The 72,089-nt window shown below is 40.6% G+C and overlaps 1 protein-coding gene across 1 annotated transcript; it reads right to left on the reverse strand.

Annotated features, from left to right (window-relative positions):
- Positions 1-13,646: 13,646 nt before the first annotated feature.
- On the reverse strand, positions 13,647-53,853 carry LOC100542593 (zinc finger protein GLIS1). The gene is made up of 8 exons (XM_031554988.1): positions 53,812-53,853; positions 51,251-51,412; positions 47,835-47,945; positions 44,203-44,335; positions 37,952-38,096; positions 23,041-23,225; positions 17,599-17,766; positions 13,647-14,290 (listed from the first exon to the last, which is right to left on the reverse strand). Exons 1-8 carry the CDS (start codon positions 53,851-53,853, stop codon positions 14,154-14,156), a joined length of 1,083 nt encoding a protein of 360 aa, XP_031410848.1. The 3' UTR covers positions 13,647-14,153.
- Positions 53,854-72,089: the final 18,236 nt, after the last annotated feature.

A 72,089-nucleotide genomic window follows, 5' to 3' on the forward strand; every position in this document is an offset into this window, starting at 1 on the left:
GTTTTCACTACAATTTAATCTGCCAGAATGCAGCTCTGCCTGGAGGACATAAACTGTCTTCCCTTGCTTTTTTATTTCCTTGCCTTCCAGTTTTAGCACTTGTAAGGCTTTACTTAATCTAGTGATTACTGCGAAGATAGTTTTGCTTTCTTTAACACTGGCTTCACAAACTAACTTTGGGATTTTGTTGTATGCATTTCCCACCTTATTCAAGTTATTGCTTTTGTTTTCTGTTTGAAGGAACACAGTCTGCCACCAGTACTTCTAAATAGCTGTACTGTATTTCAAACTATTTCAAAGACTATTTCAAACTATTCAGTGAGGAGAAATTTTCAATGCTGCAAAATATCTTCTGCAATTTTTATTAATTTCTGAAAACCTTTGTGTGTGATTATTTTGCCCTTCTTAAATTAATACTTGTTAGACCTGAAACAATTGCTTTGAGGACAGTTTCAGATATATAGCTATTACAAAGTTGTGTTTAAATGTTGTCTAATAATATATTCATTAAGAAAGCTACTAGCTAAACACTGTAAACTTCCACTTATCGCTTCCTGGCCTTGGCCTCTGTAATTCTTCTTTTCCCAGTCTCTCTTTTAATTAACACTTGTGTTACCTCTCCAGAGAGACCTTCATTCCCCCTCAGTGTCATTGTTGTCTCTTACCAGGAGGTGACCTGGTAAATTCAGAATTTGCTTTAGATTATATTTAGGTGCATGACTGCAGATGAACCAGGCTGAACAAGAAGATTTCTGGTTTGTTGGTTTTTAGTTGGGTTTTTTTTTTTTGGTTGCTGACAGGTGCTGATAGTTTGGGAGGTAATTACTCCGTGTTTCTCATTAGCACAAAGTTGCAAGAGGCTTAGAGTGCTGGAGGGCAGGCACTGTGCTGCAGTGAGCTATGAGAGGTGTCATCCACGTATTTTTTTCTTTCCATGTAAAGCCATTATTTGTGGAGTTTGAAAAGAATAAACTGTTGTGGCTGATGGGTTTCATTCATTATGGCTATCTTTTTTTGCAGAAAATGCTGTTTTAATTAACACTTAAATCTTGTAATGCTGTTTATTTTTAAATGATTGTTCAAAAGGATGACTGAGTAATCCAGAAAGAGTGGGTGAAGTCCTAGAGAGCATGTATGCATCTAGAGAAATAAACCTTAACACGTAACTATTGAAGATTTTTAATGCCATAGATGACTAAATCATCATACAGATACTACTGACGTTTTAGTGAGCAGCTATGTATTTTCCTTAGTTACCATGTAGTGAGTTAGAAAAAAATGGGTTATCAGTAGGGCATGGAGCCTTGCAATTCTGGAGGACTGCCTTGCAGATCAGCTTCCATCCAAAGCCAGTAAAACTGGCATTGCTCAATGTTTCCAGGACCAGTGACCCATAGCTCCTGCTCATGGCATCAGGAGAGTGACAAAACCCCTCCCAAGCCACCAGGAAAGTACTACAGAATTGCTTTTTTTTATTATTATTATTTTCTAAATATTTGTTACATTAATAATAATTGCTGGTTTTATAAATAATAAAGATTTACATAAGGAAAAGCAATCTCTGCAAGTGCTGCCCATTTTTCATTTCAGCCCACGCAAATCCACTGTAGTAGAGGAGGATGCTTTTTCACATGAAGAGTGCTTTGCCATAGGAATGCTGCTTCCCCTTCAGGTAGGAGCCACTTCAGCACTAAGCACAGTGAACACTAATTAGGTAAGTGTCATATGTTGCACAGCATAATTGCTGTAGTGCACACCATGAATGCTGAGTGTTTTTCATTAATAGAAGATCCAAAACTGGAAAATGAGATTTAACAAATAATACCCTGAACTCAGCCCTAAATTTAATAAAATAAACATAAGTGAAAAGCAGATCTGAAATTCTTAGCAATGAGTACCACAGCCAGGCAGATACATCAGCGTTTGTAATCAATTAACAATGCTGGGAGAGGTGATAAAATGGCAGTTTCTATTTCAGATAGGAAGTTGATGAAATGTTGGCAAACATGCACTGCTGGGGGGGGGAGGTTAGCCTCCCATGGCAGCACAGTGACTAGAAATGAAACTTTTTCAAAGTACCAGGCTAAGAATGAATCTTTGCCTGGGGCTGAGCCTCAGGTGCTCAGTCTGAGTCCCTGTGCCCCATCTGCCAGTTGTTGCACACCACGACCTGGGGCTGGGAGCAAGTCACCATCCAGCTCCTTGCTCTCCCATTCCTTGTCCGTGAGAGAGGCAGATGGCTTACCACCTGCATTCATGACAATATCCAGTGGGGAAAAAAGCTTCGATAAATAAAAATGTTTAGCTGGTGGTTATTGTCTTGTAAGTACAATGTCCAGGCATCTCTAGGTACTCTGCGCTGTTGGCAGAGGTGGGCTCTGAGAATTTTGGTGTGTTTTCTGTGACACTGTCCCTTTTGCAAAGTGAAACTTCAAAGCAATAAGAAACCCCATTCTACACAAATGGCATTTTTTTGGATTTTGGTCCAAGGTTTATTGACTCTTCAAAGATCTTTGTTTTCTGCTGATCTGGAGCTTAAAACACCAACACTGGGCAGAGCAGGATAGCCTTCTCCAAACACAGCTTGTGGGCACTATTGGAGCAACCCCCTGAAGCTAAGAAATGCTTTTGTCCAGGATTGTCAGCCTTGTTCTCTTGGGACATGATTCCTAACAGATCCGCTGGGAGGCTTGGGGGAGCGCTGGGCAGTCTGCTAAGCTGCATTAGCTGTAAAATCCCATATATAGAGCAAAAGAGGTTTAACTTTGTCTACGTTTTCCCTATTTTAGTCAGTGTAGAACAGCAGGCTGTCCCGATTAGCCAGCATTTCCCCTGACAGAAACCAAATGGCTTACAGCTTGAGTAACTGTCTGTTGAGTCCCATGTTTGTTATAAATTCAGTAGATGAAAAAATTATTTAAGTTTCTATGTTTTTACAGCATTTCCCACCAGAGAACACTAACACTTGTAAAATAATAAATGCTATAGTATAACATAGCAAGACTAGTAAAATGCTGAACAGTAGATAAAGTTATTTACAAAAGACCATTATGGTTTCTTCTGGAGAAGTGATGTGGCATTTAATTTTAAGATGTGTGCCAGGCATAACTTTCAGATGTTACAAAAAGGAGCATAAATACAGAACTGCACATGTGCAGTTAGGTACACTTCCAATCTTAATTACTTCCCTCACTAAAAATAATTTGCCCCTGTGTTTGTTCTCATCTCTGTTCCGCCAGACTCTGAAAAATGAACTACTTTGCTAAGGATTTCAAGGGAAAAGTAGGAGCTGCTGAGCTTCTGTGTCCCACTTGGGCTGATTTTAAAAAAGTCTTAATGGGAGGACTGGGCATGCAGGGGATCAGAGAGAAAAGTTGTTTTAAAGCAGTGTATGGCTTGGGGACATGTCTTCAATTAAGCCAGTTTGTTCCCTGACAGGGTTTTTTTTTTTTCATACTTGCTGTAATGCTGAATTGCAGTGCAAATGTTGACTGCTGCTGTCCCAGGATGATGGTTAGAAGGGAACTGCTTGGCACTGCCTCTTTGTTACTCACTGCAGTCAAGTCAGAGTCAGCTTACAAGATGGGGAAAATGCTTATTAGCATAGAGAAATTAAGCAGCAGTAGCAAATGACTGTCTGCTGCAGATCTATCACTTCCTTGCACACTGCAGCATCTCTGAATGAATGAAAGTTAGAGTCTTTAATGGCAGAGAGATGGTAGCTGTGTTTCAAGAAGTGCTTGAACTCCATCACCAATATCTATTGACATTGCCAGCATATGAATTTCCATCTCTTCAGAGTACAGACAGGTGGCAAGGAGGCTGCTGAGAAGCAGTTGTATAATCCTTACCCACTATAATCCTTGTTTAAGGATTCAGATATTCAATGTTCAAAACACTTTCAGCTATAATAGAAAATAATGTTTCCAGCATGAGCCTCAATTTGCAATTTTTCCTTTGACTTTCATTGCATCAGTAAGTAAACAAAAATGTAGTTTATGTGACCCTGTTGTGGGTTTACCTGGACCTGGGTCTACAAGGGCAGTTTCCAGGGACCAGTGCATGCCATGTGCAGGTGGTACTGGGGATGGCCAGCACAAATTACTGATGGAAGTAAATAAAAGCAGGCCTGGGCATCACTGCAGAATGCTGGGCGTATGAACAGAGATGTCTTGGTTGGGAGTACACTGAAACTTCAGTTGTGAGCTGACTTCATCAGGCAGCTGCTTTATCACATGCAATCAGCCAGCTTAACTAAAAATTAACCTAAAATTTCACTTTGGAAGAGGAGAAAGTAACTCAGAACAGCAATATATATATATGTATTTTTTTTCTTGCAGAGTGAGCTTTACTTTTTTAATATATTTTGATTTTTATATAGCTATAAAAAGTGCTTTGGCAAAATGTTCAACATCTGTTGGTTTCTATTTAGATTTTGACATGTGTTTTTTGTATTCTTAAGTTTAGAGAAACTATGAATTCTACCTTTTGGATTTTTTCAAATGCTTAAGTTGGAATCTACTGGATGTTTAACATGGAACTGAGAAAGGAAGTGAGGTATTAGTTTTATGGGGAAACAATTATTCAAAGCTCCTTTCAGCCACTATTTTTCTGACATCAAATGGAAGAGCTTATCTATACTGATTAGTATTTTACACTGTGTAACATAAGTTTCTAGTCAGAAAAACTGCTGCAATGAAATATTCTGCATTTATTATATAATAAATGTTTCTTAGAAATAGTGTATGATATTTAGAAACAATAAAGTAGGATTAGAGGGAATCCATTGCATGGCTACAGATTTTATGTGTTGCTAACAGGTACTTGAAAGCCATACTGAGTTAAGTACACTATTTGCAACAGATTGTGAGCAAAATAGATATTTTTAAAGACATACTTTTATAATTGCCTGGAAGAAGCCTTCAGCCAACACCAAATTTGCATTCATTTTCACGGATAATCGCAATCTTGATTAAACAAAGCTGAGCTGAACAGGACAGCAGCTAGATAATTTTAGACCATTAATCCATGGATATAAAAGCATTTTGTACAATTGGGAGAGAGCATGATAATCTGCTTAACGTGTAGGGAAACTGAGGCAGACTGAGACTGCAAACTTCCTTGGGGTTATGCAAAGGAAGGCAAGGCAGAGAGATGCCCAGGACCTGAATCTCACCCCACGTGGCTCCTGGTAGCCCTTACTGGCTCGAGCAGGGCTGTTGTTCCCAGACTGCAGACCTGCCTGGAACCTGTGCCAGCAGGCAAGCAAGAGCCTTTGACCAACTTGTTTTAATTATGTGAGGAATACGCTAGCTTTCCACAGTCATCTTTTAATTTTTTTTTTTAATATTTTTGTTCACACTATGTCACAGGTACATACTGCACTGAATTACTCCAATTTGATTCTGTTTGCAATGGATTGCATACAAGACTGGAAAGTGACTGTTGCAGTTACTGTGCCAGCCAGCCTGGCAGAGCTGCCTCCAGTACAACTTCTTAACCTTAGGCTTAGACAAATACAAAATTCTTTTGGGGTTGCTTGTCGCAGAAAATCCCTGTCTTTTAAAATTATTTTTATTTTAAATACGTGTGTGTGTGTGTGTGTGTGTGTGTGTGTTCAAGAACTATTTGATGTTTAGAGTAAATCAGAGGGAACTGATCTGCCTCTGCAAGCAGTGTACCTCTTTGTCTAGCAGCACCTGTGGGATGCCCAGCCATTGCAGCCTGATCCTGAGAGCTCTGCAGGAGCTGGGGCTGCAAGGCCACGGCCATTTGTCAGTGCTGCCCATTCTCTATGTGTGAGGGTCACTCACCCTGGGCTGCGTTTGGGGTCCATTTCCCTGTCAAATTGGAGTCTCTACTTTGCCCAGAGGAGCCTTGCAGAAATACTATTGGCATTGCTGTGACTCCGGGTGCTTTGTTTTTATGTATGTAAATAAGAATGGGAGCAGCAGAGGGAGCTCAAGGATATGAAGTCTCAATTTGGGATTTAAACTGACACCGTTCGCAGGGTGCTGAAGTGTTCTTGATGTAAACTCACTGCCTTTGGCTGTTGTAATAACTTATTTTCTAGCCCCCCGGCTGTGTGGTGGCTGCGTGGGGCCTCGTGGGCTGTTCTGGAGGAAGAGCTCAACAGGCAAGGTGTTACTAGAGAAATCTCTTTGGAATGTTGTTAATAATAGGATGAGCACAGAAATCCGAGGTGTGCTAATGCAGTCCTCTGTTAACACCAGGACAGAGTGAAAAATCTTGTAGAAAAATAGTCTGGTCCTGCAGTGAGAACTACTAGAGGCAGGGAGGAAAAGCAATAATATGAAATGTAAAGCTGGGTCTACAGGATAGTAATGTATTGACACTCAGATCTGCCCATGTAAGTATGTATGGGCTGGAGGTCACAAACTGTCCATGAACACCCAGGTTGTGAATGTATGGAACAAGCTTCCATGCGGAGAAGGGTCAAAAATACTGCAGCTACCAAATATCTTCCTCTGAAACCAGCATTAGCCACTCAGCACTTTGCTTTTGTACTGGCTTTTTTTTTCTTTTTTTCTCCCTGGCTGTCAGTTCAAGTGCAGGCAGCCTAGCAAGTCATCTTGTAAGGGTTTCACCTCCAATGTAACCTTTGAATGAACTTTAAACAGAAAAAGGAGCCTTGTAAGCCTAACCTTGGACAAGAGACAGGCATTTTTGAAGCAGCAGAGTAGCAGGACCTGGGCAGGACATTTTCATACCATTATTCCAGAGCCTGAGCTCCCTCTTGTGAGAAAAGACAAACATCAGAAAAGTCAGGGACTAGCAACTGGAAATGTGCAGGGAAAGGGGTGTCCAGTGGGTAGGCAGAAGCTTTTCTCTGAGCCTTCTGATATGCACACATGCACATTCACTGCAGCATTTCTGGCTAGTCTTGCAAAACTAGAAATGGACATTCTGATGCTTGATAAAAAGGAAGAATACAAAATGTTTGTCAATGGAAATAATTGTCCTTTTAATCAGCTAATAGAAAGCAGAAAATAAAGGAATCTGTCAAAAATAATATAATGTAAAACTAAAGTAAAGATCAAAATGTTTGCCTTTTTCTGCTTGCTGTGCTCAACATCAGCCACGATAAACTTGAGATTGCTGCCATCCTCCTGTGCAGAGACCAGAGCTGGGCTCTCATATCTGTGCCAAGACCATCTCCTGAAATGGAGAAGCCTGGCTGCACACTGGGCCAGATACAATAGACATATATATGAAGACCCTATAGATGGCTCAGTGTGTATTTTAGCCTGGGAACCTTGATGGAAAATACTTGGCATTTAGTGAAATCTGGTGCACTTTGAAGAGGAAAAAATGTGTTTCAGAAGTATTTTTATGAGCCCTAGGAATAAGTTCTTTCTGGCAACTGTGACTCAGTGGCAGCCAAGGAGGTGATGATTGCCAACGGTGGTTTCCCTGACCCTCCCGTGACTTCAGTGGTCAGTCCAGTGTGCCCTGCACCCACTGTCAGCTGTCACATAAGCCTGGATGGACACTTGGGGGTCAGTGTTGCTGTGAGGCCTCACTCTGTGCCCACTGCCAGGCATGAGCTGCCCCTTATGGAGGGAATGCAATTAGGAAGCCTTCTGCCGCATATTCTGGGTTTATTTTGCTGTTAATTAATAAGCAGAACTCCTTCCTAAGTTTGCCATAAGTTTGCCTTCCACTGCTGTAACACCAAACCCTACATATTTAGGTTGTTTCCTCCTGACATGTTCGCACTAGGACCTATCACCTCTGGCACATCCTTAGCAGAGTGGGAAGACTGGACTCCCCAAAACCATGGTTTGCCCAGGTTGCATCACCTCCAGGAACTGATGAACTGCTTGTCTGGGATGCAGCTTATTAAATCAATCCTTTTTTTTCTGCATGGCAAGAGTTAATTGTATTAGTGTAAGAATTTTATTTCAAGGGATTATTTTAAAAATTGCCATTTTTCTTACAGCAAGGAACATGTCCAGTAATTGATGTGGGAATATTAATGCAATATGTGTGTGTTATCAATTTAGAAAAGCAGAAGACATATTTCCTTAAGCTTCCAATCATTTATACATATGACCTTCATTTATACAGCAGAAAGGCTCTTCCAGAGAGCTACAATTTGCTTCAGATGTTTAGCATGGATATTTTATTTTACCTTCCAACTGCCAAGTTTGGGATTATTTAGCAATAAAATTAGAAATGTGGATTTGAGTATGTACCAAAATCCTGACAGGTGTTAATGGAACTCAAGTTGAATATTTTATTCTTTAAATAGTAAAATGTAAACCTGCATTTGTTTAGCTTTGCCTTTTTGCCAACTATATCAGGTATCTTGTGTGACTAGAATCACTGTTTTCTGTACATGGTTTTCATGGCAGTTTCCAGTGCCTGTTCCCAGATCAGGCTGTATTTATAGTCCAGCAAATTTCAGTGCCTTAGGCTAATGTGTGGTTCTTGACCCAAAGAGATAGGAAATAAAGCTCATTATGCAATATAGCCTCGATTTGCAGAATGTGCCAAAAGATGCAAATAGGCACCTCAGAGGATTTTCAGAAGGAAACAAAATCCTAGAGATGAAATTAAAGCAGTTAAGGCCCATTCTTCATTTTTAAGTGTTCAGACATCTTTAAAAAGCCTATCTCTCTGCCTAAAAATTCATGTGGCTTTGGGTTATACTCAGTGCAAATTTGTGTTCAGAGGGGTTTCTCTTGGCACCACAATTAACCAGTTTTGCTCAGAGAAGTGATGCAGATCACTATTTGGGACTATGCTCTGTTTTGGAGCAGAGTGCTGCATGCATGAGAAAGGATGTAGGACACTGGCAGACCACAGTCTCAGCTTTCTTTTTTATAGAAGATACCCTACAAAGGATTTATGTTGTCTGGATTTTAATGTCCATCATTGGACTCCTTGGAACCTTCCTGGGATGGACTGACTCCCACTTTGGAGGCACATTTCCATTCCTAGTGCCTGAGAGGAAGCCGAAGTGCAACTTCTGGATGTCTGGGGCAGGGTAAAGTAAAGCCATCCCTTATTTAAAAGGAAAATCTTGGATCCTGTGTCTGGACCTCATACTGCGATCAGTTGCCGGGAGGAGAAGAGCTCTGGGGCTCCTCTTGCTGCTGATGCTGCTGTTGATGAGATGGATGTTACGGTGCCCTTCTGAACTGAGGAAAGGCTGAAAGGTGGGGTTGATCCTCCAGTAAAGCAGCGTAATCCACTCCTTTCCTTGCCTTGTCCCAGGGTCTCCTCATGTCCTCCCTTGTCTCTGGATCATCCCTGTACCCAGTGGCAAGCCCTGGTCTGCTGTCTCCACCGAGGCACAGTTTGATGGGACAGAGATACAGCCTCTCCCAGGGGGAAGGGAAAAACACTTTGAAATCAAGCAGGCCAATAGTAGTAAAAGTTAAAAAATTAACATCATGCTTTTATTGGTGTCCTTGATTAATTGAAGGGAACTGCTATATAACTCAGAGCTAGAAATACATTTTTAAAGTTGACTCATTTGAGTTTGAGTGAGAGGTACTGGCTCTAGCCAGAAAATCTGTTAGTGCAGAAGAGTTATTTGACTTTTTTCTGGCTTTAGCACCACTACAAAAATTTTTTGCCAAAGGAATGGACAAACTTCTTTTCATCTGAGTGGAAATCAGCTAGAAAGCTCAGTTTCATTAGAGCTTTAGCTAGGCTGGGAATTCCTATGGTTTAGACACTTGAAAGAAAACTGCCTGCCATGGTTTGACCTGTTTTGCAGCTGTAAGCAGCTGACGGCCCACGAAGCCAATATATGCAAACTATTTGTGAGGCTTTGACAACGTAGAGGTTTGCAGCTCTTATTCTGCTGACTTCCAAATGACTTAAGAGAGTTTGCAGCTTGCTTTGAATTTAAGCAGAGAGGAGCTTTTGGTGACACTGCAGATGGAAGGGCTTTTCTCAGGAGGGAGTGCTCCAGTGGCTTTTAACTGTCAGTGAATCAAACGATACATGGATATTTTTCACATCTTCTGTTGCACTGATCTTCTAAATTAAAATAAATGCATTATTGGAGGACTGAACTGCACTTACATAGGTTTTAATAAGATCAGAACAGAATACATTGAAATATTTTACTCTTAGGCAATTTAAATTCAATTTACAGTTGCTGTTTATTTTCACATACTTGGTTGTTGTTTTAAGAACTTTTTTTTCCCCCCGCACTGCTTGCATAACTGACATCTATTGCAGTATTAAATTGGTGCTCTTACTGTGCTCTGGAATTTGTTTTGTTGGACCTTTACCAGTTAGAAAATGTACCCAGTTGAAAGGACAGTCTAAGAAGCAAGAAAGCCTTTCCACAAGCAGCAGCTGTCCCTGCTGCTGATGTAACTAGAAAATATGATTTGAAAGGGTACTCACTTTCCTTGCCATGGGAGTGTAGTTGATACCTGCCACAGGCTTCAAAATTTCATACTGCAGACCTGAAGCTTTGGTCTCACAAATTCCCGTGTTGTGTTACCACACCACAATTCCAGTGTAAGTAGTGTTACTTTGTTGTGATACACCACATCTGTACATCTCATATGCTCACTTGCAAAGGCACCTCTGTAGCACTGAAAGATTATTTCTGTAGCTTCTAAAGTACTGCATCTAGTAAAAGGGAAAAGAGTAAGTACTTTGGTTTTCTATACAGTGAAAAGCTTGAGCTCAGTTATATTAAAAAATTAGCAGTCCTGCAGAACAGTTGGCTTGCTTCCCAGCTGGTGGAAAGTGTAAGAAAGTGCTTTAGCTGCTTCACTATCAACTTGAAATTCATTTTCTTTCTCCCAGCTTGATTGGCCACTGTAGGTCATCTTAATTCAGTCATTCCTAAAGCGTGGAGAGAGTATGCACAGGGTAAATGGGCTTTTCGTTCACTGGGGAAATGATTTGTGGCTATTTATAAATTACTGCTGTAATTTGTTATTTGAATTCTTTGCCTAGATTGAAAAAGTATCTGACAGTCAACTGGAACCCGCAGTTCTATTTTAATTCCACAGAGTAATAATTTTCTACTATTATGAAGCCTAACTCCAGTTATTATATGTATTAGTTGGTGGGGCTTTTACAGCACCACAACCAGGAACTTGCCAAGCAATAAATTCAATTGAAAGGTCTCTTTATGTCTTTAGGAAAAGCTTACATGAGATGCTTCCCTACTTAATGTAATAAAAGGAAATAATGAAGCACACAAGCTCACAAGTAACCATTAGCTTGTGCCGTTCTATATTTTAATGATTTTATTATGGATAACTTTCCAAACCATGCAGACTCAGAGGAGTGCCTTTGCAGTTCTCTGAATCTACCTTTTAATTTACAAAAAACTCGATTCACACAGATTCTGGAATTAAATCATCACTACAGCTGCTATGCTTTAAGTTTCCCAAACCTTTCTGAATCATTGTGTGGTTTTGAACAGCCTGGATGTTGGGACATAAATATTTTTGTAATTGATCAAATATGTTTAAATTTGTTTGGTTTGTATTTTTAACTTTAAAATGTCATTTTTAGAAGTATATATTTAATTTTTAGGAAATAAGATTAATCATTTTTTAAGGTCCTGTTTCCTTAAATGTCTCCAACTAACTGGAAAACAGGGATTATTTTGATTTTTTTGTCTCAGTCAATACAGCTTTTCTGGGCTCTGGTTATGATTTTTCTAAGTTCTCCTTCAACAGCTCCTGAGTTTTTATTGGTGGGCAGTTAATGAGCTACCTGCCTCCTTGCTTAAGTTTGGACTACTTACATCTGAGACAAAAGAATCTGATACATCTGAGTAGATAAGGAAAAAGACAGAAAACCAAATGTGGCAGTGATCAAAAGCTTAAAGTATAATTTGGAGCCTTTTTAAATGTAATTCTAGGAGAGGAATGGTGACTCAGAGCTGCCAGGGACTGCTTGGGGCGGGCAGGCAGCCACAATTAATGGGTTTCTAGCTGGGACTGCAGTCCTGCAGAGCTAAAGATTTTGAGGAACTGTTCATAAAAGGTTCCCCTATGCACCTCTAGTAACTAAAACTTCCTGAATGTCTGAGTTTCACTCAAATTTCACTCAGATTTCTTGAGAACAGAAAGCTAAATTGGGTACAGAGGCATATTCATGTACACTGACAGGGTGCAACCTGTACAGCCTGTACACTAACAGGCGCAGAGGAAACAAGTAAAATGCATCCATGTAGGCTTGGTGGTTAGCCCAAATTGGCCTTGGTGCTAAACAAGCTGTTGTAAAATGGCATCCAGGGTTGCAGGGGCTCTTGTGGCTGAGGAGAAGCACAGCAGCACCAGGGTGCTTGATACTCATGTGGGAGCAGAACCGCAGGCTGCTAGCTCATGTTGAGTTTCTCATTGACCAACATAAACACATGGAGTGGATGGACCATTGGAGACCTCTGGGTTTATTCAGCTACTGTGTTTTCCCCAATACTTTGGCTGCCAGGTTCACACGTTAATTACCATTAATTTGATTACCATCAAATTGTGCTTTAAAAATATATGTATCTGTTATGGTTGTGTAACTTTGTGACTTTAAGGAAAAGCTGTGGACCTATTAATGCCACTTCATTTAGTTTGGGGTCTGCTCAGTGGATTCTGGTTATGCAAAATGCGGTATTTTCCTGACATGCCACTGAATTAAGGATTTTTTTCCTTTGGAATTTGCTACTTTGCTGAAGCCAGGTGCCTGATATTTTTTTCTGACAGTCCTTTGTGGAGACAAGAAATCTCCTAGCAGCTGCTGCTTATTTTAGGCTGTTCCTCTGGGGAGCAGCTAATTGGCTTACAGGGCTGAGAAGAAGAGTTGGGTTTTGGCACTAGCGTGCCTGGCACAACATAAGCATTGAAAACATTGTATGAGCATGAGGCTGCCAAGCACATCCTGGTAACAGATGAGAGCAGAAGAGGAAAGCAACATCTTCAGTCACTGAGCAGTTTTGACCCAGTGTGAGCTTTCCAAAGGTGCCCCATGATAGCTCAGATAACTGTGAGCTGTAAATGAAGGGTGTTTTCTTTTGCCAGAAATCGAGTGATGCTCCATCTAGGTGCCCTTAGTGGTGATGCTTGTGAAGATTGGTGTGGTAGCGAGGAATGTCTTGGGCATCAGGAGCATTTCAGGTAGCCCAAGGGGGCACAGGGCAGCCACCACAGGCTGCCATGCTCCTCACATGGCACCTCTGGTCCTGCTGAAAGCATAGTAGCGTGGGAAGGACTTCTTGGTGTGGGTATGCTGTCCTCTTCACAGACTTCTATCAGGGACCAGCTGGAAAATAAATAAAAATCTTTTCACAAGAGCTCTGCCCTGTGGTCAAGGCAAAGTCCTACAGCACAGGAGGCAGGAGGCACAGTCACAGGTGGACACTGCCAAAGCCAGCTAGAGGATTTATTGCCACCTGTTTGCGTTTGTAGTACAAGCAGAAAGGTGATGCTAACTTTTAATAGTTTCCCAGGGATACAGCAAATCTTCATTTAACCCAAACTGCTGGCCTCTCTTACGGTTCTCCCAAATAACCCAGGGACATTTCCAGGAACTCGCTTTAAACACACCTGTACTGGCACAAGTTGGGAGTGAATACAGTGTAGCTGTATTTAGTTCATCAGGATTCACCAGGCAAACCAATGATTTTAAGAAATGACAGTACACTTGTTTCCAGTTTTTAATGCTTTCTTGTAAAATTGAACATATAAAACAAGCTGAGCAAATGAAAATTTTATATACATGAGGTCTGGGATTAAAAAAAGAATCCTTTTAGTTATTAAAAAAAAAGAAGAATTGACCAGTGATTTAAGAAAAAAACTGATTAAGGGGACTGACATTCTCAAATTGAAACATACTTTTCAGGGAAAAAAACCCTCTTTACAAGTTTATTATATAACTTACATTTACACTTTATCAAGAGAACTTACAAAACAAGCGGCTTGAAATGCTCCTCATTCCCTTAAAGCATGAATTTCAAAGTGCCACAGCCAAGGAACAGGTTTCAATATTATCTTACACAGACTATTTGTGTATAAAATGGTTTGGTAAATGTGAGGTGTTTACTTAAATGAGCACATATAGGGATACAGACTAAATAAAAGTACTTGAACACCTTTGTTATTACATACACAGTTATAGGTATAGTAAAGGAAGTAAGGTCAACACTGCTCTTAGGTATCTGTGTAGATGGGAGGAATGTGATTCAAGCAGTGATCAAAGGCGCCATTTGGGAAAAATCCATTCTCATCGGTTCCATTGGAGACCATGTCTTCAGATACACACTGTGCTTCAGAGACTGCATCATAGCCTGAAAGCGTGACAAGTTGTATGGACATGATTTAGGACCAGTACATATAAGGAAGGAAGCAAAGTTTGAATGCAGTACAGCGTTAATGAAAAGACAATAGGATGTACCATCAAAGCCTTACCCAGGAGATACACAAACTAATCTCCATGGGCACTTGTATCATAGTGTATGAGGCTCCCATTCATTTCTGCAGAAAGCTACCCATGTTCAAGGGCAACACAAGTATCAATATGACTCCCTTGAGACTGTACAGTTATTATCAGAATAGGATGGCAAAACAATGAACGGGCAAGGATCCTACTAAATGTGTACTAAAAGTGATGTTGTCCTCTTGTGTTTTTCCTTTTAATGGCGCTTTGGAAAATATTCCATCTGTCTTCCAGCTGCTCTTTAGATCTTAGAGAAATTTGGATCCTACATTTGTTGGATCCCCACATACTGCAGAGGTGAGGTCTGTGTAGACAAGTGTCTAGGGCGAGTCAGGCTCATGGGATGTGCAAAAGGGGCTGTGCACCATGTCATTCTTAGCCCACTCAGGCTCACCGTGCTGCTGGTTGCTCACCTGACTGAGTTGAACTTGCAGCTTTCCTTACTTCACGTTGACTGCGTTCACCCCTCGCCCTGTCCTTCTCCCTTCAGCATCTGTCCCTGTGTCCACACTTCTTGCATCAGTGTGCAGTTCCTCCTACATACCCTATGGCACTATCTGCTGAGGGCCTGGATAACCTCCTAAGCCTTCTCCGATCATTTCCTAATCATCAAGCCTCACCTGCCCCCAACTATTGCATGAAACATTAACTCCTTTATATTAGTCCCTTAACCTGCATATTGTGTTTTACCCTATCATCTGCTTTGGGTTGAGGCTTGAAGAAAGTTTCTGGATGACCTTCAACAGAGGAGTCTGACCCTCTGAATCAAGAGCCCGCCTATCACAATTTAAATAACCACTAGTAGCATTAAGTCAGCGGAGGCAACATATGGAACAAGATCCTTCTTCCTGCTAAGAACATGCCCGTGAACTAACTGTCTGATGGAGAAAATGCCTTACTAATCTCATTCATGTGAATTACACGTCAATGTGTGGATGGCTGACCCTCATGGTTAAGGCACTGGGGCCTGGCTCCATTCTCAGCCTGATAGAGGAGACATTGAGAAACAACTTTGTTTTTTGTGTCCCAGTTTCCCTTCTATAAAATAAGGATGTTTCTTCTGTTTTGTGTTTCTTATCCTTTCAGGCTGCTTAACACCTCAAGCACGTGTATCCAGATGTGGCTGAATCTGACTGCACCAGGCTTGAAGTGAGGCCTTTAGGCTGTGTGGCACCTGGTAATGACAGATCCTGGAGTCCTGAACAGTCAATCCTTATTTCAGAAAGAAATGTCAGCTCAGTCCTTAGAATCTAAGGCATTTTACTATCTTATACTGTTTTTATTATTAGAGGCAAAATTCTCTACTTATTTACATTTATGCATTTTCCTACCACACATTAATTAAGAAGTAGTTCATGGGTCAAATTCTGATGTCTGTAGAATTCTGGCATGCAGCATAGGGCCTAAGTCCCTGAAAGATGAATCCAGCCTGCTTATCTGTGCTGTGCTGTGTATCATTCCAAGTGGTGTGATCAGTATTTTGGTAAGATTTGTGGGTGTTTATGGTATGCTAATTTATATTTGATGAGTCTGTATACAGGGTGAACGCACAACCACAGATGGACAAAACCCAAGATAAGCATACACCTGAAAGATGGTTATTAGATTCCAGATAGAATAAGCTATCCAAAGTACTGAACAGAAAATAAAAATTTATTGACTGTTAATGTAATTCATGGAACAGCTGTTTGCCAGTCACATTTGGCATTCCTGTGAGATGAGAACTCATTTAATATTAATGGTGCTATAAAAGGCTGAAAAAAATTAATAGCTAGCCTTGATGAATCTTGCAAACCTGAATGGTTCTATTTTATACACAAAAAGATGAGCTAAGATTTGCATATGTTTGTATATTTAAATATCATTTCATCCACATTTATGCTTCAGTCTCTAAGTATTTGCATACCTCAGTAACCAGTATAAAAACAAAAATATTACAGAGAAATGTTTCATAATAGTTTAGCCCCAGACATAAAAATCAACTGTTGTTGAAGTTGGTGTCTTGCCATAGTATTATTCTTTGCTCCTACAATTTCTTTTGGAAAGTTTATTTAGTCTGTTCTTTAACTGTTGCAGTCTGTCAATATGAACTTGAAATTTGATGTTAATATGAAGAAACTGTGTTTTAGTAACATCAAACTTATGAATAACACAAAAGAATTCAAAGTTGAAGTTGAAACTTCAACTTTTCCCTTGTGTTAATCACTGATGCATACACATTCTGGTAAGGAACACGAGACAAATGCATGCACTCTCTGAACAGAGACTCCTTTAATACAAAACAAACAGGAAAGTCAGCTCTAATTTTGTGGTCTGACTCAGTCCCCATTTCAAAGAGCATTTAAACATATGTTTTCAGTATTGTCCCTAGCTGAGATGCTCTCCTGAATGCAAACATGAAGAAAAATTTGTTGAATGATACGTAAGTAAAGAATGGAGTAAATGACGGTATTTCATAGCTCTGACAATACTCATACTCTGTTTGATTTCAGTAATTCTATTAATTCTTAATTATAGTTTTAAAAGAAGAAAAATGCTTTATCAAACTAAGTACTGATTGAAATATCATAGTCTTCTAAATATTGTAACTCACAGAAAATTTTACTCCGTGCAAATCCGTAGCTAAACAGGGAAATACAGCTGCAATGAATGTGCAATACACAAATGAAAAGGAACTTCCAAACGAAAAGGAACTACCAAATACTTTTAGTGGAATTTCTCAAAGCAGTGTCTTTCAATTTTGTAAATATCAATGTTGTAAAGCAAAGCCATCCATTTATCCTTAGACAGACAGGAAGTTCCTGCTGCTGCTGTTTTCTCCTGAATCTTGCTAACTATGTTCTCAACTACAATCTGATCAGAAAAACCTGCCTGAGCACACTTGAAGACATGTACAATGAATAGCCCACACTATAAATGTGTCAGATCTCCTGTGTTCTCTCTGACATCCAGCATAATGAAAGGAAAACCTGTTAGACTAATATAGAACTAAAGAAAAAAATTGCTTTCCTTGTGGGGTTTTTATAGATCTAGATGAATTTCAGTGACCGAGTTTCAAGTGCAAACATATTTTTGTAATAATACTGACTTCAAAATATGTTATTTCCCATCCTGCTAAAAATATCATACAGATAATCTTTTATAGGCAGAATAAATTACCTGTTGAAGCTAAAGGTGCACTGAGTATGTGATAGCCATTATGTCTCAGAGGATTAAAGCAATGGGATTCCCCTGTTAGCACATCACTGGTGACAGACTGGTCCATTGTTCTGTAGCAGTCTCCATAGTGGAAACAGTTTTGTATTGAGTGAAAGCTGCCTTGGTAACCTGAAAACAGATATTGCATACACATTTTAACAGTACTGCAATAGTTTTCACTCCATTTTTGTCACAGTATTTCATTACTATTGTGGTTTTTTTCAGTTCCTCAGTTTTAACTATGGAAAAAATGATCATACTGTTCTAGAAGGCGTAATAATATAAAAGCTATGTCAGATTCAGTCCCTGTGGACTGTGATCCCAATCTAGGAAAAATGTCAAGGATGTGCTTCCTTTCAGGCAATAGAAGAGACTGGATGAATGAACTCCACAACACACTGTGTTCAAAGCTAAGTAGCGAGTACTTCACTGAATCAGGTCCAGGATACTCACTCCTAAGGGAAGGATTTTATAATGAATTACTTCTAGTACAATAATGTAATATTTAAATGCTGTCTTTACAGCACAGTAAAGTCTTATCCCATTCAGCATGCATTATGCACTGCTGGAGAAAGCACTGTTTACTTCAACTTCTTTTAAGAGTACCTTAAACTTCTTCTTTCCCAGACTACTCTTATTTCAAATGAAAGCTCTTCTGTGAACACAGAGGCCACAGTCTACAAGCAGAATGGCGCTAGAGATGCAGTTCTGACTCCACGTGGACATCAGGAGAAGACTCTGTGTTCAGCTAAGAGCAGCATGTCCAACCCACAGCCTGCGGGCCACATGTGGCCCAGCACAGCTCATACTGCAGCCCGCCCACTGCCCTGTGTCATCATGGTGGCAGCTCTGCTCTGCCCAGTGGCCCAGCCCAGCCCCTCAGCACCTACCAAACATTGACTGCTGGTGTGCTGTGAACCCAACCTGGCCTGAAACCAGGCAATGGCAGGCAGCGCAGTGCCAGCTCAAGTGATGGCAAATAACTTCATGGGTTTTGATACATTGGCTAAATGTGAACAGCAAAAATACACAGCCATGCTTTCCATTTTGATAAAGGACTTTGAGAATGTTGCGTGCTCGAGAGAACACTGGGAGGTTCCATAAATGCTAAAGGACACACTGGGACACACAGAGGAGCTCTGGAAGCACTTTAGAAGGGAATCCGAGGGTCCTGGGAATCCACTGAGACTCGCTGGGAATACTATGGTTGGTTCCCCGAGGACAGGCTCTGTGACACCAGAGCTGGGCGTACACCACTATGTACAGTCACATTGGCAGTCCCTCCCAGTGCAGACATGTGGGGCAGTTGATCTGTCCTGATGGTTATTGCTGGAGCTCTGTGAGCTCTGCTCTGATTGACTGCTGCTTTGCGTGTTTAGATTGTTCCTTGAGACAGAACAGGGTGAAACACAGCCTGACTCTCTTCCTGGCCATCACTATGTCCACATCTCTATTCACTAGAAAGGGACCTGGCCGTTCCAGTTACCACGGCTTGGATGGGGACAGGAACAAAAAGATGGTCCTTCCTGAGGAACAGCTGCTGGTTGACACTGAGTGCCAGACTGCCAACTGGGCCGGGTGGATTGGCCTTCCCTACAGAACTGGATGGGTCCACTACAGGGTCAGCAGGGCTGGCATTACAGAGAGCCTGAAGCAGCAGCCCCTGGGCACTGAGCCATCCTGGAAGGTGGAAATCAGTCTTGGAGTGACCAAACCTATGCGTACCTCCAGGCTGTGGCACTGCAGGATCAGGGAGTTGCTATGTCAGTAAGATTTCCTTCATGAGTTTTACTACTCTTTCTATTCTCCCACCCGTTGCTTCAGGAGAACAGTCAGAGTTTCTTTTGGTCAGAGGATTCTGATGTCCTCCAGTAGCCTGGTATCATTCAAGAGGCCAGTCAGACTGCATCAGAGGATTTGAGCCTCATGTAACTTTTACACTAACAAAAAGGGAAAATTCCCAGCTTGTTTAAATGCTGTATTTCCAAATACCAAAGTAATTAGGCGAGATCGAAAGGCCATGTGAGCCAAAGCAACCACAAGGGCTTTTGTAACAACTGGTGCTCTTGCCAGATAAGGTTTCGTGAATTTTACACAACCACAGGAAATGAAATTGATGCTTGCAGACAATACAATGTTTACTTTGGATATACAGTACAAGACAGAACTTTACTGCATTTATATATTTTTTAAACATTCAGTATTAACGATGCTTTTGGTTCATTCCATTTCATTGTACAATCAAAGAATCTTTGGGTTGGAAAGGACCTTTAATGAGTGCCGAGTCCAACCATCAACCTGACCTACTGAATCCCATCCCTAAACCATGTCCCTTAGTGCTACGTTCACGCATCTCTTAAATATTGCCAGTAACGGTGACTTCACTACCTCCCTGGGCAGCCCATTCCATTACTTACCCACTTGCCTTGTTACCTGACAAAAGAGACTGAAATCTCTCATGAAAAAAAGCATTCTCTGATTCTCTAGCTCTCCCTGCAACCACCTTTCAGATACTTGCAGAGAAGGATGAGGTCACTCTTCAGCCTCCCCTTCTCCAGATTGAACAGCTCCAGTTCCCTCAGTCGCTTCTTTGTAAGCCTTGTTTTCCAAACCCCATTTTGTTACGGTTCCTTTAGGTTTTCTGAAATGCTTTACTTCTACCTGGCTTACCTCCCAAGCACCTATCACAGAAATATGAGGACCTGACATACAATTAAAATCCCATAACTCATGGTTCAGTTAGCAACCACAAATAGTTGGCTAGTGAAAATTAAGCATGGAACATTTTTTACAAGTTCTTACAAACTCTCTTCAGTGCTTAAAATATGAAGTAAGCAAGAGTGCTTGTCTGGTGTAAACAGCACTGCTCCTGCCAGGAAAGCGGAGAGGAGCACCAATTTGGCAAGCGCGTCACTAAGATTTTTTTTCCACATGGATCGCAGGTTTCCCTTCACTTTGTTTGATTCAAATCACATTTTCTGAACTCCTGTCAGTTTAAATGAATGCTATTACATGTTTTATGTACAGTACAGGTAGAAATATAACAGTTAATACAGGAAAAAAGTGAATTCCACACATAACGTCTAGCTAAAATTCTGCTTTGAAATAACTTGTGACACAAAAACTGCAGTTTGCCACTTCACGCAGCGCACCAGCTGCTTCTGTAAAGCACAACCTGGAAAACTTTAAGCAGCTTTAAAATGAATGATGTAATGAACAAATGATTGGAATATGTCTATTACATGCCATCTTATGTCTTTCACACGGATGTATGAATAAATAAAGTTCTTCAGATTGCATAAAATTTCTGAGGAAAAAGCTTGTCAGGTGTAACTTAACTACAGGGTTCTACTGCCTGCCAAATTCTTTCAGCATATATTGATTTCCGTGTGATCTTACCACAACCAGGCTTAAACACATAAATATTGCAGCTTATTGTTCTTTTGCTATCAGTTTCTGCTACCAGCTCGATGCAGCTTGCTGTCTTGTGAAAATTGCAGATCCACAGTATCTATATACTTCTATACAGGCGTCTACTTCTGCAGCTAACCTTACATAGCATTCCTTTTTCAGCAGAAATTCAAAGCTCACAAATCTCTATGGAATCCATTAGAAAAATGTGTTATTAATGAACTCAGATGCAAAAAAGACTTAGAGCAAGCAGAGCTAAATACAGGTTACAGATCAATTGATTTCAAAGGCCGCTAATCAAAACTGATTTTTGAATGACCAATTCCATTATGAATTTATAATAATACTTCAACATTTGGCCAAAGTGGAAAATTATTGCTTTTTCAAAACCTACGACATAATGCTTAGAAAGCAGCAATTCATTCAAAAGGAAATATGGTTCTCTTAAGGAATAAAGTCAATTTATTTAAGTGGTTCAAAACTTGTTCTGTCTATGCATTTGTTTCTGCCACAGTAATGAGCTGCTAAACTTTCCTCTTGTGGTTTGTAGTTATTTAGCTCATTATAGTAACATAATCATATATCATTATGCGCTATCATAAATCTGCCACTTTTCCCTCACAGAGTTAATCTTTTAAAATTGAGTAATCTGTTGAGCATCAGGTTGAGTTAGTTTTTCCTTTGGCACAAGTCATTTAATATAATCTGCTTTAACTTTTCAGGCTAAGGCCTTCCAACCAAAGAGCAAAAATGGTCCTCAGGGACTGGTGGGCAGAGGGAACTGTTGGGATGCGGAACCTCATTACAGCTGCAAATTGTGCTAAAATCCTGCACTGCCTTAGAATTTATTCAGAGAAAGCAAAGCTCCCATCTTACCCACAGGTAAATTAATCGTGTGTAATACTCCATCAGCCAAGAACGACCTTATGCAAATGACAGTACAGCAGTGAAGAGAGTTTAAAAAAACTGGTTATCTGCCCGTACAAACTCACATGCTTGGTTATACTTGCAACCAGACAGATGTCCTGCACACTTCTTTACTGTGAATATTTACCACACTTCAGCAGCATACCATCTGGATTACATATTTCTTACGTATGCAAGCTTCTGCTACTGGAAGAATCTGTGATAATCATATCACTTGCTAATTTATACCTCAAAAATTGTAAAGGTACCACAGCAGAACTCAGGAATAGGAAAACAAGCTCCCCATTAAAAAGGCTGGGTAATTCAGAACAAAAAAAGTGTTTTAAATTAAGCAGTGGGATAGCTGCTAAGCTGCCGCCATTCCTGCCTTCAAATTACACTGACACTCTATAGCTCTGCAGAGTGTCTTTGCAGATTACTATATATAACAATATAAAAGCAAAACTGCTGAATATCAAATAGGAAAATAATCTTTCTTTATCTAAGATCACAACTGGTACAGCATCATCGGATAGAACAGCATCGGTGGATAGAACAGAACATTGCCAAAGGGTGCATCTCTTCATTTATTTTAGCAAGCAAGCTAAAATGACTTTTGGTGTGGCAGACTCACTCTCTCTAAACTGGATGAAGGCTGGATATTCAGTCAGGTGAGGCATGTAGCTGGTAGGCATCTACTGTCTTGTGAGAGCAAACCTTCCCTGACAATCAAGGAGTGAGTCAGGACTATTTCACTTGATCTTCGAATCAGAGTTATCTGTGGGCATAATTCATTCTTGCAAACATATTTTTGTAATCATGTTCCAAAAATAAGCTGAATAAATGCAATACATGTGCTGTTGAGATACCTTTCCCTATTATAATATGATATCACAGTTAAAAATAGTCTGGAATTTTGACTCTGCCTCAGTAAAACCATGTTAAAGTAGGAGTTCCCATTGAAATGCTGTCAGACCCTTAATATGATAACATTAGCAGAAAATGCAAAAACTGAAGTAAATTAGTTTTTCCCAACTAGTAATCAGAAAAGTTGAAAAAGAAGAAAGGAAAAAGAAAGGAAGTTACCTTGAGATCCCTGCTGTACAGATTGGTTTTGAAATTGAGCGTACGGTTTATTTGGTATTCCAGAAAACTGCTGCCCATTTGGTGATTGGCTGTGCGATGATGGAGAGCTGTGTTTCTGCAGTAGGGAAGGTGGAACTAATGCTTTCAGGGGGCTGACAAGTGGAGAGATTATGTTGGGAGCCAGCCTAGAAAAAGAAAATTCAGAAAAACTTCACATATCAAATATGGGAAAATGAAATAGTTGAAAGGTCCTACATACATGACAGCAAGATTTGAGAAACATTTATTTTGCAGCTATAAGTTATGCTGTAGAAGAAAGATAACAATGCATCGCTGCTTTCAGATTTTCATTAGCAGGGAAGGCAGTTAGAAAATGATTTGTTTCTTTACGCTGGCTTCCTGTGCTAATCGTAATGACAGAATCAAAATGACATCACTCCTCAGAAAGCAACTTAGACACGGGTCAGTTTTAATTTGAAATTTTGTAAGCTGAGAAACACGTCCAGAAACAGAAGTGGAGAATAAGTCAGAATAAGTAAAAGCATGTAAATTGTTTTCAAGTGCCTCAGTAATTGTACTGGGTAAAGCTTTCTACCCGGGTTTCAGCCAAGACAAAGAAAAGCATTAGTTTTCAATTATTCTTCATACAGTATTTTTTAGTCTTCACTGCAAGAAACACAGAATTAACTGCAACAGCTGGCACTGTCCTTTCAAAGAAAATGCCTGAATTTGCTTGTGGCAACACCTCTCAGAGTAAAACTGGGCAAGGTGGAGCCTGAGAGACGGAAAATTCCCACAGACAGCTAGGAGTCAGGCCAGCACAGGAGCACTGGGACAGCCCTGCTAGGGGACAGGCCCTGACCCCGTGTTCCCAAAGCAAGCTGGAGCAGCAGAAGAAGAGCCTCGTTGGTCCTCTGCCATGAAATCCCTGGGCAGTGCACAAACACTGCTAGAGAAGTTTCAGTGCTTCCCCTGGCCATAGAGTGCCCCCAGCCCACCAAGGCAGGTACAGCAGCTGGCCCACATGGGATGAAGCATTTGCCGGAGAACTCTTCTGACCATTCAGACAGAAAGATGTCGTGGTGCAGAAGACATGACTAAAAACCTGGTCATTCAGGCATACGCCTCTGTTATAGCTGACTTAAGTTAACCCTGCAAATGAGTAACTTGTTATAAACTGGACCTTTTCACCTCCTACTACAGCTGTGACAAATGGCTTTTTGCTAAATAGCCCAGGGTTACACTTCAAATGTGGGGTCTGCTTGGAGCAAGCTTTCAGCATATTCAAATTTAACATGTAGGCAGAGGAACACTGCCAAAAGCTGTCACAGTGGCATAGTGTCACAGTGATGCTTATTAACAGAGCTTTAAATAAATCAACCGGTCAAAGCCAACCTATGATGAAATAACTCCACCGCCCCAAAACACAAAAATAAGGCACATAATACTGACTGCAGAGAGATCAAATTTCCTCAAACTAAACTGAAGAAATAAGCAAGTATTGTTAAGTGGTGTATGGGAACTGCTGAATCACGGCCTGAGCCTCTGATTGATCACCTGAGGCGAGCAATGAGTCAGCCACGGGAGCACAGGTGAAGGCAACTCACCTGTGCTGCTGGAAGGGTGGAGCCTGGCTGCACCTCTCCTACACCCATTTAAGAGCTGACTGCAGTGGGGAAGGATCTCATCTGGAGGTCCCTCCTCTGGAGTTCTGTTGTGAGCCCAGGATGTGGGTAAGCTTTCTATTCTCTTTTTGTTATTATAATCTGCTTTGCCAAACTCTCTTGTTTATTTCATAATTTTAACATCTTTATATTCATTGACTATACAAATGGATTAAGACATTTTCAAGCCAAGTATCTGAGGACTGGATAACAAACATTTTGTGAGAAACATAATCCTCATAAGCAAAGGTCTGCAACGTGTATAGGTAACTGAAGCAGAATTATAAAGCCAATATGCAAATAAAATCTTATCAGTCTGTGGGGTTTGTTTGCTTGTTTTTGTTTCAGGTTCATATTAAAAAGAGCTCTGCAGCAGAAACTAAGAAAAGCTCGGGTTGCAGACACAGCAGAAATGGGGAGTGGGGCTGCAGCAGGGTGGGCAGTGCAAGGTCAACTGTGCCCTCATCGGGTCCCAGGCTGAAAGTGCTCTCTGGAGCCAGCTTTGCTGAGGACCCAGGGGAAAACATTGCATTTGTTTGCAGTTAAATGCAAAGATCAGCTCCCATGTGGCTGTAGTTTTTCCTCAAATGATTCAGTGGAGAAACAATTAAACAAAACTATCTGTCGTGCTGCCCAGCTATGTGATGGATCTTCCACAAATTCTCTCAAACATGTGTCAGTGGTGAGGACTGCATGCAGATGGGGCTGCCTTTATCTGCTGGAACCTGCAGAAAAGCTTTGCTATGGTTTCATCCAGTGCTGCCAGGGAGTGCTGGCAAAGCATGACCACAAGTGACAGAACGGTCACCAGCCCATTCAAATGGCACATGGAGATATTGTCCTCGACATGCCAGAAATGCTAGCAGAAGCCAGGAAATACTTCTATCTGAAAGGAGATTAAAAGATTGCAGTTGTTTTTTTTGGAAGGATAACAGCTAAAAGAGATCATGATAGTGACATTTATATGGATAGTGACCACACACACATTTTTAAAGAGAAACAAAAGATGTACTGAAGACTCCAAGGCTGGACGAGCCAGAAACCACTCTGAATGAAGGAGGAAAATAGTTTTGGTGAGCAGGCACTCTGCGACTGCTTGTGTTGGGTTTCCTGCCCATACTCTGGGAATGCCTTGTGCTGGCCACTGCTGGAGATGCAGCCCCATGCGGGCCTGCCTGGCTGCTCTGTACTGAATGCTTTGTTTGCACTGTGGGGAAATCGCGTTTTAAAATTCTGTGCAAATATATTGCACAGCAAAAACAGTACATTTAAGTTGTCTGGCTGTGGGAATTCTGAAAACTCCAGCTTCCCTGTTTCACTCTTCCAAAAGGTTATTTAAATCTTAACTCTGTGAGATGAATTGAATGGCTGTTGTGATTATATTTTTAAAGCAATGCTTGTCCCCACTCATTCTTTCGCATTCTTGTTTTTGCTGTGTATGAGCTCAATGGTTTTGCCAGGGTTTGTGCCTCAAAGCTTTGCACTGGCTTGTTGGGAGCAGTAGGGAGGCACACCAGCGCCTTGCCAGGAGGCAGCAGGGTGAGGAGGTGTGGGGCTCTGCTCCAGCCAGGCAAGCCATGCTGCCAGCTCCCTGCTTCCACTTGCTTTGCCTGCACGGTGCTGGGGCTCAGCAAACATTGCTGCCTGCAGGCAGCCAGTATCCTAGTAACTTGTACTGCAGCAGCTTGGGCTGAAACCCTGAGAGCTGTGTGTAATGCTCAGCTCTCTGCCTTCTCTGTGTGAAGAGTTTCATGCAGTTTGAGCAGGTAATGATGAAATCTGCTTTCTCCTCAGTCTCTCCCATGTACAGAATTTCATGTTTTCCATAAATTAGGGAACAGTTTTTAGCTAGGAAAGAGCACTGCTCAGCACAAAAATCTGTATTAGCATTAGTGGCCAATATGGGAATTTGCCTTAAAATAGCCACCACAATGCCAACAGCTCAAGCTGGCCCCTAAAATATTGTTCTCTGTGTGCACATGCCCTCTGGCAGACTCAAGGAGAGTTTTTCATCAACTAACTGCTTTAATTCTGTCCTAAATGTTTGTCCACTCATCATGTTGCTGTGATAACTCAGGTTGTTAAAGGATAGGCAGAATCATTCCTGATACAAATTAAATCACTTAAAAAGAGATGCCTTTTGTATGGAAGGGGAAACACTGAACTACTTAAGCCAGAAACTCAGCTGGATACATTAAAAATTCCAAGGCAGTAGCTCAGGCATATGCTTCAGTAACTAACAGCCTGTACATTTCCTGTTAATGGCTGTACTACAATCACAGTTTGCTTTGATTTGTATATTAATAATAAATATATGCCATATATTTTATTTTAATTGTAACTTGTGTAACTCAATAAGTCTGCAGGTCCTTTTGGGGCCTTTTAATATATATCTGTGTATATCTGTGCATATATATAGTTATATTGGCAGCTTATAGATAAATACTCGCACATACATGAAAAAAAAAGTCCTTCCTTAATTCATTAAATTCAAGGGCTACTAGCTATCCTGAATCTTTCTGTCTGAGAAGATGCATCTTTTTCCTATCTCACTAACACTACTGACAAAGATAAGATGAACAGTTCTTACAGCTTGCTTACACTGCTGATCTAGTCGGACTGTCAATACATTCCACCTTTTTACAAGGATGCTTGATGATAAAACACTCTCATTATCTCAAATAACAAATCAAAACACTGCAAGGCTTTTATTGTTCCACTATGCCCTTTATGAGAAGGGTAACATCTTAATCATGCTCTTATCTTATTCCTATCCATTTCCCAATATAGACACTAATGAAGTTTCCTAGCTGGATTTCCTCTCTGATCTAGCAGATTTTCAGTTGCCTACTGATGGAATTGCTGTTGCTAAAAAACGTTCCTGGATGCGATACATGGTACAAGTAGGAAAGTCTTTTCATCTCAAGACTTTTGGTGACTTTGGATCTAATGATAGTAGGTGTTTCTCAGTATCTTGTGTGTCTCTTAGGAACAGCTTGTGGATTCACAGGAATCTGTAGGCTGGAAACCTCTGCTGTATTTGTGGTGCTCTCTGGATGTGTTTCTGTATGGCAGCCAGCACTGTGGTGCAGCGCCCAGAAATCCTCCTAGCCTGGAAGTAGTACCTGTGATGAATATATGTCTCAAGCTTTGTTTTATATGGTAAACCCTAACTGGAGGATACACTGTCCTAAACCTGGAAGCGTTTGCCTCCTTACCTCCCATTCTCTAACTTCTCTGGGTCCCCATGGTGCCAAAACTGCATCTTCAGTACTTCACGCATCACAGACAAAAGTGCTGCTCCTTAACAATTACAAATAACTGGTAACACCATGGCTCAAGAGGCTCATGTTGCATGCTGCTAGGATTGGTCTGAAGGGAGGTGCTAAGGAGAATGTTTACTTGTGATCTGGATAAAGCAAGGGAGAACTGGTGACTGTTCACTGAAAATACTTCTGTTTCCTGACAAGCTACTCAGGTGCTTGCAGGAAACTCAGATCTGAATATACTCAAAATGTGGACAGCAGGATGCAAAATGAAACCAAATTTGGAGAAATGAGAGGTATTATGCATCAGCACTGAATACAGAAGAGCTGCTTTTGGTTTTGATGAATTAAATCACTGCAGGAGTTAAACCAGCTGAAGAATACTAGAATAGTAAGAGAGAGGTTTCTCAGCAAGTAAAATTGCCTAAACTATAAGTGTGGCACAGAAAGAAGTGAACTTGAAAGACAGTTTTTCAGAATGCAGTGGCACAACAGAGCAGCCAGCCTCTTTTCCAGCCTGCTGAAGACACAGGAGCGACAGGGCATTCACCACTGGGAGAGACAGGTCAGTTTCAAACAAAAAGAGCGTTTTGTTCACGCAGCATACTCGGGCCTGTGGCAGTCGTAGCCACAGGAAGTCACAGAGTCAAACAGTCAAGATAAGTGTTTTTAGAAACGGGCTGAATAATTTAATGGCCAAAACCAACATTTCCATGCTAAGCAAGGGGTAATCAAATCTTGTGCTTCAGGATGTAAACTGATCGCCCAAGAAATCAGAGAGGAATTCTCACTCTTCACTCATCATACAACTTCACATGATTGACCAGGTATGGTGGGTTTTTTCAAATTTCCTTTGAAGCACCATGTGTAGGATGGCGCTGAAGACATAATACTAGTCTTGAGGGACCTATGATTTCAGATGGAATTGCAAGTCTAGTGCATTCCTCTCCTGAGGATGCATCAGTAGACAATTAAGTAAAAAGACTAATCAGAAAAATCTTGTTTTTGTAATATCATCATCCATAAAATAGTATTGGAAGAACTGATCCTGAGTTGATAGCATACCTTGTTTATGGTGCTGCAAACATTTCTGTACTGTGTTAAACACTATCTTAAATTACTTGATTTCATGGCCCTTCTTAAGTAAGCTCCTGAAGTCTGATGAGATGCTATCCATGAAGAATCGCTAACACAAACGGTAGACACAGACCATGAGCCACTTCCTCACCTCTGCTGCAAAGCACTTGCTACTCACAGCAGTGGAAACACAGAAATCTCAATCTTAACAGATAGATTAATATCTTTTATATTTTGGTTTTTAATTTAACAAAATCCATGTCCCCTCATTTTAAAAAGCACAGATCTTTAAGAATCTCAAACAGAAGTCTCAGCAAGACTTAAATTTTCTTGTAATTGTTTTAACATTTATAATAAAAATACGTGATGTTAAGGTTAAATTATAAGAAAGATGTATGTGAAGGAACTATGTAGGAATGCTGTGAGTTAGCAGCGATCTCTACCAAAGACACTTCGTAGGTTACAAGCCCTGTTAATTTGCTTTATGTCTCCAGTTCTGGTTTCTCCTAGTAGACCATGGTGCATAAAAAAAAATCATATATTTTCACAAAATGTCACGTTCCTATAATCTTGAAAAATAAGGAACTCACAATAAATGCATATAGACATGGATTTTTCTGACCTTTGAGTCAAGATGGAAATGTATGCTCTCTATTACAGTACTTAGTCTGAGTAAGAAAGAGTTTTATATTTCACTTTTGCTAGTCTGTTCAGTCACTGTTGCTGGACAAATTAACAGAGTAAGAAATTGTAAAGCCAGATTTAGAGCTGTTTTAAGAGGAATTCTTTCATCATCTGATTCATCCTGTCTTAACTCCCAAAACCCACACACAGTACGTTTAAGCAAAAAATGCTTTAATTGAATTGAAAATTGAAAAATAATGAAAATAATTCAAGCTAAGGTTCTTGAATAATAACTGAAAGAAGTATAACCACAAAATAGAAATATCTGAGATCAGGATGTTGCCAATATGAAAACTGACTGGTTTTTGTTTTTTTTATGGTGTGATGGCTTGATTGGCAGATTCCTAAGCAAGACAAACAACCTCAACCCATATCCCATTGACTTCACAGAAAAAAGGACCAAATCCAGGCTGAAAAACATCTGTCCATTATCTCTAATAACTTAATATATTTTGGGGTTTAAGACCATTCTGTAACACAGCTCTCATGTATACCATATTGACACATCCCACTACCTAGAATTTGAGAGTTTTTAGAAGAAAAATATATAATAAAGCAATAGCATGAAAAGCACTAAGCAAAGAAGCTTTATATTTTGGCATAAGTTACCTACAGCATACTGCAGCTAGTTACAAAATCTGAGATGTTTTCATGGAACTGGGTTCTGCCGTAAAATCTAGCATGCTAACCATTCCATTCATAAATTCGCTCCCCAAGCATTACAGTTACTTATATTGTGAGAAAGTCCAATTGAGTTCCAGGACTAGGAAATTATTTTTTCAAATGAAAAAAAAAGTTAACACTGATTTTCATCTCTTCCCATAATATTAAAAATGATGTGTAAAGCTCTGCTAATCTGGTCTCTGGATAGCGCCCAATCTCTTGCCACGTGTTTCTGTTCTGGGTCTTGCCCTAGGGGAATTTCTGTCAGCACATGCTCAGGAAACAGTTACACTGTTCACTTTTTTCTTATTTTTTTTTTTTTTAAGATGGACTCTATCTGAAGTTTGGTGAACCTTTGCACTAATCACTGCCAGGTGCCTCTGGCTACATTTCTGGAATGCAAGGAATCTTTTCTTTCTTTCTTCCTTTCTCCTCTTCCCCTCTCTCCCTGATATATAATAAATCCTTCATTGAAAAGCACCTTGCTGGGCATCACTGCATTTTATTACCCTTTTCTATAAACGGTGAGCAAACAAGTTGTTAGCCTGTGTGATACTCAGTCTCTGTTCTATGTCTGCAACATACCATGATCTTGCTTTTTGTTTTCTTGCAGTAGCCAGCTTGAAAACAATGCCTGCTATTGGGAGGCTTGGCCTCTACTCCTGGCTCTGCTGCTATCATGGTGCGTGTACCTCCAGGTATAACATCTTAAAGTAGGACTAAGGAAATGCCAGCCCTTTCCTAGCTTCTAGGTAAGTATGAACTACTGGTGCGCTGAGGCACGTTGCCCAAGGAGGTTGTGGATGCCCCATCCCTGGAGGCATCCAAGGCCAGGCTGGATGTGGCTCTGGGCAGCCTGGTCTGCTAGTTGGTGACCCTGCACATAGCAGGGGGGTTGAAACAAGGTGATCATTGTGGTCCTTTTCAACTCAGGCTATTCTAGGATTCTGTGATACTATGAAGGCTTCTTCAAAATGAATGCCTCCTGTTTTATTACAGAATCATAGAATCGATGGATTACTTTAATCGAGTTCCAGATCTTCACTCACCCTCTCCCTGGGCTGTGTCAACAAGTGAGTATATGAGCATACTCAGAGAAAGGGGGGTTTCACAAACATTATGGGGAACACTATCCAAAGGAGCTTTTAACATGATTTAAGATTAAGTCATTTAGTTGCTTTAAAATAATAATACCAGTCAACAGTGATATGAAAACAGCTTCAGGATGAAAATGATAGAGAACCCAGAGGAGTCCTTTCCTGGTACTCTCAAAAGCCTTCTCTTTGGGTCCAGAGTGACTTACTGAAACACTTAAAATCCTTCTAACAAACACGTGCACAAGTCTCATAGTTGGGGGTACAACATAACTCAGCATTTTGTAACCCACTTCATTATCTACACGAAGAGACACACGTCTACAGAAACAAGGACTTCTTTGTGTTAAATTAATATTTCTACACCTCTCACCTGATATGCACGTTCTGCAGAGCAGTTAAATCTTGGTGATTGCTACTGGAACTGTGTCAATCTAAAAGACATTTTTATTTATTAGCTTCCATTTGGTAATTTTCCTTGAAAAGAAATTGATGAATCAGTGGAATTCAGTGGAAGCTTCTTGACTTAATGGGGATTTGAAATCTTATTGCATGCTTTAAGTAATATCAAAACATCTTTAGATAAAAAGCACTGCCAGGAAGTAAATTAGAAAGACATGCAATCAAACACAGATATCGATATGTACTGCGCACTTGACTTCTCTGTCTTATTTTAGTCATTTAAGATCCTTATTCTTTGGCAAGTATGCAGCAAGACACTTCCAGGTGTACATACATACTTTACAGGTTCCTCATGCTGCTTTCTTCAAGTTTACACTGTAAAAGGCAGTGTACTGAACAGTGTGAGATGTTAAGATAATGACTTGTTACACCACGGCAAATTGTTGTTTTTGGTGTATGTAACTTACACCTAACTGGAGAAGTTTTGCTTAGAAAACCAAAAGGAAAAGAAAAAATCAGCTTTACGGGTGTAAGCATATGATTTACCTGCAGATAAAAACCAGTAATAGCTGAAATCATTAATACAGATGAGCTGCGGTTAAATCCATTTTAAATGTTTCTTGATTTGCTCTGACCGATTTATTTAAACTCCCGCCCACTCTTGTAACTGCCTTTAATCTTATACTAAGATAGTTCTGCTCAGAGGGTCTCTTCTGGGCAGTCATCAAGGGGAGATCTTACAATGTTTGTACATATATGAAGGGAGAGGGCAAAGAGAACAGAGCCAGGCTCCTGTCAGTAGTGCCCAGTGCCAGTCAAGAGGCAACGGGCACAAAGTGGAACACAGGAGGTTCCACCTGAACACCAGGAAGCACATCAGTGCTCTGCAGGTATGGAGCTCTGGCACAGGCTGCCCAAAGATGATGTGGGGGCTCTTTGATGCCTTGCAAAGCTGCATGGGTGTGGGGCTGGACATCCTGCACTGGGCATGCTACTTGAGCAGGGGTTGGACCAAATCGACTGAGAGGTCCCTGTCAGCCTTGGCCATTCTGTGCTCTGTGATCATAGTTAGCGCTCACTTTTGGGGTAAGGCTCTCTAATGTATGTCAATCCAGCCCTATTAGAAACAAAAATGAAATACGTGTCCATCAATTTCTGCTGATGGCCAAACAATATTTTACCCTGTGATCAGGCCCTAAGTTACTGTTGTACTGTTGGAGTCAGTCTATTCTAATGATAATTTTACTTTAAGGGGGAAAAAACTATAAAAGTCTATCTGGACATGATTATAAATGAATTCTGATCACATTTTCTACAATGAGATAAATGACTTGGGATTTGAAACCAGATGCTTTTAATTACTGATTTTCTTTGTTACATGAACCTCCGCGCCGCACCTGTACATTGTTCTTTCTTTGGACAGATGTACTGATGCCCCTTTTGCGTGCTCAGGTCTATAACACTGAGATAAATTATGACGGGTTCTTGGCTTCCTCCATTGAAAATGTTTTCAGCTGTCAGAGATATCTGTTTCTTGTTATTGGTTTTAGTGCTTTTGAAAGAAAGCCTGAAACACTGACTTGTGTATTCTATTATAAGTGAAGAGTATTCTCCAGAGGAATCCACGATGAATGAATGATGCATCTCCTTGGAACTAGGAACTGTTATAAAAACTGTGTAGGTATTCAGTTCTCCTGAGTACTTCTAGAGTAAAAGTTTGTTTCATACAAAGATTCAAGCAATTCCTCCTCACTTTATGTATATGATCTCACAAACTTGAAATTCAGCCAGAAGTAGTGAAGACATGCAATCATCACTGAAGGTAATGAGAATTAGGTACATGTGTATTTTCAGGTTTGGCCATGGATTCTGGCAGATCAAGGAATTTACATAGCCTATTGAAAGGAGTCTTTAACTGGTTTTGAGCAATTTCTTAAATATCATATCAGATACAGTCATTGGCAGAAGATGAACTGCTTGCAGACAACAGTGAAACTCATAGCCACAATTTGAGTCCCATCCCATCTAATGAGAAGGCACCCATGAGACCCCTTGTATGCCTGCCAGCATACCCTCAAAGAGCAAGAGACCCTCAAAGCTGGAGCTGAACACAGGGCCACAGAGCAGAGGCTGAGGTGTTGGAGGAGACCACCTCCTAGCTCAAAGAGCAGGGGCAGGGACCAGATTCTGATTTAAAATGGAGGCTCCTGGCAGTGTATCCTATGGGACTGAAATGTGGGTAGGTTCTGGCTTATGCCCTTCTTGTTGCCAAAGTACAACCTGACAGTACAAACAAAAACCTCGCACACAAGATTTTGTCTTACATACTTTTTTTTAACCTTAAAAATTATGAGGAATTTTGAATCTGGTGTTCCCTCGTTGAGCAAAAAAGGGAGGCTCTGTGTACCTTGTTTTAGCTTAAGTAAAGGGAAATTAAGGACTAAACCTTTAACAGAGGTCTCTTTACAGTGAAGTATTTCTGTGGTATTTGAATTAACAGGTGCTAACAAGCAAGCAAACAAAAATTCTGATGTTTAAGTACCCTGATTAAAACGTCTCTTTTCATCTGATTGGTCTTAAGTCCTGTTTCTTGTGATTTTGTATGGGTAAGTGGCTCTTCAGGGAAGACTAGAGCACTGAACTGGTTGCAGTTAGTTAGTGAGAAGCCTGGATAAAAGAGAGTTGTGTCTTTCATCTAACTTTGGTTACTTAACCCTTGATATTAAACTCACAATAATTATAAGACTGGATTCAAAGTTCTCATTAATCATCACCTATGGACATCATAAATGCCTTAATCTCACTGGTTCTTCAGTTACTGTTGTGTTTACAAAGAAGAAATGACCTAACTTACCACAGTAAGTATATATAAAAGCAGTATATATAAAAGAAAGTTTCACTTTCCTTTTCCTTGGAGACATATCACCTTCTTGGTAAACTTCTTATTTGTCAGTATCCCCAGCTTGTCTGGAGAACATAAGTGCTGTTATAAGCGACACAAGTGACTGAAGGCCTCACGGTCACATACAGAGAGACTGTGTTCAGATCCTACAAAGTGACCTTGTTAGGCCATTAAGCCAAGTTGGTGCAAATCCCTAACTTTGTGCCACCACTTAAGCTCATTTAACTTCAGTCAGATCGGTTTCATTTAAACTGATCATTTATCACAGTAAATATTTTAAACTCAAATTTACAAATGCAACTAAGTATATTTTTTAGATGATGTGGGTAGCACTGGCAAAATGATAGCAGAGAAAGCCAAGTGCAACACTCACATGGGACTTAATATCAAAAGCTATTGTTTCCATCTTCATATTGCTACAAATCAAAATGGGCTACTTTTGCAATGGGCAAAATGAAATCAATTATATGTGGCACATGCTGCAAGAAATGCAAACATAACATTTTGCTACCTGAAATAAAAAATAAATACGTATTTCAACTAGGATCATGACAAACCTGTTTTCTGGATGCCCAAGCATTTCATTTCAATTAATAGCAATATAAGTTAAATTATTTGGTCTAGCACACACTTTATACTAGAATTTGAAAACATATTCTCTATATTGTATAATGCCAGTATAAATACATTTGGTAATGAAGTCAGATTTTGTAAGAACATTTTCAAGTGCATTAGATAATTTTGTCAAACTATTTAAATGTCTTAGTAAACCATTTGGGAAAATTGACTGCTGCGCGTGGTGTTGACTTTGGCAACAGACAGTACAGCATACAGCTTCTATTTTGTTAATTAAAAAAAATAAAAAGCCTTAAAAGAAAATTCTAAATATTCTGTCAAACTTGAGTACACTATTTGTACCCTGCCCTGTGTAGGTTTTGGCATCTTACATATTTGATGACTCAGTAATTAGATTTCTTGATAGTAATCATTTGGTTCATTCCACAGACTTGAACTATGCAATCCAGCCTTGTCATCATACTGATTCACAGTATAGAAATTCTTTGCATTTACTTACAGATGAATGCTGAGACAGCTGACAAATGAGGCAAAACATTACATGTGTGCCAGAAAACCAGAGCAGTTCACATGAAGAAAGGTAGTGTTAGGTGTTTCTTTCCTGTTGTAAACTGTTTTATATGAGTAATGGCATAGTGCTATGAACTGGCAAAGGTATAACAGTTCTAGAATTCAGTGGCTCCAAATATTAAGATTAGCAAGTGATTTTTCCTACTTGAATGAATGCTTCACACAAAACTGTGCTAAATGAAATTCAAAGACTACTAGTTCAAACTAAGCTTCTCGTACTGGCAATTAACATGTCACGTATAGGCTTGATTTTGGCAGTCATTAAAAATGAAAGCATAAATAATTCACATACAGCAATGGACTGGAACAGGGTATGACAATACTGAATGCAGATTATTCCAATTTAGAAAATGGTATTTGAGATCCTGAAAAATTCCAAGTTGTTATGTCATGAAAATAAACAGCTTGTTTTAAAATAACTATTTCAAAATACCTCCCAGTCTCCACTTCCTGATGTTTGGTTCGTAACTAGAAATTTATTTTCATCTCGGTCTGATATTTTGTCATAGGATATCAACTATGGTGTTTTTGCAAAGACTTTGCATTACTTAACTATATAAGCACTGAGATAATAAATCAGCTGTGATGTCTTCTCCAAGAAAGAGTACTTATTCCACTAAAACTGAAAACAGCAGAGACCATTCTGATGGAAGCTTTGGCCTAAGCAAACGATCAAAATGTCTGGAAGAGCTCAGTGAGAAACTCAGTTCACTCGCACAGTGAGTGCTGAAGGGAAGCTGTACTCATTCAGAGGAAACATGAGGGGTGAGAGAGAACTCATCTGGGAGCTTTTGGCCCCTCAAACAGCACAACTGACTGCTACCATCATTCTGGTCAAACTTTTGTTTTTCTTTCCTATTAGCAGTACCAAAAGGTGAAGTGCTTTAGAAACAAATCCACTTTGGTGATAACCTTCTGTATGGGAACTGCTGAATCACGGCCTGAGCCTCTGATTGATCACCTGAGGTGAGCAGTGAGTCAGCCACGGGAGCACAGGTGAAGGCAACTCACCTGTGCTGCTGGAAGGGGTGGAGCCTGGCTGCACCTCTCCTACACCCATTTAAGAGCTGACTGCAGTGGGGAAGGATCTCTTCTGGAGATCCACTCCACCGGAGTTTTGCAGCGAGCCCAGGATGCAGGTAAGCTTTCTATCGATTCTCTTTTTGTTATTATAATCTGCTTTGCCAAACTCTCTTGTTTATTTCATAATTATAACATTTGTGTATTCATTGACTCTACACCTTCTAAAGTGTATCCTTAGTTTATTTCACTCTCAGTTGGGATTTGCTGCCTTATCTCCCCTAAGAACCCTATCCTAGAATCAACTCAAAGAAGAAACAGCTAAGCAGAGCATTGGGGAGCAGAGAGAGGAAAGCAGAATTTTGTGGATTGCAGGTTCGTTACTGTTGAGATGTTTTGAGATCCTCAAAAAAAATAACAGTATAGAAATATGACATACTGTAGCAATGCAATCTATATAATCAATGTGATAATATATCCTTCCTTGATTAAGGTCTTACTGGTTAATGCTTGCAGCTGAAAGGTGGATTACAGGAAGTCCTAACAGAGCACAAGGAAGTGAGAAAGCCTGCCATCCTGACACAAATGAAGCCTTACAAAGGCAAATGCTGTCTCATTCCAAGTGAGTCATAGCTTGCTTTTTTACCCTTTGAAAATTTTTTTATTTTAGCTGTCCTCTGCACTTATCCAAATCTACAAGAAGTCACCAAAGAAGAACTATAAAAAACATTAAATGCAATTGCACTCTATGAAGAAAAGAAACCTCTGTATTTTGTTGAAGACAAAGTAGCCTGATAGCGATATCAAAGTTTACCCTGTTTTGCTTGGAGGATAGATGAGATGAAGTCCCTTTCAAATTAAATTTTCTATGATTCTAAAACAAATGACATAGCTTACTTCTGGTCAGTATTTTTCATTCAAGCAGCATCCGTGCAAATTATAACAAACAATTAATTAGTCAGACTGAAGCCAAGCATGTTTCACAACACATACCCTTCCCTGGCGCTCTCCAATGATGACTGATGGTGATGTGGACTGGAAAGGGCCGAGTCAAGAGGATGATGTCTTGAAGGGATGTCATGAGGCAGTATACCTGGTGAGGGGCCATTATGGTTAGTGCTGGAACCACTGTACATGCCTGTGAACAAACACACATCAGGTTGCAAAATAAAATAAGCAAGGAAAGGAGCATCTAAGTAAGTCCCTGACAGTCCCTGACTCCTTCATTGTCCCCCACACCCACCTTGACACATGCATAGAACAGCACACTTCTGCTAGGCAGTACCAGAAGTTACTTCATCCACGGAGGCAGTACTTAGGCTGTTTTCTAAGTTTACTTGCCATACACCTCACAGAGGTTTCCCCACTGCAGTATGTACACACAGAAGGACTAGAACATCCACTGACACTGTACTCTGAAGGTTGTGGGGGTCAGATGAGGTTTGCCAGCTTCAGCAGTGTCCAGCTATAGCATGTCAGTCCTCATGCATTCTATAAGAGCTATTTTATTTGCCTTCTTTCTTCCTGTAGTATTCGCCTTTCCTAGTTTGCTCACTGTGTGCAGAGTAACACATTCAGGAAAAGGGCTGTGAGTCAGCTATGCTTTGACGTGTCCTGCTTTACTGGCAGGGCTCTGGATGGCACTTGTCCCAAACCCTTTGAATGACATGTAACAAGCAGAAAACAACAGGAAAATCTGGAGTCACAAGGAATGTGTGACAGCTCTCTGGGTGGATAAGCAACAGCTGAACGTCAGCATCTGTTTCTGTGACTGAAGAGTAGAACTGCTAAGGCCAGATTCTAGCCACCTTTGTCAGGGCCTTCAGATGAGCCAAAACCTTCTCATGAACAATGAGTCCTCAGCTGTTGACAGATCCAAAAGTATGAGAATGAACCACATCAGCTCTGTCTCCCACTAGACAGAACATTTGTCAGCCAGCCAGTGAAAACAACTTGCTTTCTGCACTGAAAACCAGACAGAAGGAGTTTTAAGAAGTCAGATGTTCTCAGGTGATGCTAGGATTTATTTGTCAAAGCCTCATCTGAAAACAGTAAGTCAGTAGCTAGGATGCTACACTGTGAGAATTCCATTATTCTGCTGATGGTTTCAGTCCATTTTATAACACAATACATTCCCACAAATCTTTTGTTGTTCACACGTTTATTCCCAGGCTCGGCAGATAACGTGACTCAGATGTACTGTCACTTCACACTTAGCCTGTATCTCCCCACGCCTTTCAGGTATATTATATTCATATACATATTATATCTGATATACAATCAGGTATATTCAGGCAGCACAGCTTGGAGGAAACTGGTGAATCTAAGAAGATTTGTGCTCTCTAAGGATATTAGACTTCAGATAGTTTCAGTGGTCTCTATTCAAAGCTCACCCCAAAAGCTCAAAAAGTCTCAAAAAGATATATTTCAATAGTATTGCAGCCAGTAAACATACTTATTTTTTTTCTATCTTATAATCCCACCAATGAACAGTTTATGAATGTTTAAGTGATCTCAAAGAGCTATTCTTTACTGATTGAAGATTGTTTCCATTATTTGCCTAGAGTGAAGACAGAGCACCAAGTACCTGACTCTTAGCTACTGTTCAGTTATTATTTTTATGAGAACAAAAAAAACCAGTCAGCAAAGCTCTCTAGAGAATGAAGAAAATTTTAATAAGAACACCCCACGCATCCTTATGTTCATGAGCTGTGCCCTGCACGATCCCATGCACTCAAACCCAACCCATAAGAAAATAATATGAAACCAGAATTCCTGTCGCCCTGCATTTCTGTCAAGCCTCACCAGCTGGTGAACTTCCAGATGGACACCCCATACTCAATCTAGTATTAGACCTTCTTTTAAAGCCTATTTGAAGTATGGCTTATTCCATTTACCCTAAGTTTATCCATACTTTCACTTGATGCTCACACCAGCTGTGGAAAAGGCCCTTGTTTGAAGCACACCTACTGAGGTTCATCAGTGAGTTTTCCTTCTACACCTTTATTCACCACAACACCGCTCTCGTGCTCGCTTTGACACATGGTGTCTCTTGCTCTCACATCTCCCTGACCATCATGCTGCCTTACTGCAGGGCCACCAGCTCCCCTTGCCCTCATACTCCACGCCTGCAGCATGGCAGCCTACTGCAGCCTAACCTGAAGCATGTCAGAATCAACCCAGCCATCCCCATATCCTCTGGGATACTTTAATGAATGTGACATTACATGTGTGCCAGTTGCTGCCAAGCAACACACTGCCCAGCTGAGCCCTGCCTGTCTCCCCTGCAGAGAAAAACTAATTCTGGGAGCCACTCTCTGGTATCTAGCTTCCACAACTCATGTAACTCATTAGAATGCAATTATCTCTGCAGCATTTGACAAATGTGATTGAGCTTGGCTAATGGATTAAAAAAAAAAAAGTACTACAGGGAAGGGGACTAACACACATGGACAGAGGCAAGCAAAACAAATACACAAGTCTCACTCCCTAAGGAAATGAGCCTAAATCCAGAGCACTGATTTGCAAAGCTCCTATCCCTTAGGTGCAGGGCTAGGGAGATGAGCACAGGGAGCTGCAGGGCTGCTCTCACACCAGACACTGTGATGTGTGCTCCTGGGCCCAGGGATAAAGCTCTGAGCCTGCAGAGTCTTCCACTCAGATCAGGGCTCTGCCTCTGAAGCTGCTGGATAATGGGAAATCCAAAGACACAGACCAAAAAAAAAAAACCAACCCTGCTGTAGAGTACTTCTAAGGCATATGGCACAAGCTAGAGAAGATGAGTTTTTCCTATGAGATTCTATGTAAACTGCAGTAAGACATTAGTCATTTCTGTTGAGTCACTAGGAACTAAGCACAAAGTTGCTGTTCCAGTATCATTTTTAATACTTAAAAAAAAGTCTTTTTTTTTCCAGTTTCTTTTCCCATTTGTCCAGCAGTGATATAATATTCTTAGAACCTGAAGTCACACACAAGCTTTTGGAGCTGTTATGACTGTTCCTACAAGTGCAGCCCTGTTCAGAACTGTGCATCTTGTGCCTCTTCACGCATTGACCATCTCAGCTTATAAATATGTGCCATCAATCAGTATTTTAAATGGCTTGGCCTTTAACCTTAACATCTGTTGCCAAAATAGTACTCTGAGCATGTGTGACTAGCAGGATTTTTTGTTTTTTTCCAGCTTTATGCCAGGAGAGACCAGAATAAACAAACAATAACAGACCAGGCATGCCCAGAGGAAGCGCCTACATGGGATTACCTAACAGAGGTAACTTGCTTTGTAGAGAGTGTGATGGCAGCTCTTAGGTGCTGCTGGTTAAGCTAAATCTGTGCAGCCATGAAGGAACGTAGATAAGGAGAAAAAAAAAAAAGAGGAAGGTCTCAGCAAACAATGGGTTTCTGACTGCTAAGTATTCCTTTGCTCACTGTCTTACCCAGTCTTAAGCACAAACCTCCTCTGAAGTTTGACACAAGGGAATGGGAGTTGGTTTTTTTTTTTACATATTTCTTTTTTCCTGTGATTGGCTTTCATCCCTGACATATTTAAAATGTGCTTCAACTTGGAAAAAGACGAAACTGAAACTCTCCAGGAATCCAAGTGATCCCTAAAGCCCACAGCTCTGCACATTAATAATGTGGTTTCTTTGGGGAAAAAAAAGTTCAAGCCATGAACAATTTTCAAGTGGAATTAGGAGAACATCATAAGCAGTATTCACCCATATATATTTTATATATAACAACTGCTTTGTCCAGAAATATTACCTCTGCTTATATGAAAGAGCAAATGTGCAACTATAGGCAGCAGCAGGGATGTCCTTTTGTTTTAAATCTCTTAGGATCAGCACCTTAGCTTGTTAGCCCTGAACAGTGACAGAGGAACAGTTTGTCTACGGAACTATACCACACATAATACGAAGTAACTTCTGTAAAGAAATCTTTCACATCTTGATTTATTTTCCCTGGCACTTCTCCATACTGTGCATATGATGGGATCTCTTATGGGGTGACCAGACAGAGATATCCAGAAAGATTTCCTAGGTTTCTCTTACAACATCCTGGTGACATTTTGATACAATCAGCAAAGAAATCATATGAAAAAAAAAAAAAAACAGTATTACTGACTGATAAAATTCTTACTTTCAAGATGATTTTCTCAGAACTGACACTGAGAGGCTAAGGCTGGGCTGTTTATCTGTACACTAAAAACTTCTTTTGTATCACTGTGACCACTTGAAATCAGAAGCTTTTCCTGAGGCTACTAACTGCACAACTGCACCTTGGTCTGAGGACAGTGTTGTCTGTCTTTCCTGTCCTGCCTGGAAGCAGGAGGCTGGACCGTCAGGGTTGGAGAGCAAAGGCCACGTGTTGCCCTCACACATCTTCAAGGGTGCAGATGACAGAGCCAGGGAATTGAAGTAATCCCCCATGTCCCTCCAACAACTTTCTGAGGAGCCATATATGAACTGTGAGTGAGGACTCCCAGGAGAACGATGCTTGAATGATGGGTTATTTCCCTTCCTGCCCCCTTCTGCTCACCAGGTACATTCTGACATCTTAGTGCAATTTAAACTGGAAAAGGGAGTAGGAGATGTCAGGCAGGATGATTTTGCTATGTTATTTTTAACAACCAAGAAAAAAGCAGAAGGTTGTTGCCTAAGTAATTGTAGTAAAGCAGCACTTTGCTCTTACAACACAAAACACATTAATAAAGACCTCCAGGTCATTCCTTGGTATAGAGGAACTAGCACCTGGCGTTCTTATTTTCTAATCCCAGCTTACCACCAGTTTTCTTTAAGTCTCAGCAGGAACAAGGTGAGGTTTGTCTGGAAAGCTTGTACTGACAAGTCAGTGCATCAATTTAAACGTGTTTATTAATATTACTAAGGCAAGCCCTTGCTTCACAGTGGATCTGAAAAGGATAAATGCATCCTACATCAAGATGCATCAGATACTTAGCTTTAAGCTAAAAAACATTTTGATTTTTTGATTTTCATAGCATTAAATGTTCTCTAGTATTGATGAAGTTAGAAAGCATTGCTTTCAAAAAGACTGCAAACTATCCTCCATGCTTAGACATATCATGGAGCATACAAAAGTACACAATGCTAACTCAAAATCATTAACTAATTATGAAATCGGACTGTCCAAACCTGGCTTTACTATGCATTTCTACTCAAACAATTACAGAATGAAAAGTCAGTATCTGCTGCTTTTTTTTTTTTTTCCTGGAAATTCTCTTCAAACCATTCAAACAGATAAAACACATTGCAGTAAATTCATCCCATATGCATCTGCCAGTCAAAAGCAGATCCAAATATAACGGGATGTGTCTGCAACGTGACAGAGAATGACAAGAAAATGCTACAATGATGGTTTAAAAATCTTATGAATGGACTGATCTGGAAATCAGGTACACTCCTGGTTACCTTCATCCACAAATGGATATTACAGAGTTGGAGAAGTTTCAGAGTGTCCCACCAAATCAGACAAAGTGAGATCTCTGTGCCTATCCTTCTCACTGATCATCATCCGAAATTTGCATGTGCAAAAAATGAATCAAGGAAAAGAAATACGTTGGATTTGCAGCTCACTGATACATAGTGTTGCTGGAGCCAAGGGTAAAAGAAATATAAAAACTAGAAAAAGAGGTCAATAGTTGCACAGTCAAGGAGAGATTTGAGAATGAAAAGCTCTCCGCTCTGATCAACAGAATCAGTGGAAGTAATATGGGTGCCTTTTCAGAAAATATAATCAAAATGTTTGACATTTTAAATTCAAGCTTTTGCTCCATCTGTATGTCACCATATTGTTCATTATAAGCACATCATGCATGATACTGCACAGTCTCATCAACTTTTCTGTGGCTCTTGAAGAGCACAGACACTGTGAATGGAAAACCTTACTGCTGCCTTTATCTTTGCTAGAATATTTATTTGGCTTTAGCAAAGCTTATGCACCTGCATCTGCTGAAGCCAAAGCAAACTTTAAAGAAGAAATGGCTGAAGCCTGAATTTCAGCAGTGCTGCTCACATCAAATTAACCAGAGCACTTTGCCTGACTAGCTCTTAAAAAAAAAAACAACAAACATCAAGCCTTAGCAAAGAACTCACAAAATTATTTCATTTTATTCTTTTTTTTCCCCCCTTTCATCTTCCATTCTGGCAAGTCAGGCCCAGAAACTTTACTGTTTTAAACTCTCTGTATTATATGGCATTTAGCATCATACTTATTCAAAATATTCTTACCTGTGATTAAGTCATGATGACCTACAGATCTACCACATTTCCCATCCAAAATGTGTTGTGAAGATGTGTGGAGCTGTTGTATAGCTAAGCACTCACTGAGTACATCCTGTTCGATATCAGTACATGAATTTAGCTACAAGAGGAGGATAAAACAAACATTTTATTTCAAAGTAAATCAAATGAATTCTAATTAAGTTCATATGTCTCTTTGCTTAAAGATTACGTACAGAAAAAAGGAACACAATGTCATTCTTAGTAACTTGGTGCAATTAAGGATATATCTATCAGTTCACATTTCTAATTAGAGATCACTTTGGTTTTCTTAAGTAAACAACTTGAGTGCACTAATCTAAAATCAACAACAGTTTTTTGTACCCTGTGTTTCTTCAAGCCGTCCTTAGAAGTTTAACTGCACATTTTCAGGCTGTCTGTAGTTTCTTGGGTTCTGTGCAAAAGGATTGCATAACGCTGTAACTGTGACTCTTGGAAAGACATTCAATAGAGAAAAAAAGCGTTTGTGCTTATCAGATTAGATCTGGCAGAGTAATGTGCTGTCAGTAACGTGTAAGAGGTATCACCGATATGTCAGCTGTTTTCCATGTAAATTAAAGCTCTGGCAAAAGCGTGTGAAGCAAACTCTCAAAACCACAATGTCGATCATATTAAAAACTGCAGGAGAGGAGAATTAAGAAAGAAAAGCATTTCTAATTCTCTTTCAAACATGCTGATGTTGCCAAGCTTTTGTCATAATACAGTGCTCACGTTACACAAGCAGCCATCATATTCTATAGCCATTAATAAATAGTTATTGGCTCTACATTTACAGTTTTGCATACCAGTCTCCCCTGGGTTTGCTTATTCTAAAGAAAAGGTCCAGGCAAACCTATTCAGAATTCCACTATATAGCCATTTGTTTGATCAACATAAGCATCTAACATTTGGATCACAAAACGCATCTGTAGCCAATTAAACTTAGACTACTACTAAATTAACAGCTAACTTCCTCATATTTTGTTCTTATAAAGCTGTTCAGAACAACCAAGTATTACTACTGCAGTCATCTAAGCTACAAATGAAATATTCAGGATTCTTTTGATGAAAGCCTGAGCTCAGGGCATTCTCTTTTCTATCAGAGATGGCACCTTTCGGTAGCACGTATCAGCTGAAACATGCAGGCAGAGCAGCCTGTTAAGTTTTTCCTTAGCTAAGTCATTTCCACTCAAAACTTCCAGGAAGCCGATAGTAACAGAAAACTGCCTTTGCAGAATTGTAACAAAAAAAATAGCAAGAGACTGTAAGCAGTGTTTTCCCATTTCTTCCTAAATCTGAAATCCAAACTAGACTCCACTGACTGAATAACACTGAGATTTAACTAGTTGAAAAGGCTGCCTCTTTTTATCTTATTATATCCTTAAGCAAAATATTTGTTTTGCTTAGTATTTCTTTAGGAATCAGATTTACCTTGGTCCCTTTTAAGAGAGCCTGATCAAAATACACTTCAAATCTCAAATCTACTGCTTTTTTCAGATACCTTTTATATTGAAGAAAAAAAGGCAGAGGATATTATTAAATATTCCTAAAGTTAGTATGGGCAAATGAGACAGAAATATGATTTCTAACCACTGGAGAAGTGCAGATTTAGATTTGGTCTACCAAATACGGTGTGGGAAGCAAACAGTTGATGTTATTTTAAGATAGACTTGTAAAGGTATGGGAGGGTGTATTGATACATGCAGGAAAACTCCTCAAGCTGGGAGATTAGAGATACAAAACCCTACATATTTGATGTCTTGGTAGCTGGAGTTTGTAGTTTGTGCGTAGCACGTTTGCCATCTCTTCATTCTATGCTCAAGACCTCTTGCTGCTTAACCAGAAGTACATTTTGTCCCTTAATGCAAAATTTGGAGTTAGAGTTTATTCCCCACCTTCCTCTGCAGAACTAGAAAAGTAGCCTCAGTAGGCAATGGGATGGGATGTAATTAAGGAGACAAAAGATGCTAACAAATTAATGTATTCAGCCCTGTACTCAGAGCTGAACAAATGACATTCATCTTGGGAAATAATTCTCTTCATAGGTAACAGTCCTGGTTTTTTGGGCACTGAATGGCTGCTAGGCCTGAAGAGTCCTCCTTCCAGGAACAAAGTTTGTCATGTTGTGAATGTTTCTTGGCTGTCTGAAACAGGGTGCACAATTCTGGATGCTGCTGTTCTAGACACTGTTACTCAAGCTGCATGCAGCTGGTACAGAGCAGAGTTGGGGTGGACAATTGCCCCAGTAATGGGGAAAAAACATTCAGACTGGTGGAACTAACCAAGTGAAAACTGACAGGAGATACAATTCATGCTGAGAATCAGTAGGAGAGAAGGAGTGCAAGACAAGACGTGGCTGATGCAAGAACATCAGTATGACCTCAATACAGGCAGGCAGGAAAAGTAGGCCTTTTGACATCCATCTAACCCCTCAATGGCTCATCCCCAATTCTGAAGTTACAATCACCTGTGTTCTGCTACTGTTTCTTCTCTCCACATGTTCCTTCCTTTACTCTTTCTTGCTTGTGTGTTTTACCTGTGACATTTTTTTCCAAACTGGTAGCTCCCTAGCTCACACTATCATTACCGCTCTATCATTTCTGCTATGCTCTCCATCCTTTAAATATGCCAGGCAGTTTCATCCGTGAAGCTCTTGGCAGTGGTAAGGATATCAACGCTGCTTATTGGAAGTAATTGTATTTGCTTGCTAAGCTTTGTATTCCCTGCCACTACTGGGCCTCAAGCATGTTCATGGTCTGTTCTGTCACACACCAACTCTGTGGGGCCTCAATCACCTTTTTAGAAACCGTGTGTCTACAAACCAAGTTTCTTGATGCCTCATCCCTAAAGGTGTTCAAGGCCAGATTGGATGGGGCCCTGGGCAGCCTGGTCTAGTATTAAATCAGGACATTGGTGGCCCTGCCTGTGGCAGAGGGGTTGGAGACTCATGATCCTTGGGGTCCATTCCAACACAGGCCATTCTGTGATTCTGTGATCCTAGGATAGTGTCCATAAGCCTCCTTCACATGATAATGAATTTGGGATTGAGCCCATAGAAACCAAAATACATACTTGAATCTAGTATTAGTGAGAACATAACCAGCAGTTTGGGCTAGGAATGATTTATAAATTCATTTAAAACACAGATGAGGTCAGAAAAGTCACGGATTTATTCTGACAAATACATGTACTCTTATTCTGACATTTCCATAGTATCCTGGCCTAGTTTCACTTGCATTTGGGATGATTTGCTAGCACGTATTTACTAGCTGATTGCACAGACTCCACGTGTGAATATTTTACACGAATGACAGCAGAATTTGGATTTGCATATGAAAGATCAACTGGGAAAAAATGCTTGGCCATAAAGTATGGAGCAAACCGAAATAAAAAAAGATGGTGATGTTTGAAGAGCAAAACTATGAAGTGAACAGGTTAGCAAGAGTGATTAAAATCCAAAAGAAAATTAGTTCAGCTTGCATTTTTTCCTAGAGATATTGCAGAAGAACCCTGATTTGAAAAAATATAAACTAAAGGTAAATTGAAAACAATCACAGTGTAGAGGTCTGGAGATGTGCCACCGTTTGCCTACTGGGTCTTACCTTCTTACGCACCTGTTGTTCTTTGGCTGAATGAGCTTTCACATGCTTGCGCAGAGAGCTGGGGTCCGTGTAGCGTTTGGAGCAGCCAGGAATCTGACAGGCATATGGTTTCTGTAAGAGTGAGGAAAGAGAAAAGATTTCACATTCCTCTGCATCTCTTCAGTTGGCACACAGAGCGCTGAAGGACAGCTGGTTTGTGCAACACAGCGTAAAGCCCGAGCTGCTTGCTCTGCTTGACGTTTCCAGATTTACAAACTCCTTTATGTACGTAAGTCTGACATGGTGCAAACAGAAGAACACCATTAATGCTCTGGTTTTGCACTCCATGCAAGCGCTGAGAGCACTTGGCACATCTCTAATCTGGTACATTGGATGTTGATTACTGAGCTGAGTTAAATGCTAATGAGATGTAATTGGATGGGCTCTGAGAGCATTAAGTTTTCAAGTCTTTACAGTAGACTTGATGATGAGAACAACCAGCATAATTATAAATATAATTCTGGTTTCTAATTCTGATTTACGCAGTTTGTACAACTATGTTCCATATGCAGCAGAGTAAAACTCATGCAATAGCACACATTTGGTTTCCTTCATGTCCTTTTCCTGTTTTCAACAACGTCTTTCTTTTTATAACTCCTAACCAAACAACCTGCAATGAACATTAACATCTGAGCAAATCAACGCAGAAAAATCCACTATTGGTAACTCTGTTGGGAAGACCTTTCCAACTGATTTTGACATGCTTCAGAGCTCGTCAAAACGTGGCCCAGTACAAGCACTTTCCTGGGAAAACCATCGGAGCCTGGGCAAGCAGTTCCAGTCAGCTCTTCCTACATGAAAATAAAGGACGCTCCAAGTGAATTGCTGATCCCAGAGTCCCAGCTCCTGAAAGCCTCACCAAGTTGTGCTTACTCCCAACAAACCAAACACTTCTCTCTGCACTACACTGCAGCTTCCAAGTGACAGTGCAATTGCCAAGTTGAACAAAGGGACTCCAGTGTTCATTATTAAGTAACCATTAAGTGAGAGCAAAGTAGTGCTGAATGTCAAAGCTCACAAAGTTTTCAAGTTGAGCTGAACGTTTCTTTGCCTTATCTGTCAACATTATCTTGGCCTTCTCACATGTACCAGTAAGTCTGGTGCCTTCTCAAAGCTATATAACTGGCTTGTCATGAACTCAGTATTACATTCCTTATTCCCTTGGCTTCAGAAAGAGGATGCACAAATGCAGGGGGAAAAAAAGCAACCAAACAACAGTTTGGAGAGGAGTGACTGTGAGGTCCTTTAAGCTAGCTGCTGTACTCCTGGAGGAGTGATGACATGCCCTTTTTACCACAAGAACAGATATGTTCCCTTTGTTCTGCTCCTAACTAGAAGAAAGATCTACTTCCAGATGATTTAGTAGAGATTCAATCAAACTAGTATACAGCAGTGAATCTCTGAAATTATTTACAGATTCTCCTTCTGGAGAAGATAAATGATGGACTGACCTACATTAAGAAGCTTTAAAACCAATTCCAAATGCACTCAATAAGGAGTGAGTAGTCTATATAAACCCCTTTTCTTTGTAAGTACCTCAAGAGGATAAGTACTGCTGCTCTTTCCAGCCAGCAGGAAATTTCTGAAGGAATAATAGAATCATTCACCAATTCATGGCCTTACGGACTAACAGCACCTACCCAGAAAGATATAGGGCAAAGCAGATTTACTGAGCGTATCCAGAGCACACAAAGTACTGACATCTGAGGAAAAACTATGGAAAATTTTAACATATCCCTTAGCTGAACAAATAGAGTATTTTTCAAATCACTGGCATCACCCGAAGCACTGATAAAATAATTTGAGTTACTGATATGGAAACTAGATGAAAATCTGACTAGTATTTGCTTTGGCAGTTTCCCTTGACATTACAGACAACTATTTTGTCCACTGAGCTAAGGCAACACGCAATCTTTACAACAGCACCATGCTGTAGCCTTGTTACTTTTCACATTCACAAAACATAAATCACAGGGCTTTAAAATTAACGCAAAGAGGCCGACAGAAGCTGGCATGGTGTAAGACCACAGAAACAGTTTTAAAGAACCTGCAACAGAATAAAGTGGATAATATTTTTAGGCATTTAAGAAAGTTAGGAGAAAATGACTACTGTACCTTTTTGCTGATTTATGAGCTTTTCAGATAATTAAGACAGAGATAAAGAAAGAAGAAAAGAAAATAGAAAGTTAAGAGATTTGTCTTCAATAATCCACAAATATACAAATTTCAGCCTATTTTGTTAACTCATTGATTTATCTTTCAAAACTAATAAATGGCATTCAGTCTGAGCGTCTGGCACAAACACACCCATTAGATTTAAGCAGTTAGATTTCAGGACTGTGCACCCACAATTTAGTGTATCCAATTTCAAAAGAGACGCATTTTAGAACTAATTACAAATTCAAATATCTCAGGTTGACTTTCAAATAAATAAAACACTGTTATTGTAAGTGTGCTTTGGTTTGGAAAATGTGACTGACTTGCTTCTCTTACTTGTTTGTTTTTGCAAGGCATAATGTACATTAGACATTCCTTAATGCTGCACTGTCTGAAATGTGTAACTGCTTAAAAAGTAAATATCAATTAAACTCAAAAGTTCTGCCCCATAAACACTTGGCCAAACATTAAAACATATATTCACTTCTTTGAAAAAAAAAAAAACAACAAAGGAACAACTCTGGCTGTTGTTCTTTAAAAGCTTTATGCTGAGCACTTAACTTGTCTACAAAGTTGCCTACTTGCTTTCTTTCCCCATCCTCCAGTGATTTTTCTCAGAGCCTATCACACTAGACAGGCTCCCAGTTTCTCCATGTGAGAAGTGAGAAGACTCAGAGCTTAGCCACAATCTACCAATTGTATAGAATTGGTATTATATTCTGGTGGTGGCTTCTTCACAAATATCACAACCGTATCTTTACCTTCAGAAAATTATGTCCAAAACAGGAAGGCATACCTTCTGTTGAGATGTCTGAGCTGCTTTTGCATTCATTCAGAACAGACTTTTTGAAGCAATAGAGGATAGGAAGCAAGACAACAGCATCATTTAGTACAGCAGCAATGACTCAGCTTTCACTCATACTACACCTTATCCTACAGGCTCTCTTTTACTGGAAAAAGAACAATGGAGGTTTGCTGAGTGACTTATTCCTGAGTACATTATTTCTCAGCATGAGTAACAGCTGAATTTGTCTTTTCGTGATTACAACATTTTTCATTTCTCAAAGCACATTCAATTAAAAACAAAAGTGCAGTTGCTTATAGCTGAGTGTTCTGAGGCACTCATCATGGAAAGCAAGAGTCTCTATCCAGGTTCAGAGCAGACTGTGTATAAAGACCATTGGAAAACAGTGTGGCTCCCATCTTGAAATCATGCTTACAGTATCCAGGTGCGTTCGCTGATGCTTTGCCCGGTCACTGGAGTTGCTGAAGGCTTTCTGGCAGCCTGGATGCTGACACAGGTACGGCTTCTCCCCAGTATGACTTCGGAGGTGAATCTTAAGGTTCTCAAGCCTAGAAAACGCCTTGTTGCACCCTTCAAACTGAAAAAAAAAAGTCATAAAAAATGGTTGTAAAGCAGTATTAAATAAACCATGTGCAGCCACAATGAGAACAGTGTAAGATCCAAGCTGGACATGTAGTAAATCAACCAACATTCAAACATCTGTTGAAATTTATGGATGAAACACAACATTTTGTGCTGTTCATTTAATCTGTCACTGAAGACATGGTGTGTAGCTCAACAATAATACATGGGTTATAAATATCCCACACGTTCTGTCTGAAGTACTGAAGGCTTGAAGACATGGAGTCAGTACGGAAAACTTGAAGAAAGTACAAGTGTTCTGAAGAGCTCTCTCAGTTGCTAATTGGCACAGGAACCACTGTGGGCAATAACAATTAGCTGCTACAGAGAGAGCAGGAGGAGCTGTTTGTAGTGGGTAAACCTGGTTTCAGATGTCTGAAATGTAATACCCTGAAGAGCATGAGCACAGACTATTACAAGACCTGATCCATTTGAAGATCAATCCAAAGGAACTCTGCTGTCATTCTGCACCCTTTTCTTTACTAGCTCTATCATTCAGATCTGTTCTCGGCATTTATACAGCCAGTAACCTGAGCAATTCTGAGTCCTTAAGCACCCGTTTCATTAAGGAACTTTGTAATAAAATGCTGCACAGCATTCATAACAAAAGTAGCTGTTTCAAATTAAATTGGAATAAATAAATAAATAAAATTTCAAACTAATAGGCCAAGGAAAGAGTGCTTTGCATTGATGGCTACTAAGTTGCAGTGTCACAGATGCCTATTCCTCCCCAGGGTGGTACTACCTATGATGGGCTTTGAGAATGAACTCAGGTGAGCACAAATACATGTATTTGCACATTCATGCACCAGCAAACCCAGAAGGTGCACTCAGATACTTACGCATGCTCACAAGCACTTCCATGCACGCATACTCACACGTGGTGGTGTGTTTGTACCCTGCATCGCAGCTTCACTGCGATCTTCTTGTGTCTATATAGACAGGAACCTGATTTGACTGTAATTCAGTCCTCAAAGAATGTACTTGAGAAACAACAACTCGGTGCACCTTCATGTCAGTACCAAGAACACTTTTCATGGATAGAAAGTAGAACAACAATTTCTGGAAGTCATTTTTTTTATACGATTCTTGCTCATGACCACAAAATTAATAAGTGCTTTGTCACCTCCTCCTGCTGAGTCAGGATTTTGTTCAGTACATTCACAACCTGTGGTTCTTTGGATGGAACCGCAGGAATTGTACTCTTGCCCATCCATCACATTCTATTTGTTACACACACATCTCTCATACATTTTGGCGTGTGAACTCCTGACTCAGTTTTTGCATCCAGTATTGCAGGCAGAGAGGTGGGAAGTGAGAACAGATGGAAATGCTACAACCTGGAGGCACCTGGTCTCCTGGTACCCAATAAGGGCAGTTCTGACTGCTGGTAGAGAAAGGTCCCTCACTTCCTGCTCAGATCTGGGTGCATCTTAAGCACCTGAACAAGCCGATTTGTATTCTCCAGCCAGTGCTTCATTTTACAGACTGTTCTGTCTTTGGACAGAGATCAGCTCTACATACAGGAGATAAAACACATCAAGGCACTCCAGCAAACAGACACCCCCACAGAGGGGTTTCCAGACACCATGCAAACTTCTGCCTTTCTCAGTCACTTACACACTACGGTTTTCACCATCCTAAATATTTTTTCTGCTCTGGGCAGACAATGTCCAAATGGCATATTTAGGTCTGTGTGTGCAGACAATTGTCTGATATGTAAGTACTTTCATTTTTCTCCACCACAACCATGATGAAAGCTCTGGAGCTACTCTGAGACCTACAGCCTACAGCCCCAAGAGCCCAATTATAGTTCCCCTTAGAACAAGTTGGAGAGGGAGGGGGCAAGTTTTGGAAGTGTTCAAGCCACCAAAACTTAAAACAAACCAAACTTTCTTTCTAGTCATCACTAAAAAAAACTGGCAAAGGACTCAGAATGATGTACTGAAATATGCAAATATGCTGAAGCCTAGGAAAAATAAGCAGTTTGGCAAATCCATACTTCCCACCTGACATTCTATAAAGACAACTTCAGGCAAATGGATTTAGTGTTCTGAGGTAACGAAGACCTATTCCTCTTTGTGAGCCAGATCCCTTTCTTATCACTACCTTTCTTCACACTTCTCTCATCAGTGTTGTATCCACACAGTTTTGTATCACCCCATTAGAACAAACATCCCTTTCACTTTCAGTTCAGTAGACCAGCTCTGCTCAGTTTTCCCTCACTGACAGCTGACTACAAGGCAGCCAGAGATCAGACCCAGAGTCTACCAAGTTATTCTGGCAGCAGGCCTTGCCCTTGCCCTTCAGCTGTTCACGCTCACTCACTTGCATATGCAATTCCTCATCCCCTACCTGAGCAGACACTCCTAACACTATTGTGAGCCCTTTGGCCATGCTTCTCACTCTCAAGAGCTCACAGGTTCTGACAGACAGCCTCAAAAAAAAAAAACATTACATGACAACTCTCCTTGTTAACACTCCTTGGCAGACTTTATAGACTGCTGGCACCAGAATCCCTACAGTGACACACTGTTCCTTCTTGTCCCAATGCTATCTCAGGACTGAAGAGAGAGCAGTTAGCACACAGAAGGCATTTCTCAGCTATTCAATCACAAAGCTCAGTATGTTTAGCTAGTGGATTATCAGTCTTCAGCTTTATATCTACTTTCCTACTTTGCATTAGGCTGTATGTAGAATAGTCCAAACTAATTAGGGGTCCAGCTTCATTCCCATTGATGTCAGTAGCAAAAATTCCAATGGCAAATGTCCTAAAACATCCAGAACATCCAGACACAAGCTTAATTTGAAACACATGAGAGCACACATGTTTAAGAGTTTGCTGGATCAGGACTTAAGGAAGAGAAGGAACAGGCCCTACCATAAATGCTCCGAGCTACAGCAACACTTTTACTGTGGTCAGCAGCCTTTTTTTGGTGCTAACACAGAATCCAAAGATTGTGTATTAGCACCACCACTCATGTGTGCCTGGGCTCCAGTGGCTTTTCTTAGTTATATTATTTTCTAATTTTTGTTAATTGTATTATCCAGCTTGATTATGCTGGATAACTTGTAGTGGGGTTAGTCACAATGCTGCATCAAATTCAGTCTAACCACATGAGGTGAGACAAAACATCAGCAAAGAGTGATGTGACTACAGCTCATATGTTTGAGAGGTAGGGCTGCTACAGGGTGGTTAAATATGAAGAAAACCAGCAGAAAAGGTGTGGGCATGTGAGCCTTGCTGGCTTGAGATGAGAAGAAGGGAAGATATTGAAAGGGGAAGGTGAAAGGCCTGAGAGGGAGAGAGGAAAGGAGTTGGCACAAAGAGCTGACAGGCATGGGGCTGAGAGAATTCATTCAGAGCTGCAGAGAAGTCCTCGCTTCTTTGAAGGATTCCAGGAAAACCTCTGTTTCAGCTCTGTCTTGTTGGATCTGATAACTGCATCCCCTGCAGCTTTTCCCTACAATTCCAGGTGTGAGGGCAGCACTGCTGAGACCCAGCTTCCTCAAAGTGAAAGTGTGGTTGTCCCTACAGTTCTACAAGGACATGGTAACTTCAATAGATTGCTGCATAAACTGTGTTAGGGTAACTTTGTGAGATAATTCCCGAGCATCAGCGCTGTTCTTTGGCACTTGTATGTAGCCTTGCTACCTACTCCTACCACGTGGAGCACATATGTCCTTACATATAAATCAAATCAAACTACTCCCAGAGCAATGAGGTGCTCTTCCTCCTTCTCAAACAACCACCAGGAAGAGCCATCAGTCCCTGACACGTCTAAGTTCCAACTACAAAGAACAAATGTTCAGTTTCCAAAGGGCTTCAGGATGGTGAGAGCTATTTGACCAACTGAGAAGGCTACTAAAGTACCTCCCAGACATCTGGCCCCAATCTGTCACTGCTTAATCCTACAATTTTAAACATTTTGTTGATGTTCGATGCCTGCGATAACAGTAACAACCACTGCATGATCCTCAAAGCCTGTAAAAGTCAACATAGCTCTTAAACAAGTTCATCTCTTAAAAAATAATTATATTGCCATTAGTACTTTTGTCTTTATCGTGAGACTGTTAATGTGTACTTCAGACATTGCTACGTACATCTGAATGCAGACACAAAACAATGCCACGATTGCAGTAAATAGCATGATGTAATCACTGGATTTTATTGCTGATGTGATTTTAGAATCAGGCTTCTACAAGGAAAAAAAAAGTGCTGTAGAAATGTACAGGACTAAATTAGCTCTATACCAGATGGAAATATGTATGTTATCTTTATTTTACACTACAGTCTCACTGGAATATAACTGCTGGAATATCAAGCATTTCAGAGGCATATTTATGAAAACACTGAATTATCTCATGGTGATCTAAACACATCACAATTTTCCTAACAAAACAATTTAATCTAATAACTGTAATTGCTTAAAATGTTTTTCCTTTTTGCTTCCACATCATGATTTGAATGCACCTGAGAATGCTGCCATGCAGAAATAACAGCTTATCCCCATGAGGGCTTATATTATCAAATGTTTACCGTTTTCATAAGCATATTTAATCACAGTCATGTCTAGAATATCTGTCAGTGGTGCAGATCAGAAGAAATAAACTACAAACTAAACAGCTCAGACCATAAGGTGAAGCAATAGCTGACATTTTCTTAGGAAATGAATTATGACTGAAAAAGAGAAGCCTTCACAGTTGTAGTGCTAAATAGGTCCAGTGTGCCATTAGAGAAAGCTCATTAATATACCCCTCTGCTCTGCACTGCAAGATCAGTTAAACAAGCTGCCTTTTATTTATAGACCTAAAAGGGAAAGAGCAGGTCATATTGGCTGTTGACATCTCAGACAGCCTACAGATGGAAAACCCAAAACATTTCATTCCAAAGCATTTAATACTATCAATAGGAAATCTTATGTCTGGTCAAAACATCTACAGGCCTTACGAACATTGTGAAATGTTCTTTCTTCCCAGCTGATTACAAAATTGGGAAAATTTTATTGGAAAACACGTTATGAGAAAAAGGATCTTGTGAGGGCTGTGTATCCCTTCTGGAGGGGAGGAAATAGTCACACCACTCTTTAAATAGCACCAATGTTTTCAAGCACACTGAGTCTAATGTTGGTAACATGGCAGGAGGCATACGAGGCTCCAATCTGTTACAAAAGTCAGTAATTTAAGTACTCAAGTCCATCCATCCAACACCAGAATCAAAATACCTGATTTGGAGATTTGCTTTTTCTAGCAAACACCCGATTGGATTAATTTTTCATTCTCTATGGTAGCTATACAACGTAAAGGAAATACTTGCTCATAAGCAACATGACTCATGCAAGGAATTTTATTAAACCGAACAGAACTCTGCGTGCATAAGAAGTAACCCAGAGGACTGAGCTCCCAAAGAATCCCAGTGCAGGCTGCCCGTTTACAGATTTCAACTGGTAGGTGCTGCTTTTCTCACTCTGCACTAATGACCATGGAAGATGCTGTAAGGGAACAATAGGACCTGCCAATTTCTGTGGTGGTTTTTTTTTGGAAATCTGAACAATTTCTGTTAGCAAAGTTACACTTCCCCATGATACTGCATTTGATAGGTACTCATTCTATTAATTACATTATAAACAAACAGTTTGGACTTCAGCCACATTACTGTACAATTGCTGGCATGAAGGACAAGAAAAGGTAAAAGGTTTCATAGTGAGAAAAATTCCAAGGTTCTCAGCCATGGTACAAATGCAGTGCATCTTTCCTGTTGTTGGCTTTTAAAGGTAATTAAAACTAATTGTGACGTCAACAAATCGTACACAGGCTGTTCTTTCGTCTACCTATCTGTTCTTAGACTGGTTGCATATTTCCTAATTAATGTAAAACTGGGAAATACTAGTATACTGAAAATCCTGGAAGAGGTGTTTGATCAGCATACGTCACTGAATTAAGCAAGAATTTGGGCCGCCTCTCATTTCTTTCTATGTTATGCATTATTTAAGAACCTAAGTCTGCATTCCTCATCCTCCCCCAGTACCAGGACTTACAGATGCATGAGGAACACAGACCTGGCCCTTGGAGGGCAAAACAGATGCATTTAAGCCAGCAGTCTTTCAACAGCAAACAGGGCTGATTCCACATGTGAGGTAACTTCCACAGACAAGCAGACTTCCCTGACTGCCAAATCCTACCTGCAAGCATCCCCTAAGACAGGGTTCCTAGGGTTCCTCTGCTCTCCATGTCGCCACCTGAGATGCAACGAGCCCCAGTCAGCTCCCTGCATCCCAGGGAGCCACACAGCCAGCCAGCCAGGGCCAGCAGGCTGAGGCCACCCAGTGGGACGGGCTGTGCTCTGTTCTGGAGCTGCCTGTCCCTCTCCCCCGAGCACAGAGGCTGCACAGATGGAGGTTCTGGGTTTTGTTTAGTAAGGTGAATTTATCTGTGCTCCTGAGTAACTCTGGCATCAGATCCAAGTTTTGCTCGTCCTCTCCCAAGGTTGCTGCTGTGCTCATTAGCACTGACTGAGTCTTAGCCTGTCCTAGAGTAGCGCTACATGTTTTGGCTCTCAAAAGTCTTCCTCGTGTAATTATAAGTTACGATGTCAGGAAAGGCAGGAATGCTGTTTGGGGCACTGAAATTTTCCTAGATTTATTTCTTCTTGTGCCCACAGGTCAGACACTGCAGTTAGCATTGCAGTGAGCTAGCAGAACCTGAAAAAGCCAAAATACCTGGGAAACTATCAAAGCATCCTATCACTTTCACTATCATTAACACCCTGTTGCTAGTCTTGAAAGTCTTTCTTGTCATCCTTCTTTAATCAAGCAGAAGGATAAACATTTGTCAAAACAGGAGTACTTGCATTTACTTGCTGCAACATATGAGAACGAACTAGCAAAGTTGGGGGATCTCTTACTATCAGAAGCATGACAGCCACAAGTTTTGCCATAAGGTTTTGCTAAATATGTCATTTGGAAACTAAACAATTTTCTGAAACCTCATTACAGTTGGACTGAATGCAGTATTATGGCTTGCAGGCAAAAATAACATTGCATGGAACAACGGTTTAAGAAACAGAATGCAAAATTCATACGGTCATGTAATAAGCAAAGACGACCCCTCTTCCAAAATCTACATGCCGGTCCCTTTATTTCCTCCTGTGTAATTGGGAAACTATTATGTACTGGGATTTTTGGAATAGCTTGCAACTTATCTGAAATTAAAGAACAACATACAATCCAAGATTCTCTGCTCCAATATCTGAAGCCAGATCTGCTTTTTACTGGGACAAAATTAAGATTGAACAAAATCAATTAAAAACCTTCTCCAGCTGTGCCAGCAAGGAACCGTACAGAAAAGAAACATGCTAGTTCTCTCCAGTTCTTTGAGATGTTTAAACAAGTGATAGAGCTTTCTACACAAACCCTCAAACTCTGTTCCTCTGTATTGGTAAGTCACTGTCTCACCTAACTGTGAAGCGTTTCAATTCCAGTTTGCACCTATTTACACCTATTTCAGATGAAAAACTAATTAAGTTTTGTCTTATGCTCTTGCCTAGAGAGTTACCACTGCAGACAGCTCTCTGCAGAACAGTTTTCATTGACATATGGGGTAGAACAGGCATGACTGGATTGGAGTAAAGAGATGATTTGCTTGAAACACTGAATGCAGCACAAGGACTGATAAAGAATCCAGCATTGTTTATGTGAACTCACCAGTTGCAATTAAAGAGAAAAAAGAGCAGAGGACAACAGCAAAAAGGGAAAGAGTCATAACAAAAAGAATAAAACACTCCCCAAACTTATAGCTGATTAGCATAGCATCTTAAAAGGCTAAAATACCACATGTGTGGCATGTTACAAAAGAAGATTAAAATAAAGGAAAAAATATCCAGAGAACCATGAAGTCTCAAAACATCTGGAGTTTTATAGTAACGAGCAGGAAAAAAGTCAAAAACATAATTGAAAAAAGTCCACTGTGATACATTATTATACAATGAAGCTTAATGGAATTGAAAGGAGAAAAGATGAAAAGGAAAACGGGGGGAGTTCGAGGGGGGGAAGGAATAAAAGAAACAAGAAAAGGCACGGCATTCATATTCTAAAAGATGTCACTGAGGGTTTTTATCCCAGTTATTAAAAATTACACACCCTGCTTCTGTGAGCTGGTCGAGTAACGTGCTGAGCACTCTTTCAGCACAGCACTGCCATGCCTGCTGGGGAGTTCCATGCCCGTCTGTACCCGGTGTGGGGGCACTTCTCACTCCCAATTCCTTGAGACATCTGCAAAAAGAATGGCAGACAAGCTGCCCACCCTGCTTTACATTCTGAGCCCAATGGCAGATCTGAAGAGAGGCAGGAGCAATACATAAAGTAGAAGTGTTTGCAAAAAACAATGCGTGCTCTCAGGAACTAGGCAAACAATCTTACACTGCTATTTTGGCATTAGAAACTACAATCAACTTTAGTTGAAGTACTCTGAGTGTATTCAATAATAAACGCTTATATGGAAGACTGAAATGAAAAATTTCCCTCTTTTTTCATATTTTTTTCTCCTTCTTTAATGAACCAGTAAAAGCAGAGAAAATCTACACATTATCCAGTCTGCCTTTGTAATGTGCTAACAGTGTGCCTATGAACAGAGATTCCAGTGCACCACAAGAAATGTCTTTCATTAGATCTGTGCTCTGTTTGTCCCCCAACACAGAGGGATTGAAGACCAGCATGCGTCAAGCCCAGCCTGCAGCCAGTATGGCGTAAACCAGTAACAGTAAGCATCCACTCTCACCTGCTGCTGTCCTGTTCTCCCTGTTCTCAGCTGGAATAGATCCTACTCAACTATTTTTATTATTATTTTTCTTTTAAATGCAGGGAAACCCATCTCATATCCTTTTCATGACCAATAGATATTTTACAGTTGTAAAGATGTTTACAGTTACACCATCACAGCTCACAAAGCAACTCCTCTTCTCAGCAGACCAAAGACAAGAGGATCTTGTGGGAGACAACAGATCGACAAGAGGAAATTTCTGGCTACAGCTAATTGAATTAGCCAAGCACAACCAAGGCCATGGCCTGACACACGCCAACCTCCGAGGCCGGCATGCTGGATTCTGTGCCTAGGACTCCAGACGAGGTATTAAATCAAGATTTTGCCAACAGACATACCAAAGCCCTTTGCTACCAGCAAGCTGAACGTGTCTCAGCATGGCTAGTGATGCTGCTCACCGAGCCCCGCTCCAGTTTCAGGTGGTGAAGTTGCCTTCTGAAGGCTATTGTGAAGATGAGTTCTGCACACAAGAGCAGCCGGCACGGCAGCAGCGCCAGGTCCCTCCATTCTCTATAGCACTGTGGGATCCTTTGGATAAAAGGCAGTATGGCAGTGTTCTTTTCTCAATAGCACTTAATGTTTTCCCACAGTCTTATTGTTTACAGGGAGTTTAGCAAGGCACTTCACTAATTTAAAATAGATTGCATCCCACATGGGTGGATAACAATAACACATATTGGTGAATCATATGGCTTTCAAATGATATGTATGAAAAAGAAGTGCTACACATTGTCTAAAATTTTATTGTGTGAAACCACAGCACTTAGCTCCCTACCAGCTGTGTCAACAATTCAGCGTAATAAACTATACAATTGTAGAATAACAGCAAGGTTAGTTCTGGAAGTGAAAAGCCAAGATTAAAGTGTACGCCCTGGGAAAATGTAAATGAATAGAGATGAACACCATTTCAAGGTGAGAATGACCAGCCTTCGAAGTCATACGACTTCACAAAGAGTGGGTTTTCCACAGTCACAGGTTGCCATCTAGAACCTTAACAGTAAACTGGATTATATGTGTGAAATGATTTTTGGAGGGCAGGAAGAGCAGGCTTTGATACCTGAGGAGACTGCTGTGCTACGCTTACGCTGCACGGCCACAGCAGAAGCATCCTAACTCGCCACAGGCTTCCTCTTTAAAAGGAAACGAGGATAAGAATTTCGCATGAATTTGCTCCCCAGGTTCAGGTCAGGCACACACAGCACAGCTCCTGAGGACACTGCTGACACACCTGGCCAAGGGCAGCCTGCACACAGCACGGCTCAATGAGCTGGGCTCAAGTAACAACGGTTCCAAAGTGAGCTGCCTTGCGTTATTTTAATATGCTGCTATATAAATAAATAAATGGCTGAATAAAAGACATTTTCTAAGCTAATATTTTGAGGGAAAACTGGAAATGGAACTCAACGGAAATAGGTTTTAAATTGAAATGTTGAACTGTAGCCCAGAAATGACAAGAAAATGAAATTTTTTTTCCTGAACCCCAATAAAAAAAGTCTTAAACACTCTCCACAGACCACAGTTTTGAAAGAAATGAAATTATGTTATTGTCATGCATGATTATCCAACGTTTAGAAGGTATCTGCAGAGGTTTTCCTGAGAGTTATACCTCCGTCCTGTAACCTAGCAGGAAACCACAATCACTTCTGTACCTTACGTGAAGGACTTCGAAATGAAAGTGCCTCAGAATCAAACACGAGCAGCTTTCAACATGTGCATTTAATCTTGCTAGGTTAAGAAACACCCTGTGGCCACCACACTAAAGAACTGAAAACGTAAATTGAAAAAATTATATCCATATGATTAAGTAAGATTCTTAAAGAGAAACATGTTGTTAAGTACTTCATTGAGAATAAAATGAAATGCAGTAAAATAGAAGCTATTTGGAATAAATCACTGACGCACATGCTTTCTATGCAAAATGGCAGCATTTGGTTCTGAGCAGACATCTGGAGCGAATTAGCATTATGTTGAAAATAATATAAATTAAAACATTTAGTTTCAGCTTCTAAAATTAAATATAAAAAATCAGAGACCAATGTTGTGCCGGACAACTCGCATTGTGACTCCGATAGCAAGAGTTTATTTTGTTTTTTTTTAAGTTGTTTTTGCCTCCTATCATTGTACTTGGAGCCCTGACAGATCCAGATGCTATCTGTGCACCAGCAGCAGGCAGAACGTCGCCTCTTAAGCGTGCTGCTAAGTCCTGCACTGCAGGTTCACATTGTGGAGGCCAAGGCCAAGCATGGGCCAAAGCAGCTTGGGTAAAACAAGAGGAAATGACCCCAAACCATAGGCAAAACTCAGACCTGCCCCAGCCAAACCTCCCAGGGCCTGAAAAGATTTCAAATTTACATTTGCACGCTGACTCTGCACTTCTTGGCTCTGGGGAGCTTCTGGGTTTATGTACCAAAGGTGCTGGGTGACTTTGAGTCTTTTTGGGGCTCCTCTCACGACATGCTGAGCTCTCAGAGCTGTTGCTGCTGGTGCTCAGCTCACATAAGAACTGGTGTGAGCAACAGTGCAGCCCTCCCTGCTCTTTTAGCTCAGCTAGTGCAATTTGGTTCCCATGAAACCCAAGCTAACCTTGCTGTCATTTGCTGTCAGACTCACAGAGTTCCATTCCCTGCAGCACTTCATGCTGCTACTTCACATGAAAACGACAACATGGATGGGAAACCCTGCTCAGCTCCACTTGTGGCTCCATTCTGCTTTTAGAGCCCCCTGAGTTCATCTGTCACTGGTGTACAGCCCTCGAGCCAGGAAAAGAGCTCTGGGGAATCCCGTCAACAACTGAAACACCACAAATGCCAGACACAACCATCTTCAGGTAGTTTTGCTTTCAATTACCTTCCTCAGCATTTGAAACAAACAAACAAAAAAAAATCACAAGCAACCAGCATTTTCCCTGTTTTACATTTATATTGCAGAATGTCTGAAAATAATCTCTTTATAGTATGACTTATCTCCTTTCTGATGTATTTGGGAATATGCCAACCTTGCCACCTGTTCCTGGACTTCCTTTAAGGTAGCCCTGTCTTTCAACATGAAACACAAATTGGATGTGCACAGACTTGCTCCTGCACTTTGCAATGTAAACACCTGCACATATGTTTTAAATAGCCTCACACCTCTATATGTAAAATTTCAGACACCTGTGAATTGGCTTTAAATAGCCCCACTGGGTTTTGTGGATGGAGAATAACTTCCAGGTGTAGATGAATAAGGTTATTTCAAGGGCAACAGAGAGCCTCCAATGTGAATTTATATAATACCACATTTCCAAATTTGAAGCAACAATCTTAGCATTTGTCTTTTCTGTGACTCAGTCATCTACAGAACTGGGACATAAGTACATTTGTATTGCTATGGATTCACTAAAGCACCTTGAGATCTTTGCATGGTGTTCTTCAAGCAGTTGCACAGGAAATGCTAATTTTCATTGGCTTTAGACTACAGTGTTTTGCTCTTCTTCTGGGAAGAACTTCATTTCCATGTCTCTGCTTCAACACTGAAAAGATTCTGTTTTCATTCCAGTTCTACCATCACCTTCACATCAGATCACTATAGATGACTTCCTATTCCAAAATGCTAGCCCACTTTGGCCCAGCATTTACTCACATAGAATTCTGATAAACAGGTCCATTAAGCTCTTCTACGTGAATAAAGGCTGGAAATACTGGCTATATCTGCAGTATGCTTTTTGAATGTAGTGAAGCAAGGCAGATCTGGAAGGATGAAGACCAGAATAATGACCTCTGGGAGGACAAGACCAAAGCCTGACTAAGTTGCAGGGCAGGGAAAGACTCGCTGCAAACAGAGGACATCCAATGATTTCAGGCAGCATGTGAGTCAGCTTAATGGTATCAGTCTCTTGCTTTCACTCTAGGGCCACCAAGAAAATCAGAACAGTACAGAAAGCCAAGGTGGAGAAAAGCTGAGCAATCCGTGCAGCACACTGCACTCATGAACAGGAACTGAATTAAAACTAGAGCCCAAGATGGGGCCAAAAAAAAAAAATCATAGAAAGGGTACAGAATACTCACTCTGCTTCTGCTCACACTGAAGAACATATTACCAATTTTGATGTGTGAACCTAGTTCTGCTTAAGAGCAACTAAGTCTGTGTACCTAAACACCCCATGTCTGTATCATTATTTTCTTCGGTTCTCCATTGACTTTTTTTTTTTTAAAAAACCATGACTAACAGATGATTTTCCCTCAAAACTTACCATGACAAAATCAAGCTCTTAAACATATGAGTACAGCCTGCAGGTTCTCTGAGTTAAAGTTAGCTCTGGCACAATAGCAGCATGGAGGACACACACAGCCACAAAAGATATCACCAGCAGATTACCACAGACACATCTGTCACCCTTCACAGCCACGTGCACTGAACTTTGGCAAGTGACATCAGCAACAACAGCAAGTGATCTTCCAGCAGCACACAGGAAAAGTTTGGCCAACTGAGAAGAAGCTCTAAGAGCGATGAGCAAAACCATCCTCACCCTTAGGTTGGCCTTCACTGCCAATCAGCTGAAACTTCTTGCTGCTTGGCAAGTGAATCAGATATGTGGCTTAATTCCTTAAGGAATTAAGAACCTTGAGATCATTTCTTAAGTCCTCTTCCCTTAAAATCAGTTTTCTCAGCATATAAAACATTCTTGTGTTGGGCAGAAAAGAGAAAAGCATATTCATACTATCATGGCTGAAAGGATATTCTCCCATGGCAGCATCTGCAGAGAACATTTTACATTGTGTCTGGTTGCCCTGGAGACACTGTGCCAACCTGAAGGCTAGTCACAACATCAGCTGTGACCTCTTAAACTAAACCACAAAAATGCCATGTAGCTGGGCAGTACAGACTGTTCATTTACCCTGCTACGGCTTCACCCTGCCCTCTGCTCTCTTCTCAGGATCACTGTATAAATCTGGATCACCTTTGCCATTTATATCCCATCCTTCTCTCCTACAATGAACACAGTGGAATGGAGAGGGATGTAAGAAATCTGATTGGAGTCACTCCATGGACCTTGAAAGCAGTCAAGGTTCAATGCAGCATGGAGCAGCTGGAGTTCCCGGCTGGATTTGACCGTATGAACTTTCTTATAGTGATGAAGAAAGAACAGCTCATGGCAAGCATACTGCCACGCTTAGTGGAAGGAAGAAGTGATTTTACTTTGACCAAGAACATTTAATTATTGAATCCATTCACCTGTTGTTCTCTGAAGTCACTTCTTTAGCAAAGTCAGCTTGGGTGCTAGCTCACAGGACTGCCCGCTTCTGCATGTAAACCCACCAGCAAATAGTCCAGCACCACAAAAAAAAAACACAGCACAAAGCCCACTGGCACTGCACACAATGTCAAAAAGCAAGCTCTCACCACTTCTCCTGGGATACCCTCTGCCTTTCTCCCTGCAGTTCTGGGGTTGGACTCTAAGAAGAACATCGACACAGCTGTCCTAGACACAAACCCAATGGCACTTCATCTGATATCTTAAAGTGACAACAAATAAACAAAACCAAAGCATTTTTATGCCAAACACAACAGTCCAGCTCCAAGTACATGCTAACATTTAGGGGAGGATGGGATCTGGAGTCAGGGACCACAGTAAGTTGAAACTCTTTCTTTGGTTGCTTTTAATGCCAACTGAGAAGTTGTGAAAAATTAGTAAATTCTAAACCCTATGCATAACATAATACTGGCCAAGTTTCATGCCCTTCCAGTGCTGGTCAGGTGTTCTGGGATGTAAATGGCAACAATAGTGATGATAAACAAGATAACAAAGACATGTAATTCTGTGTAATAAAGAAAAATCATTATGGTCCACTTTCTGCTGTTGGCCACTGTTCAATAACTGGTAATTTAGCCAGGAGCTAAAAGGAGCTTATTGCTATGCATCTGTGATCTGTCAGAAACAGTTCTCGATTGAAACACACAGTTACTGCTATTCTTTGATCTACTGTTGTGTATGGGACTTCATACTCTCTGCACACAACACTCCTAACTGGAAAAGCGTGTGCTCTTGTAACACAGGGGCCATACGCGCTCTGTGATGTCGTATACGCTGGTTCACTTCGCTGGTCTTTTATTGTACTTCAGTCCTTCAAATTGACACCGCCAGCACGCAACACACATCACACAAATTTCATCCAGTATAAAAACCAGCAACAATAACAAAAAAACCAAAGCCCTCAGAAATTTAAAGGTTTTCACGTGTTGGAACCTAAACAAAGTTCCTTTAGATTTTAGTCCAAGATTTAGATAATGACTTTCTAATTAATAAAAGCCATCCAATTTGTTTATCTCCCTCTTGTAAGGTTTTTAATGTGTCCCTTTTCTCTCCACCACAAGTTCATTTGAGAAAGAAACTGAAGTTGGAAGAATTCTTTGTGCTCTCTTCAGCCATTAAAGCATCTTTCAGATCCACCTAAACCACACTACAATTCTATTTAGTGGGATTAAGTATGCTTGAAATAATTTGATTGTTTTCTTTTTTTTCCCCCCCCCCCTCTCCCTAATTTGCTTTTCTTGTTTTCCAAGTTAACTTTGTTGGCCTAAAAGGTCAAAACCTTGTTTTGTTTTGAATGAAAATGTAGATTCTGGCAATCAGTTCTGTGCCAGAGGATCTTGGAGTTGGCGCAGGAATTTGGCCCATTGTGTGAACACCTCTTAAGTGCTTGTCCCTGGTTTAATTATCTCACTTCCCTTTGACCTAGTAATTCCTGTTTCAACACAAGTATTTTATGGATTTATGTGTAAAGAGGGAAAGAGAGATGTACGTACTTTTGAATCCATCCCAGTATGAAGCAATCATTTTCAATTAGCTGCCCTTAGATGAATACAATAAGCTAGTGTTTTTCATTTCCAATTTGTTTTGTTCCGTGCAAAAGGATTAAAGAGATAAAGGACATACTAAGACTGGTCCCAGATGCAGATGTAAAGCCAGATTTGTTAATTGGTATGCTAGAAGGGCAAGGCTGGCCACCATTTCTAAAGCTTCAGATTGCTGTCTTCTAACTGTATCATTTTTTTCTGCTTCCACTTAAATATTAAACATCAAACTGGTTACTTGAGACGGCATCAAAAATACATAACTGCACCCCAACATTGTTCTATGATCACTAGATGTAATGGCAAACAATAACTTAAATTATCCTTCACAATTAAGGGAACAAGATGTACTAAATAGAGACTTTTTTCCATTTCACTTCTAGAGAGAGAAACTTGAAAGCATTACGTATGCAGTGCTGCATGCTACCGATCTCTTGGCCCACCATCGCCACGAAGGCACTTTGGCACCACCAGGAATTGTTGCCACCATTTGCTACCCACTTTTGTTCATTCCTACTTTGTTTTGGGACCTCAGTTCAGCTAACAGAAGTGTTAGCAGAGCCACGCTGTGAACCAGAGCAGTGATTTTATCAATTAAAATTACCAAACATTAATTTTAATGAAGATCTATTTAGTTCAAAGCGTAGAACCCATAAACACAAGCAATGGAAAGGAGGGACAGCAACATTTAAACACTGGCACATGAACAAACAGCCAGGGAAGAATTTTTTCAACCACATGCCCAGTGTCCTGTTTCACATACATGAGAAACGATGCTCCAAGTACTGCAGGACCAGCCCCAGCCAGCGTTACAGGGCATTAAGCAAAAGCATAGACAACTGCAACTTTTCAAGCAAACACCAGCTCTCCAGTAAAACCACAGCCCGTTCTAACACTGCTTCTCATTCAGCCCTGCATCACCTCTCCTCTCCACAACATGCAAACTGTGTCCCGTTAAGGCCTGACTTGTTCCTTGGTGAAGCAATCTGAGACTTGCTAACATAAAAGACTCCTAGAGTTATTATTCCCATTACCATTTCCATTCATTTTCTATAACTCACATTTTGACTGGTACACAGGCATTCATGATCATACTTCAGCTTGCACTTCAAGAAATACAACAAATCTTCAATTTATACCTACAATAACCTGCGTGAGTCTCTTCATGCTATAGACAAAGCAATTGAATGCATCTCCCTTCTTAAATCACAGTTCCACAGAAACAAAAAAAAATAGACCATTTAAAAAAAAAAACCAAATACTGAACACTTAGGAAGCCAAGGGCAGCTTGAGAGAAATCAGTATTGGATTTGCCTTTAAAGTGGCATGTATTTTACAATGCCTATATTATCTTAGGTATGACATCTAGTAGGTGCAGAGAAATGTCTGCTAATTGCTGAAAAAAATGTCTTGACAATGTTTACAGTTCCAGACAGTACTCCAGAGAGGGAAAATCTGATTATGAGCAGCCTACCATGTACCCCAGTACTTGCTGACAAAACTGAGTAATGCTTTCTCCTCAGCATCACCTAAAGAGCAAAGTCAAATTATCAACAGCCACGAGGAAGAAACTGTAAGAAGGATCTGTAAGAAGGGTCATAATTTGTACTCTGGAAAAAAGTCACCCAGCAAAGCCAGCCTGTCTGTGCCTTCTCCACGTGATGCCCCTTAGCTCTGGAAGTCAGCCGTGGCACTTATGCAGGATGAGTGTTTTTCAGCTACAGTACAACTTCAATGAGGGCCGGGAGGAGGCTGGCAGACACTGCTGAGTTGCTTTTGCCGTTCCCTGCAAGGGGGCTACAGATGCACCAGAATTTCTGCAAACCTCAAATTTTCTCATTCTGATTTATCTTTTCTTCCTTTCGTGGTTTCTAGAACTGAATGTTCTGGAAAAGAAGCAACAAGTTGTCCAAAGGTAAATGTAGCTCTGGATTCACTGAGCTTCAGGCTGGCAAGTTTCTACTTCTTTGTTAATAAGACAATAGGATGGGGGAGCAGCATCAAACAGCTGGGACTGGCCTATATATCCACAGTTAAGCCTCTCTCGTGCCTAGAAAGAGATTGACAGTACTAAATAACTTCCACAAATCCCTGTCTTCTCCCATGCTATGTTAGAAGAGTGAAATAGAGAAAAAAGGTGCCTCAACTCCTCACATTTTGTGTCTCAGAGGTGTCTCTTAGCCACCAGGCAACCATCTGCGTTAGCAGAGCTGTGTCCCATTTCATTTCTTTGATTTTAAAAGAGTAATTTCTCACCACTCTCATTCAGCATCCTTACACTCCCTCATCCCTCGGCAATGACAGCCCCAGCCAGACAGTGCCCATTCTGCGCTACTCCACTCCCCTCCCCTCTTCAAAGCTTCCTTGCCCTCACTCTTCAAGCAGCTTCCTCCCAGAGATACCCGAGGAGCTGGCACAGAAACAAGTACAGAGTTGTCAGTGAGAGTGCTTCTGGTTTGTCACTGCATGCAGGCCACAAGGCTGGGAGCAATGGAGACCTGGCATTGGTGCTCTGGTTCTCTTCTTAGGTCTGACTCCCAGATTCCACAGTTCCAAAATCATCTCATTTTACAGAAGGTGTGCCCTTACACGTGCCCAACCCATCACTCAGGAGTTGGGATTTCTTTATCCTAATCAACCTTCTCTCTAGCTTGTTACTGGTATGGATTTGGTCCATATAAGCTCTCCGCAGTAGCTGGAAGAACAAGCAATGTGCTGATCATTCCCAAATACATCTATAAGATTACAGCATCTGTAATTTATTATCTTTCAGGAAAAGCCTCTAACGTTAGCTATGCAAATTAGCATGGAGAATCCCTACATAAACACACAACCTGCAGAACAAAGTTCGATAGCTGACAGCAGAGGACAGTTGCAATGGGATGCCAGAAGGCTATCAGCTTCCTGCCAAGAGAAACAGGTATGGCAGCAGTGTAATTTGTGCTTAGCACATCCACTTGGCTTGCTGAAGTACTGTGACCACACACAGGCTAAGAATCTCCTTGCTTGGTCTTTCTGGTATGCACCTCTATGGCCAATTTTTTTCATTAAAAACTATTTGAAGCTGTATCCCCAAGGGTGCAGTAAGAATCTTGAAATAGCCATGACAAATCTTGAAAGGATGAGATCAGTCAGAGTGGGAGGTACAAGAAGTGTGGTTTTAAGCTTTTTGAGTGTACAAATAATCTGCGACATTAAAAACACCTTCTGAGACTGTAAAATTCATTTTCCTGGATGCATGGAAGAAAAATTAGTCTTGACACCCTGCCTCACTGCTTCAGTTTGTGACATTCCACACCTAGAACTCAGTCTGAATGAGGAATCATCCAACCACCTCTTGTCAAGGCACTGGACTCCAGGTTAAGATGTAACCAGGTTTTCAACAGCACAGGTACAGTGAAATGCTGATCAGGTCCCAGCAGTTGAATTCATAACAAGCCAATCTTCCATCCTATTCCACACTCTTATTCAAGAGCTACCAAGAGTGTGAAAACTGGATTCAAATCTGACATCTTCTACAAGACCAGACGCATTAAGTTGAATGACCTGGCCCAAGTCACAATCAGTCCTTCCACGTATGGCCACATGCCATTAATTGCTTCACTTTACCCTGCTTCATATCTCCATTTCAGCTGCGAGGAAGTACTTCTGTATCTAAAAAGCTGGAAAGCTGTACTGGAGTCCTTCAGGCTGAGAGACTCTGTATGCTGTAAATACAATTACTCAATATGCACAGTAGCTACTATTTAAACAAGAATTTCTTAGCTAGTTTTAATTCTTTGTAATACTCAAAGGCACCAGTAGATGTTTAAAGCTGTTTTGGGGCTACAGAGTACTAAAACAGGGAAAAAAGAAAACTTTCTGAAACAATTAGATTTCTATTCTACTCATCACTCACTTGCAATCTGAAAACAGGCCTGTCAATAAACCAAATGGAGCTTAAATAAGAAAAGCAGTATGCTCTCAGGCAGGAACCCTGTGTGCCAAATAATAGCTTGCAGTAAATTTTTATGAGCAAGTTATAAACCCCAGAAAAATGGAGCTTACAACAGAACCACTGGAGGACTGTTCCTCCAGCAGCACTGACACACTGCTGGCTCTGGCATGGTGAAGCCTAGCCTCATCTCTTCCTCCTCTCTGACATGATCAGTACAGCTTTCCAGAGTGACCGAGGCCAGCAGTCCTCTTTTCATGAGCTGCACTGAGCTGTAGCATCAACTCCCTGCATCTCTGAAAGGAACATGTCTCCCAGCAGCACTGCTCTTGGCACTGAAGTGCAATGCGCGTTACCTGCTGAGCGACGCACCCTGCTCCACACACTGATGTCCACAGCTTTCCTTGGGAAACATCTGCTTCTCCGGTTTGAGGTTTACAGTGAATATAAAGCCTACCGTTGGCCTCTTTCTATCTTGGCAGCAAAAATAGAGTTCTTATTTGAAAGACATCGGGCTATTTCATGCACCAGTAGCTGTCTGTAGGACTTGTTTTGGGCTAGCAGCTTCAGACCAGGGGTCTATGAACAGAAGTGGAGATTCAGAAGAGAAAGAATTCCAGAAACAACACAACATAACATGGACTAACCACACAGCAGATGAGTGTTCATTACATAGTTACACTGCCCATTTCCTCAACTTGTCAATACAAAAGCTACGATGGGAATGCAATAAATTTGTCCAATGGGACTTTCACCCGTGTTGAACAGAGGATCTTGTCACCACACATTTCTCCTTACGCGGAGGAAGGTGAATTTGTGTTCTCAGCCACAGATCAAAAATATCACCATCAACTTTGAGATCATCTCTACTTAGAATGTATGCCTGAAAACAGAACTCTAAACCAACCAAAATCAAAGAGAGGAACAATGGCAATAGCACAGGTCAGTGAGAAGACAGGTTTAAATGCATCTGGAGCTGTGGATCAGATTCAGAAGCACCACGCTGCTTATCAGTTGGTAACACAGAGATGGGTGGAAAGTACGCCAGAGC

This window comes from Meleagris gallopavo, chromosome 10 (genome assembly GCF_000146605.3).
Source record: "Meleagris gallopavo isolate NT-WF06-2002-E0010 breed Aviagen turkey brand Nicholas breeding stock chromosome 10, Turkey_5.1, whole genome shotgun sequence".
Taxonomy (NCBI): Eukaryota; Metazoa; Chordata; class Aves; order Galliformes; family Phasianidae; genus Meleagris; species Meleagris gallopavo.

What these genes read in the sequence shown, in the direction of transcription:
- LOC100542593 (XM_031554988.1), bottom strand. Translation starts at nt 53,853, where the DNA reads ATGGCCAAAGGGCTCACAATAGTGTTAGGAGTGTCTGCTCAG. An exon ending in AACAACAGGTGCGTAAGAAG is followed by an intron (nt 44,336 to 47,834) that starts GTAAGACCCAGT and finishes CTCCTCTTGTAG; the next exon opens with CTAAATTCATGTACTGATAT. An exon ending in TGCACCTTTAGCTTCAACAG is followed by an intron (nt 14,291 to 17,598) that starts GTAATTTATTCT and finishes TCACGCTTTCAG; the next exon opens with GCTATGATGCAGTCTCTGAA.